The sequence below is a fragment of the Eumetopias jubatus genome, unplaced genomic scaffold, assembly GCF_037043125.1.
Source record: "Eumetopias jubatus isolate StellerSeaLion01/CBP00866 unplaced genomic scaffold, mEumJub1_p1.0 scaffold_3, whole genome shotgun sequence".
In the NCBI taxonomy this organism is placed as follows: domain Eukaryota; kingdom Metazoa; phylum Chordata; class Mammalia; order Carnivora; family Otariidae; genus Eumetopias; species Eumetopias jubatus.
Genome location: NW_028274809.1, coordinates 73,503,978 through 73,575,269, shown reverse-complemented (window position 1 = coordinate 73,575,269; position 71,292 = coordinate 73,503,978). Strand labels below are relative to the sequence as shown.

The 71,292-nt window shown below is 38.2% G+C and overlaps 1 protein-coding gene across 3 annotated transcripts; it reads right to left on the bottom strand.

Moving 5' to 3' along the window:
• Positions 1 to 11,142: 11,142 nt before the first annotated feature.
• Positions 11,143 to 47,463, bottom strand: CYTIP (cytohesin 1 interacting protein). Of its 3 annotated transcripts, XR_003610784.2 has the most exons (10): positions 47,209 to 47,463; positions 39,301 to 39,350; positions 39,031 to 39,085; positions 34,758 to 34,860; positions 34,443 to 34,536; positions 31,511 to 31,580; positions 20,998 to 21,064; positions 15,303 to 18,449; positions 14,369 to 14,501; positions 11,143 to 11,576 (listed from the first exon to the last, which is right to left on the bottom strand). XR_003610784.2 is itself a non-coding variant. In XM_028113028.2 (8 exons), the coding sequence occupies exons 1-8, from the start codon at positions 47,380 to 47,382 to the stop codon at positions 17,941 to 17,943; spliced, it is 1,071 nt and encodes a 356-aa protein (XP_027968829.1). In that variant the 5' UTR covers positions 47,383 to 47,463; the 3' UTR covers positions 16,661 to 17,940. The 3 variants fall into 3 exon arrangements, 1 of the variants encoding a protein (XP_027968829.1); XR_003610783.2 differs by lacking the exon at positions 14,369 to 14,501; XM_028113028.2 differs by lacking the exons at positions 11,143 to 11,576; positions 14,369 to 14,501 and having other exon boundaries at positions 16,661 to 18,398.
• Between the last annotated feature and the right edge of the window lie 23,829 nt (positions 47,464 to 71,292).

Sequence of the window (71,292 nt, the reverse complement as noted above, 5' to 3'; positions counted from 1 at the left end):
AATAGCCAAGCATAAAAAATTGAATTATATCTAACTCTGCATCCAGAAATTAGAGATTACACATCTGCTCAAATGCACATGGAGCAACAACAGAAAAGGCAACAAGAAAATGTAACAAGCTAAAAACAAATCCCAGCTATTCGTAAACAGTAAGTATCATGCAGACTGTATTATCTGAATTGCAATTAATTAAAGGATTAAATAACACAAAAGTTAAATGAAGTATCCCATGCATTTGGAAATATAAAACACAATTCTGTATAGCTCATTTGCAAAATAACTAATCATAATGCAAATTTAAGATATTTAGAACTAAACAATAATAAAAATAATACATATCCAATATTTGTCAAAACCCATGGGATGCATCCAAACTAAGAATTAGAAAGACATCTGTATCCTTAATGATTTCTTTAAAAAAACATAAATCCATCCTAACAAATTAGAAATATAACAGTAGACTAGAAGAAAGTAGCAGAAAGGAGGAAATTTTTAAAAAGCAAAAATCAAGGGGTGCTTGGGTGGCTCAGTCCATTAAGAGTCTGCATTCAGCTCAGGTCATGATCCCGGGGTCCTGGGATCGAGTCCCACATTGGCCTCCTTGCTCAGCGGGGAGCCTGCTTCTCTCTCTCCCTCTGCCCCTCCCCCTACCTGTGCTTGTGCTCTCTCTCTCTCTGTCAAATAAATAAAAATAAAACCTTTTTATGAAGGCAAAAATAAATCAAATAAAAGACAAAATACAATAAGTAAAACAAAGATAAAATGTATACTTTAAATACTACTGAAGTAGTAAGTCTTATCCAAGATTGAAAGGGGAAAATGCGAAGAGACAAACAAATATTAGGATTTTTAAAGATAACATAACTAAATATTTAACAGAGATTAAAAAGAAAATAAAGTGATACTATGAAAACTATTATACTAAAAGATTTGGAAACTTACATGACATGAGCAGAGTCCCAGAAGTATGTAAATTATTAAAAATCTCTCAAGATGAGACAGAATTCTTTTTTTTAAGATTTTATTTTTTCAAGTAATCTCCCCCCAATTCGGGGTTTGAACCCACAACCCTCAGATCAAGGGTCACATGCTCTACCAACTGAGCCAGGCAGGTGGCCCAAGAAGAAACAGAATTCTTGAATAATCCTATAATTAGTGAAGAAAGTCAAATAAAAATTTAAAGGTCTTTCAGAGAAGTAAATAGCAGACCCAGATGACTTTATAGTTGAGTACTACCAAGCTTTCAAGGAACAGATCATTCCAATCTTTCAGAAACTCTCCAGGAGAAGAGAAAAAGAGGGAACACCCCTTGATTCAATCCTTACACCAGCATTATTTTGATAGTCCCCAGGGCTACAATAAGGAAAATGAAGACGATTCAGAGAAGAGTTCATGGCAGATGCCAAGAAATTTGGGATAATCTTAAACCTAGAATGGGATGAGGGGATGGAGGGTTGATTGAATATCTGCAACATAGACAAGGAACAAGAAAATCAGGAATCATTAGCATGTGCAGGGATGATCACAGGGAACAAAGGACTCTTATTAAGGTCGAGTTAATATACTCATTAGAAGAGAATTTTTAGAAAGGTGATGTAATTCAATTTTAAAGGGTTCTAGATATTAAGAACTTGATTCTGAGTTTTTCAAAAATAAGTCGATGTACCAAAAGGGAAAGTAGACCTTGATTTTGAAGGAACACCATCACAAATAAAGAAAAAAGAAGAAAAACAATGGCAATACAGAGGAAAAAAAGAGAAAAGACTTGGAGAACAGAATATTTGGATTTTTAAACTATAAAAAGTGGGAATTCGAGAAAATAAAGATAGTCTAAAGCCAATAGTCAAAGAACAAAAATAGGAGTAAACTATCAGTGAGATGGAAAAAAAGATAATTTTTCAAGTCAAAAGATCAATCTAAACAAGTTTAATACACACACACACACACACACACACACACACACACACACCACTCAGACTCCTTAGTCTGATTTATAGGTAAAATATTTCCCAGAATGTTTTCCAAGAATCCAAGAATAAGTATTGCAGAATATACTTTGTAAAAGAAAAAAAACCTGGCTTTGGATTGGTTACATGCAAAATGAGAAGACAAAAGATCAACAATATTACCATCCTGAGAAAGGGCTGCCATCCTAAAGCACTATCCCACTAGTAGAGCATTCATCTGAGAAGGCAAAGCAGAAATGTTTTGATATATCAAAGGTTAAAAAAATATGCATCTGATGAAGTTTAAAGATAAGGTTGTGGAACATTATAGATAGTAAAATTCAGTTCGTGTAGATACATTTAAATGTTTTATGGTTTTTAGATATTAAAAACTACAATTTCATATATAAATTATAAATATTTTTAAGTACAATTTAACTTATAAATGCCCAAAGGCCTGTAGGAAAACTCGTGAGTTGGAGCTAACTGGAAACATTTTTAATTTGATTTAATAAAAGCATAAAAATTATTTTGTCACTACTAAGCAACTATGCTCGTGGACATTCTCATTTGAGAATAGTCTGGTAATCCATGCTTGACTCCCGGTAAGTAATCCATGCTTGTTCCTTTTTCTGGCACCCCAAAGGGGATTTTGCTCTTATAAATCTGACATTTCTTTTAAATGTTTTATTTATATATTCATGAGAGTCAGAGAGAGAGAGAGAGAGGCAGAGGGAGAAGCAGGCTCCACACTGAGCAGGGAGCCCGATGCGGGGCTCGATCCCAGGACCCTGGGATCATGACCCGAGCCAAAGGCAGACGCTTAACCATCTGAGCCACCCAGGCACCCCATAAATCTGACATTTTTTAATTCTTTTTTGTTTCCAAAATAAGCCCAAAGGGCACACGTTTATATTGTTTTCCAAAATGACTGCCAAATTTTCGTGTGTCCCATACTTAGTGATGCATACACAACATTACAAAATTTTTTTGCTTATAAGGTGAAAAATGTCAATAAATATCTTTTGGATATTTGGATATTATATTAAAATTTCCCTTTAACATAGTAACAATCAAAACCCTCCAATTACACAAAGGTAAAGCACATGGAATTTTTTAAAATCCCTCAAAGTGTAAAATCAACATATATACTGCAAACATGATCGACCACACACTAAAATCCAAAGATTTTGCTAAAAGCAATGAACTCAGCATTGGTCTGGCAACATACCATTTCTAATTTCAGTGTATCTTTTTACCAGGGGCTGGTTCATCTGTCAATGACAGAGAAAGGGGAGACACTCATTTGTTATAACTGGCCTGCAAATCCTGAGACAGATTCTAAGTTTCTTGAGTATTCAAATACACTCATTCAAAACCCTCTGATTAACAGTAGGTTTGAGCACCCATCTGAGACCCAGAGGAGGCTGCCAGTCAACATTCTATGATCCCAAGTAAGAAAGAGTTTTGAGGCACAAGAAACCAAGCCAGTCTCAATACTTCCCATTTGCATAGACAATGCGAGGTACTATGAGAAACATGAAAATGAATAAGTAAACAAATTTACCTTTAAAGAAGGTGGCATTCTTAGGAGCATAAGAACATGAATGACTATATATTGTACACTGTTATATACAGTATAACAAAGAACATAATTAGTGTTATTAGGAAAAGGAAGCATAAAGACCAAAGAAGGCTAAAGGATGGAGAGCTCACATCAAGGAGGACAAATCAAGGGGAAAATTGTTGGTGTATGTATGGGTGTGTGTGCATGTGTGTATTTGCACATCTGTGGGGTGATGGGAAGGGTGGCATTTGAATCGATTTGTAAACAATTCACTGAATTTGAGAAAATTAGAAATGAAGAGAGGAGGACCTATAGACTACGGGAACAGCATCAACAAGACACCAGTGTCAAGAAAGCTTGGGATGAAAGAAGGGTGCAAAATACCAGATTTAACCTAAGATAATTTGACATCCATTTGATAAATCTACAAAGTTTGTTAAAGCAGGTAATCATAAAAACCTGAAGATTTCACCTAAAATATACAGGTGTAGATTCATTCACCAACATTGTGACCTAAAACCAAGTCCTCTCCTTTGAGTATTGAGTTGCTAATTGGAATGCCAACAGTATCATTTCGTATAAAGCATTATAAAGAATATCCAGCCCTAATTTCTTTAAAGTGAGAGGAGAATTAAAAGACCCTCATGAAGCAATCTAAGTGCAGAATTTTGGATTTTTACTGTTTTCTTCTTATGTTTTATATTGTCCTACCCAATTTCATCAACAATTTTTGGGAACAAAATGAAACCTTGGACAGTGTACACCACCTTAACAAGAGAATGCAGAAGTCGCATGAACACACCAAGTGTGAATTAACAGAGGCATGGAGAGCCTGTGTTGGTCTGATGAGGTAATTATGCAGAGGTCTGTTTAAAAAGCCTCTACTTCACTCTAGAGGCATGAGATATATGTAGGGGAGCAGGGGGAAATAAAATCGTGACTGTGTTGAAGGGGTATTTAGAGCTCTGCTAAGGTTTTGTGGTTAATCTGATGGACAGTGGAATATTTTACTTGGGAAATGACATGCTCTGCAGTTCACTTTAGCCTTGGAAAGATTAATTAGCAATTGAGTAGGGCGAGCAGGAGTAGGCAGAGAGTGGAGGAGGAGTGTGGATTGTGTAAGGAGTTTCTTCAACAATCTAGATTTAGGTCAGAAATTGCAAACTGGTTTCCGGGAGGCTGAATATGGCTGACAAATGTATTTTCTTTGGCTTGCACTTGTTTTCTAAAATTCAAAATTTAGCGGTCAGTGTTTAGAAACCAGGAGACCATGTATGGCTCGATTAAATACAGAAAACCTGGAAAACAGTTCACTGGAGCTGAGTACCAGCTGGCCTTCTAGCCAGAAGCACTGCGGTCCCCATCTCTTTCTGTTGTCCTGACACTGAGGCTGATTTGCCTTTTTCTTGCTTACACCACTCACTCATGTATTGTATTCTCCCTAATCTTTGTAGTTACAGAAAAGTTTGCCCATTTGATACAATTGAAAAGATCTCTATGGGAGACAAGGAGTGATGGGATCAGATGGTTAGATTAGAAGCAAGGAATTTGGGGCGCCTGGGTGGCTCAGTCGGTTAAGCGTCTGCCTTTGGCTCAGGTCATGATCCCAGGCTCCTGGGATCGAGCCCCACATCGGGCTCCCTGATTCGCGGGAAGCCTGCTTCTCCCTCTCCCACTCCCCCTGCTTGTGTTCCCTCTCTCGCTGTGTCTCTCTCTGTCCAATGAATAAATAAAATCTTTAAAAAAAAAAAAATAGAAGCGAGGAGTTCTGGCCTGGGAAAATGGCTGAGGAACCCAAGTGATATTTCACAGGGAACCCCAGGAAAAAGAGCCGAGAGCGGGAAAAGGAGAGGATACAATTCACGGAATGACTCTATTTAGGTCTCTGAAAGAAGAATTAGAAAAGGAATAATCAAGAAGGTGGGAGTAGAGTATTTCATAATGGAGAGAGCCTGATCGCAGACAGCAAATGTTACAAAGAGTTTGAGAAAGACCCAGATTAATAAAAAGCCTTAACATTGTTCTTTAGGTGACCAAGGACAAGAATGAATGATGACATTAAGCTACACAGAAACTAGATCACAGAGGATGAACCTCTGTAGTTGCGTTGGAAGGCTGTGAAGACAGCGAATGGGGGCTACACTTTTCCGAGAAGATGGGTTATGTTAAGAGGAGGAAGATACAGTAACAGATTCAAGGGGAAATCAGCCAAGAGGAGATTCAAAAATACAGATATATACATACACATGCATTTATGTTTATTTGTATATACATACAGCTCTAGATATACACACGTATTTAAAACATATAAAATTATGACAGAATTCCCTAAATCTAGGAGTGGAGACAAGTTATCTTGGAGTATGGTTTTGTTATTAAGGGAAGCCACTGTAGTGGCTCTTTAGTTACTAAATGTAACCTACTGTCTAGATGTAAAGAAATAATAGAAACTTTTATCAGCTAACAGCAGCTGTCCCTGGTATGCAAAGTAGGATGCTGTTGCAGGTGAGTCAAGAAACCAGGAAAGAAATGCTGATCCCTCTCTTTAGACTCTAAAATTAGCGATTTAAGACCTCTGATGCATTGAGATTGTCCTTAATGAGATCCACTCACAGGAAAAGTATGCAAAGGAGATTTCACACAAGGTAAGGAGTAGTCTCAACAGATGGTCTTTGCTCAATACCAGAACCCAGCTAGACATGCAAAGAGGGTTGCTCCAGTATGAAAATTAGACCATAACTCCTTCCAATTTCACCAACCCACTATGAAAGGGGTCTTGAAGAGAAAAGACTAAGCATGCAAATTAAAGCTTAAAAGAACGGTCATCTTGGGAGCTCACATTCTCCTGGCTGAATTAAACACCAGATGACCTAGACTGGCCTCTTTCCAAAAAATCCCAAGATATTAAAGCCTTGGGACCAGGAACAATATCAGTGCCTTGAGCTCTGGAAGGCAGGATGTCAGTAATGACATTTTGTGACACCAACAGAAGCAACAGTAACGGAACCTGGGCTGCCTACTAACTTTTCACATTCTCCATTTCTCTTTTCAGGAAGTTTGGAAGCACAACCAACTAAGGGTCCAACATTCTCATGGAATTTCGTAAGGAAGATGGAATAGGATCCATGAATGATAGTTTCCTCATGCTAAGTTAAGCAAATCAGAGGCTCACAAAATTAATTTCAATGTTGAAGATATACGACCTTCTTTTTACTCTATGCTGATAAAGCAGGCCCAACTGGTTAAATTCAAACAAAGAAAAATGGCAAACATTTATAGGCCTGATGGAAGGAATCTGTGGATAAGTAAAAAAGATGTGAGATGTGGGGAAAACATGGATTCACATCAGTCGGTATCTTTTTTCAGAAACATGGGCAGAGGGAAAAGGAGACAGAAATCATTAGGGGTAAAAGAATTGAGGGCATTCCTTTCAGATGCCTTCCATTTCAGTGAAGTAGGAGTCAGAATCACCCCTTGTTGAAAACTGAGGGAGAAATTGAGGTTGGAAAGAGTAAAGATTTCACACAACCACGATGGGAAATCTAATAGGAAATTACTAGGGGGTAGCTTTCTTCTAAAGACACTTAATTTTTGACATTTTTCATAATTTTTCCTATACTTTTTTCTTCCTTTTTCACTCAATTCCAACCCTTTACCAATAACAGAGCTGGCAGAGAATAATGAGTTTCTAGAGCAGTGTTTCTCATAGCATGGTTCCTTGGCCACCTGTGTATGATTCTGTTGGGGAGCTTGTTTAAAAAGATTCCCGGATGCCACCCAGGCCTATTTGGTGGAATTTCTGGGATCGGATGCCTGGGAATGTGCATTTTACAAGTTTCCCAGGTGGTTCTTTTGCAATAAGCCAGCACTTGTCTGAAGACTGTTCTTTTAGAACCACTGTCTTAGCTCATGTCTAGTCCAACAAGTCTTATGCATGACTACTCACCCACATCCTGTTTTTAATCAGTGGCTCTGTCTATAGTTTTAAAACTAAAATAAAAGAGTCACACACTGTGGTGAGGAAATGACAACTGTGTCTTCAAGCTAGTTAGGAGCAGACTCCTACCCATTATCCTTTTCTGTGTTTTACCTATTTATTTAATAAAAACACTAAAAATTTGCCTAGACATCATTTATTGATGGTCAAGAATGATAGTTATGATAATTAAGCATAATTATGTAATTTTATAGTATTAAACTGCATTGTCTAGTCAATTAGTTTATCATTCTCCACTCTTTAGTTGAGGTAGTGATGAGGTTGAAAGATACTCTTACTCAATTCTGGACATTTGAGGAAAAGGCAATTAGAAAATTTCTACTCTCCAAACAGTGTAAATATTGTTCTTCTCATTTCCTTGCTGGCACTATGGGTTCATTCGCATTTGGAGATTCGAGTTATAAACAGTTGTGGCAAGAATGGAAAATATTGTCTTCAAACATCAATGGAGAAGGGAAGTGGGTACCAGGCGGTATCTTGTACGTTCCATCATTTTGAGCGTGGACATCAGTAATGAATTTGTAATGAATTTGTAATCTGCCCAGAATGCTCTCAGGTTATAATCACTAAATTGACACTATTGTAAAGTAAAGGTAAAGCTTACTTCAAATCCAGATTATTTGCTTGGATGAACAAATTTGTAATTTCCCTCATACATCTGACTTGATGTTGTAGCTTAAGTGAAGTTCTTTGCACTCCTTCCCTGAAGGGTTCATGTACAAAAATGATCACATTTCTAACTTCACACTGAATTAGGTGGCCCTTGAATAGGCTCTTAAAATATATTAGGTATCTTCTTTATTTTAGAATTTATCATACTCTAATATGTGTCTCCTGACAGAACTCTAAGTATTGAAGTGAGGGACTTTTATTTGTTTTGAGTTTCTAACACAGTTCCCACTAATTAAAATTGGACAATCGTTCATTGACTTGTTGAGTGACTGAAGAAACAAATGAAAATTGAACATAAGCACTTTTGCTAATCAAAATTCTTGCCCCTTTAATAAATAGCTTCTTCAGCTAGTGGCTATAGAATTGTAAGAAGGAAAATTGCACATGTCACCAAAGGTGAATTAAGTTGTGTACCTATAAAAGGCTAGCAGACAGTCTGACAAAAGATATCACAAAGTGGCATTCTTTATCATGGAGGATTCAGTTAGTGGTGGGTGTCCTCACTGGTGTGTATTTAGAAACTTGATTCTGCCAGCGTCATTATTGTTCCTTGTAATCTGTCTTTTCTCTTTAGTTGCTTTTAAGATTTTCTCATTGACTTAAGTGCTCAGTGCTTCCACCATAATGTGTGAGTGTGGGTTTATTTTATTTACCCTGTTCATCATAATATAGTCTTTCTCAACTCTCATAATTCAAAGTTTGTTTTTTTAATGGATTCTGTTAAATTCTCATTCATCAGCATTTCAAATATAGCATCTCTCTCATTTTCTGTTTCATTCGATGTTTAATGTTTTCATTATCTCCCCCCATCTGTAACCTGTTTTTAAGGTTTGCTCTTTTTTTCTTTCTCTCTCTACATCAAGGTAATGTCCTAGATCTTTTAGTTCACAGATTCCTTGTATCTAAGTTGGATGTGCTGCCCCTCCCATCTAGAGGACTTAATTTCAATGACAGTGTTTTCAGAATAAAAATGTGTTTATATTTACTTAAATCTTCCCAGTTAACCTTGATATTTTAAAAATTCCACTCTAGTTTCTATTCCTTCTTTTTATTCTCTTTAATCAATGTCCATGTACTTTTTTTAAAAGATTATTTATTTTAGAGAGAGAAAGAGCAGATGCACGCGGGTGAGCAGGGGGAGGGGCAGAGAGATCTTGAGCAGACTCCCCACTCAGCATCAAGCCTGAGGCAGGGTTCATTCCCACAGCCCTGAGATCAAAACCTGAGCTGAAACCAAGAGTCAGAAGCTCAACCACCTGAGTCACCCAGGTGCCACCGCCCCCCATGTACTTATTTTTAATAAACTTCATTTTTTGAACAACTTTTGATTTATAGAGAAATTCTGGAGATAGTTCAGAGTTCCCATATACCCTGCATCCTGTTTCCCCCATTGCTGTCATCACAGTACATTTGCTACAATTAATGAATCAATATGGATACATTATTACTAACTATTCTATTCAGAATGTCTTTTTACTTAGTGTCCTTTTCTTGTTCCAGGGTGCCATCCGAGATACCACATTACATTTAGTCATCTTGTCCACTTTGGCTTCTCTTGGCTATGACAGCTTCTCAGACTTTAGTTGTTTTTACGGACCTTGACCATGTTGAGAAGTACCAGTTGGTATTTTGTAAAATGTCTCCTAACTAGGATTTCTCTGATGTTTTTCTCATTATTAGCTATGGGTTTGAGGAGGAAGACCACAAATATGTAGCCCTTCTTGCTACATCATATAAGCATACTTAATTTCAATATGACCTGACACTATTGATATTGATCTTGATCACCTGACTGAATAGTGTTTGTCAGGTATCTCTGCTGTAGAGTTACTTTTTTTCTCCCCTTTCCATGCAGTACTCTTTGGAAGGAAGTAACTATGTTTTTTTTGTTTTTTGGTTTTTGTTTTTAATAATTTTTATTGTTATGTTAATCACCATACATTACATCATTTGTTTTTGATGTAGTGTTCCATGATTCATTGTTTGTGCATAACACCCAGTGCTCCACGCAGAATGTGCCCTCTTTAATACCCATCACCAGGCTAACCCATCCCCCCACCCCCCCTCCCCTCTAGAACCCTCAGTTTGTTTTTCAGAGTCCATCGTCTCTAATGGTTCGTCTTCCCCTCCGACTTAGGTGTATGTGCTATGGTGAGCACTGTGAATTGTACAAGAATGATGAATCACGGATCTGTACTTCTGAAACAAATAATGCAATATATGGGAAGAAGGAAGTAACCATGTTTAAGGAATGAGATATTTTGCTCCACTTCCTTGAGAGTGGAATATCTTACATAAGTTACTTGGAATTCTTCTGCACAGATTTGTCTCCTCACTCCATTTAGTATTTATTTTATAATAAATATTATATAATAAATAAATATAATAAATATTCATATTTTTATATCAATATGGAACCATCCATGGATATTTATTTTATATCTTTGGCTATAGTCTAATAGTTTTTTACTTAATTTGTTGCTCAAACTTCCATATTTGGCCATTGATTGTAGTCTCATTCAATTGACTTCTGTCTCCCTTTGATATATCCCCCTTATTGTGAGGTTTTGTTTTATATTTTAAATACTTCTTTAAATTCTGGCACTGCAAAATAACCCAGGTTCTTCTACATTTCCTGCCACAGTCCTGGAATCAATCATTTACCCAAGGAATCTTGGTTTCTTTTACTGGAAATGGTATTAGAAACCAATATCTTGGTATTAAGTTTGCTCATTCTTTCTATGTCTTTTCTGCTGTCAACAAATTAATATGTGTATGTATATTAAACCTTGTATATATTTATAAATATTTTTCTATGTAACCATCTGTATCTATATTAAGCTAATATTGAGTGCATATTGATGTCTCTATCTCTAACCCATTTCCACATGGATCATCCTAGCCTGTTCCCTTAATTACCTGTAAACTACCACTCCAACAGAAAAAAACCCTGTCTCCCATCATTAGTCAGTCATTTATTAATAGTTCAGTTCCAGTATATATGTACAGCAGTATCAGAATGATTAACGGCTACCCCCGTGGGAAGCAATTTTCTCAAATGGACTACAATATTTATGTATGGTTTCTTTTGCCTTTGAGTTACAGACTCTAATCATTTCCAAAGTCCTTCTATTTTTCTTAAGTAGGCTGTTTCATATATTAATAATACATGGAGAGTGTCTTGTCCCATTCTGCATTCAATCCGGGCTTAAACAATAGTTTTCTTACAGTTCCGGATAATGATTCCAGATCCAGTCCAAGATTAAGGTTCCACAGGGTTTGGTTTCTGGAGAGAGTTCTCTTCCTGGCTTGCAGATGGCTGCTTTGTCCTCGAATGTCCATTCTGCCGCCTCCCCCACCGCCAGCTCTGCTGCTGGGCAGTTGGCCTCCAAAACTGTGAAAAAATAAATTTCTATTGTTTAAGCCACTCAGTCTGCAGTATTTTATTTCAGTAGACCAAGTAAACTTAGACAACTCTATAAAACTCACCAGGGCTCCATCTATTCAACTTTCTCCAAACATACATCATTCCATCTTACCCCCAGACCCCCAGAAACCACTGATTTATTTACTATTGCTATAGTATTGCCTCTTTCAGAATGTCATGTAAATGGAATCATATAATAATAACCCTTTCCAAATAGCTTCTTTAATTTAGCAACATGTGTTTAAGATTCATCATGTCTTTTCCTGTCTTGATAGCTCATTTTTTTAGACCTGAATCATATTCCATTGTATGGATATACCACAGTTTATCCATTAACCTATTGAAGGACATGTCAGTTGCCTCCAATTTTTGGTGATTATGAATAAAGCTGCTACAAACATCTGTGTGGGGATTTTTGTGCAGATATATGTTTTCAGTCAGTTGGGGTAATACCTAGGAGCACAATTGCTGAACCGTATGGTAAAGCTATCTTTAACTTTGTAAAAAAAAAAAAAAAAAAAGATGCCAAACTCTCTTCCAAAGTGGCTGTACTATTTTGCATTCCTACCAGCAATGCAAAAGCATTTCTGTTGCTCCACATCCTTGCTATGAATTGGCATTGTCAGTATTTGGGATTTCAGTCATCCTAACAGCCATATAGTGGTATCTCATTGTTGTTTTAATTTGCAAATCCCAAATGACAAGTGATACTGCATTCTTTCAATGTACTTATTTGCCATCTATGTATTATCTTTGGAGATGTGTCTGTTCAGATGTTTTGAACATGTTTTACTTACATTGCTTGTGTTCTTATTTTTGACCTTTAAAAGTTCTTTTTATATTTTGCACACAAGCCCTTTTTCAAATATGCTTTTTGCAAATATTTTCTCTCAATCTATGCCTTTTAATTTTCTTTACAGTATCTTTCCTAAAGCAGATTTTTTTAAATTTTAATAAAGTACAATATATCAACCTTTTCTTTCATAAATCATCCTTTTATTATACCTAAAAATTCATCACCAAACCCAATATTCAATAACCAAACTGATTTTGATTCCTCTTATGTTATCTTCCAGAAGTTTTATACTTTTATGTTTTATATGTAGGTCTATAATGTGTGAAATGTGTAAGGTCTTGCATATGGATGTCCAACTGTTCAAGAACCATTTGTTGAAAACTCTGTCCTTTCTCCACTTAACTTCCTTTACTCCTTTGTCAAAGGTCAGTGGCTATATTTGTATGGGTTGATTTCTGGACACTCTATTCTGTTCTGTTGATCTATATGCTGTATTTTGCCAATACCATGCTGTCTTAATTATGGTAGATTTATAGGAAGTCTAGAAATTGAATATTGTGATTCCTCCAACTTTCTCCTCCTCTTTTTCCTCCTCCTCCTCCTCATTCTCCTTCTTCTTCCTCACTTTAGCTATTCTAGATCTCTTGCTTTTCCATATAACCTTTAGAATCAGTTTGTTAAGGTCTATGAAATAGTTTACCGGAAACTTGGTTGGTATTCACTACATAGATTAAGTTAAGAGGGGGTCACACCTTAACACTCTTAAGTCCTCCAAACCATGAACACAGAATATCTCTTGATTTATTTAGATTTTCTTGGACAAAGTTTTGGGGTTTTTCACATATAGATACTGTACATACTTTGTCAGGTTTATATTCAAGCGTTTCATTTTGGGGGTACTATTGTAAAGTTACTGTTTGTTTAATTTCAAATCCCAGTTGTTCATTGCTTGTGTAGTAATTTATATTCTGTGACCTTGCTGTCCTCACTTATTACTTTCAGGATTTTTTTTGTTGTTGATTCTTCATGATTTTCCAGATGGACAATCGTGTCATCAGCAAACAAAAACAGTTTCATTTCTTCCTTCTCACTTTGTATAACTTTTGTTTCCTTTCCTTGTCTTAGTACACTGGCTAAAACTTTCAGCACAATGGTAAATAAAAGTAGTGAGAGGATATCCTGGGTTTGTACTTGATCTTGGGGGGAAAGGAGCCTGTTTCTCACCATTATGATATTTGCATATGTTCTTTATTGAGTTGCACATGTTCTTTGCATATGTTCTTTATTTATCCTCTATTCCTAAGAAATACATATCTATATTCTTTCAAACTGCTTTATTTTCTCTGATTCTGATAATTCTGGTATTTGTGCTACCTCCTGATTTTTCCTCATGGCTGATCATTTCCTTTTGTGCTTTGTAGTTTTGATTATGAGAATTTTATTTGTTTTTCTGTGGAATTCCTGTCCTGTGCTCATAAAGATGTACCCATATAGAAGTGATAAATTTCATCATGCCAATCACTAATTCACTTAAATACACTCAAATTCCCTGAGGAGAATTTTAAGGCAAGTAACTAGCTCACACTTTAATATTCTTTTAAAATTTCCTATCATTTCATGCACTTGAGAGACAAAGTCAGGAGACCTGGATTCAGTTTCCTACTCAGCATTTTGGCTAGTTATACAATCTTGGCCAGGTTCTTTAATTTCAGAGATCTTACTACTTCTCTATTAAAAATTATAACATCCACCATTTATATTTGTTCAAAGGAGTTTAGAAAAGACTCAATATATTATCAAGTTTGTGAATTCCTTGAATGATGTTGTGAACAGATCCTAAGGGACCTCCTTGATCCCTGCCTCCTCATGTTCATGCTTTGCATAATCCGTGCTCCTTGGGTGTGGATGGATCTTATGATTTGTGTCTAACAAACGGAACATGGCATAGTTGGTAGGCTCTTACTTGTGTCATTATGTTCCGCTATGTGGCAAAGTTGAGAAGATGTCACTCCTGTGGTTATATTGCATTAAGACTGTCTCGCGTGCAGTGTCTCTCTTTCCATTACTGGCTTTTACTAAGCAAGCTGCCACGAATCCTATGGCACACAGAAATGATTCTGATCACAACTTGAGGGAGCTTGGTAGTGTATCGTTCCCCAGGCAAGCCTCCAGGGGAGAGCTCAATGCTGGGTGACGCCTTGACTGCAGCCTCATGAGTCCCTGAGCAGACCCAGCTAAGATTTGCCCAGACACTTCACCCACAGAAACTTTGAGGAAATAAATGTGTTTTAAACCTCTAAGTATGTAGTAATTTGTTAAGCATCAGAAAGCTAATACAAGTACAAAGCCTCAATTAAGCAGGCCATGCCTTTTTGACTAACATAATAAAATTAAATTAAATTGTAAAAAATTAAAGAAAAAACCTCAGAGAGTAGGTATCAAGACATCACCCCAGATTTAAAAAAAAAAAAACTGCCTTGAAAACAATCATTTCATTTAAGGTAAGTAGGTAAAAAGATAGAGACTGAGAGACAGAGAGATGGGGCAGAGGGAGAGAAAGGGAGACAAGAGAGATCTGACACTGAAAAAGAGCATTCTTTATTTCAGAAAGGTATCAACTTTTTTATTGCCCATATTTCTGTAAAGAAATGGATATAAAGTACCAATAATCTTGTGATCTGAAGGGTTCAATATAGTTACGTATTGACTATACTTAGATTATATAAATCCATAAATACTTACACTATATGATCAGTACACACAAACTCTACCCAAGTTTGATTTCTTCAGTTCAAACTAGGATTTTTAATACTGTTTGTACATGCAACTAAGCTATAAAAGTAGTGCAAAGCAGAAAGGGACGAATAAAAGATCATTTCAAAAAGTAGAGTACCAACCTGTTGGACATGGTGGGTGGTGTTCCTTTAGCCACAGGACAGAGTAATTCTCAATATGCTTGATTCGAATTTGGTTTATCAATACCATGCTACAAAAGTGCAATTTCATAACCAATTGTCAATTAATGAAATCCACCAATATCACATATTTGACAAGTTGGGGGTAAGCAAAAAACAAAACACTTCACTTTTCAATTCATTTCCCAGTAAGTTACATCAAAGTGAGTCATTGTGCCCCAGAAGATTAGAGAAATGAAATCTTCTCAACTCCCACTGAGGTCAGATAGTCTGAAAAGCTGTGCTGTGAGAAATTTACCTACATTTCCACTAAACAGTAACTAGTTTTCTTACAACTTGTGAACACACAAAACATGACATACCCTTCCTTCCTGTACTTTGGTTAAAAACTGCTTTTCTTTTTTTCCAGAACATCTCAAACTCTTGACTCTAATGCTTCTTACCTCAGACTACAGTGGAACTTGCTCTCTCCCTTCCCTGTACCTTTTTGGGTTTGATATTTACTGTAAGGAGGAAGAATTACACTATATTTAACACTTCGAGCCATGAGAAAAGCAAATGACCTATAATCTGCTTTCCCGGACGACTTGTGGAAGTTCTCGAAACCCTGATCATGTTGTAGAAGAATTTAAAGTCATCTTTCCTCAAATAAATGTGATTATTTCTTTCCCCTGGATTTGGCAAGATGGGATTAACAAGATACGTTGCTTTCATGGAAGCAGATCTTTAACATGATAATTCTAGTCTAAGATGGGAAATAAGCAGTGTCAGTCCAATCACAATTTGGACTTGCAAGCCTTTGTTGAAAATAAATGTATTGTTAATCGTGCAGTTATTAATGTGCCTATATTTGAAAACTTGCTTGTGGGGGCCAAGAGAAAGAGTCATTCTAAATGTCCGTTTTTTCTCTTATTAACCAAAGACAATTTTTATCCATGCAGTATCCACAATTGTGTGTTTTAAGTATTCCATGAGGGGTGGGGGATGTGGGGTGGGAGGAAGTCCTGTAGGGATGACCACACAGAACCAGCAAAAGAGTAAACAATATCTAGAGAGACTGAGACTAGGCCAGAGTTAGAAAGAACTGGTTTCCAATTTCAGCCCTGCCGCTGGCCATGGGAACTTCTCCAAACTCCTGCTCCTTATGTATGGCTAACACCCATCTAACAGGGTTGTTTCAGGATCACATGGAAAGCATCTTTAACCTGCTAGGTATTCAGTAAATGGTAGACAGCATTGTTATTGTTCCTTCAAAACACCTCATCCTGCTTTTCATGTGAATGATTCCAAAGCAGAGCCCACTGGATGATTTGGAGTTGAAATAATTAATAGAAAGCAGGTTCCAATTAGCAATCTTTTATATTTTATTTTAATATTCATTTCTTACCCTACAAGCTTCCTTACTCCCCCTTTCTTTTCTCAAAATGACTCATTCTTTACTCAATTTATTTAAATGTGGTTACACTCAAAGTCACCTATCAAATGTCTTTATTTCTCCCAAACACACACACACACACACACACACACACACACACACACAGAGCTTTAAATCAATAAGGACTATTTATCACATTGTCTGCATTATCTACTCTAGAATATAGGTCATGAGCAGCTGTATCACCAGAACAGGGAAATCATGGACTTGAATGGGTACTGAATAAAAACGTGATTGAAAGGCTAGAAGTGATGTGATACCAACATAACCAACAGGCAAGAGTGCTGAGGCAATAACTGTTGGGAATGTATAACATAAAGTGAGGAGTAATGTGAAAAAATCTACAGGAGGAAAATCCTTTTCCTGGCTCTAATTTTTCAAATTCCAGACATCTGCTCCAAAAAAAATTTTACAAAGCTGTATGCAGGATCTTGAGAATTCTAGACTTGCCATCAATGTTTAGGCAGAACAAAAATTGAATTGAGTAAGAATGACATTCTCTCCCATTCTGTTTAGGCTGTCTATTAAAAAGCCCTTATAATCTTGCTCAGCACCCATCTTAGACAACACGTTCCCATGGATTCCCAAACCCTCATATTGAGTCTTATACTTCCTGCTTTATTGTATCTCATACTTCCTGCTTTATTGTTGCAGTGGATGTGAAAAATAGCTGATGATCCTCTTTGTTTATAATCCTTCACAGATGTAAACAGAAACATTCAAAATGACCTATTATGAAGCCTCCCTGGAGGCTACTGATCTTAAGCAAAGTTTTATGACCTACCAATGAACCTACGGAAGGTATCCCAAATAATTATATTCCATCACTCTTTTATTTACACTTGACTGAAAAGTTCTCAATTTTTCACACAATCTAGAAAATAAATATTACCCTTGTCTTCCCAGGCAGCATTAGGATGAGCAGGAATGTGCTTAATTTGTCATCTTATCCAACTTATTACCTAGTTCCCCTACTTTCTGTTTATCACCTGTGCTTTTCTGGTTACAAAAAATGATTTAAGAAGCAAACCTTATGATACAAAAATTTAAATAAAGGTCACTATCTATCGTCATGGTATGGAGTTTCAGTTTTGCAATCCATCTGCAATTTCCCACCAGGCTGGGTGGAGTTAGTCTAAACAAGTCCAGAGATATTTACGAAATAAGAAAGGTCAGGACAACCCATCAAAAGCGACTCTCTTCCTCTTCCACTGCACGGTGAAGGCCAGGGATGAATTTTAAGAGCTGTTTCCGGACACTGCCCCTTCTGCTTTTCCGGGGCAGGGTCCCAAACATGTTTGAGAAGTTGCCCTCCCACAAGGGGGACATGGACCCACTGCTGGCCGTGCTAACACTCCGGTTCCTCCTCGAAGAAGACCTCTTCAGGAAATCGTCCCCATCCTTGGGGACAAAGCACTCATCATCTGTGCTCGTCTGTCGACTGAAGCCTCCCCTGCTGGAGTCCTCAGACACACATGTCTGGTAGCCGTCCTCGCTGTCCATCGTCATGGAGCTCAGACAGCTGCTCTCACTGGATAGGCGATTCCGGTCCAGGAGGGCGGGCCCTGGCCCTGGCAGGGTTCCAAACAAAACCGACTCATCTATGTCCATGTTTTCCAAACTTGGGCAATTACCTGTGTCACCTGGAAGGCAGAAAACAAAGTCCACTGTGGAATGGATATGAGCATCACTCCCTACAAGCAAACACACCAAAATTTCTCTTTAAACGGTGCAGGAAAGAAAGAGTAAAGGTGAAGAATATTTTTCACTGAGCTTCACCCGTATGAATAAGTGACTCTTTATGAGGTCATTTGATAAAACCTCAGAGTGGTGTTTCCCAGACTATTGTTCATGGGCTGGCTTCCATGTAAAACTGTTCCACGGTCACAAATAGTCATGCTAAATCAAATAAATGGAAATAGATTCTTCACATAAGAACAGTCAACTCCTCTGAGAGTATGCCGGTGTGACTTGTCAATCTCCAAAGGTATCATTTCTTAAACAGAAGTGACCCTGCAACCTTTTATTAATGTGCTCACAGAAATGGCATTCTAAAGTATATACTTGGGAAAAAAAATAAAGAATATACTTGAGAAAATGCCGTCTTACTCCATTAAGTTCCTCTGATTTTCAGTTACTGTATTTTTAAATAATTATAAAATTATTAAAACATCACTCGAAGTGTATGGGAAACATAGTTATACAACTTGCACCCGTAGGCTGATTATAGAGAATTCAAAGGTGTTTAAAACAGAGAGGATATCTTCCAGCCTCAATAGTCCATGCTTCTTCCTAGAATACTTTAATACTTAAATGTTCTGGAATGGTACCATACCCAGAAAACAGCCCTGTCCTCAAATAAATAACAGTTCATTTGTGGAAGCTGAGTTTTATCTGCTTGGCTGAATTTTTTCATTAACCTTTCATAACCTATATCTGGGCTCTCCAAACTCAAATTTTAATCGCACACCAACATCCGGTCCCTACCCCACGTGCTTGTGTTCTATCTGAGCTGGCTGGAATGCTACTCGGTGCAAGAGGATTATTTGTTATACCAGGCTGAGAACGACAGTTTAGAAGGTGACTCTGCTTCAGGAAAAGTAATAGAAGATTGCACACTCAGAAACGGTTTTACTTTGTGCTGCTTATTTCTCTACTGTTGCTCTCCTTTGTCCTTGATTAGCAATACAAAAAGAGACAGATTTTCCACTTAATCTGCAAGGTTGAATTTGGCCAGCTCTGCACTGACTAGTCAGAATGCTTTCCTTTTTACTAATAAAACCTACTTATTTCATCTGGCAATGAGCTGATGAATTCTCTTGAATTGGAAAGCAATTGAGAATCTCATGCCCTGTATATTTATTCTGCGTCTAGGAAAAGTAAACTACAGAACTCCTTCAATCTCTCAAAAAAAAAAAAAAAAATGGGTACAACAATGGCTTTAATGAAGAGTCATTTCCCTTAATCTTGAACTAAAGACCTTGTCCATACAAGCTATGCCTATAGAAGCCCAGGACTGCCTATACATATTAGGCCAAACCCCATCTCCAACTCCAGAATGTTCCAGAAATGGGGGAAAAGGTTTCCCAAACACCCTCAAGTCTACAGAAATCCAGGAGTGGCTGGATTTTATACCTTTGTCCGGCTAGGAAACTTCAGAACCCCCCAAAATCTACTAAGAATTTTTGAGCATATTAATTTAAAAATACACAAAAGAGAAGTAACTTATATAGAAGTTTCATTTAAAAAAACAGAATATAAACACAAACCTCTAAGTCATACATTAGTGCTTAATTATGAATTAAATGTATCTTTTTCTCCTGTAAATAAATTATTACTTGAAACAAACATTCTAGGTTATAAATAGAGACTTTAGCTCAGTGTTAAGAAGGTATACTACATTTCACACCCACATAGCTAGTGGCTTCAGTGAATTATTTGTACAAACAAGTTCATTCCTCAGGCTACACCAGTCATGTAGCAAATGTCAGATCAACAAATTTTTATTTTATTTTTTTAAGCAGGCTCCATACCCAGCATGGAACCTGACATGGGGCTCGAACTCATGACCTGAGACCTGAGATCAAGATCTGAGCCAAGAGCAAGAGTTGGATACTCAACTGACTGATCGACCCAGGTGCCCCCAAATCAACAAATTTTAAACTTAACCATTCCCTTCAGAATTCACACAACAGCAAGAGCCATGCATTTACTGTTAGAATGATCATTGGTATTTCTGTCTTAGGTTTGCAGGCCATGAAGAGGCATTTCTCTGCATTCACGTAACTTGTATAATATGAACAAATGATAGGATCTCTACCCAAGAAGCATGCTCCCATTCCAGCCTCAATAATTTCTGAGAACTACACAACCCTTGAGCCACAAACGTTCTCAGAAATTGAATTCATCTACTGTAGTGGTAGGAAAATCAGCTATCTATCATTCCTACTGCTCTTCTAAAATCTCCAGGTGCCTCTTGTAAGTGTGTGCACACATGGGAGTGTGTGCGTGTTTTCATGTGTATATGTGTTATATACATGAAGGAGGGGATATGACTTGACCTACTCACCCTCCGAAAACATAGGTCACTCCAAAGGTCATGCCAAAAAAACACAGACTAGTATTCTTGATCCACGCTAGACAATTTTTTCTTATACTGATGATAATCTTACAACAACTTAGAGGCAGAAATACCAAAAAGATGAATGTTACTGTGGTTTCTAAACAGGAAATCACATTTACCATGAAGCAGACGCTGTTCCTGTAACTGCAGCGATCTGAACTCCACCCATTTTTTCTTCAAGGTTTGCTGATAAAAAAGAAAAAAAAAAGTGTTAATAATTGGGAATCCCCAGTGAAGATAGCAATTTACTTCTAGGTGATGAGATTTGTCATTAATTTTTTTTCCTTTCTTTCTAGCAGTAACAACCCCTCCCATTCACTGGAAAGACTATTTTCTACACAAAAGGGCGATACTGGGAATACTACTTTCTCAAGAAACAATCTAGTAGCACGAACAAGTTGAAACAATGACTTCATCTCAATAGAAACAACAGACAATGGAAACCATGACATTTATTTATTTATATACTTTTTTAAATAGTAGAGAACCCAATTGTTTGGGTTTGTGTCCATTTACTAGCTGTTGAGGGAAGGATTTACACTCCAGGCTTCTCCCCACCCCCTCCCGATGTGTAAGATGAAAGCAATAACAGAATTGAAACCCTGGGACTGTCCCGAGAATGAGGAGAGTTAGTAGATGTAAAATGTTCAGAACAGTGACTAGAGCTTAGTAAATGTTCAACAAATAGCATCATTCTGTAAGCCTGGGGCATTAAAGCTGTGTTTATTGCTGCACACCTATGTATTTTTCACAGCAAAAAGGGGAAGTCAGACTGTCTGAAAGACTTCCTTGGAGGGCTAAACTTAGAACACTGCTAAACACCCTGACTTCTTAACTGCTTCCTTCCTCTGCTGCCCAGCACATGCAAGCGCAGTGGCCCCGGGTGGCAATGAAGTGGTTGCTGTCACGGTCAAGACTGCTCATGAGGCATAACCCAACCCATCAAAGGGGCTGAGGTGGTGAGAAACAAAGCAACCAGGCAGAGGCCATCTGTCAAGGACAGGTAGAAGCTCACTCTCCCTCCCGCCCTCTGGCTTTTGCCCTGCCTCTTTCCCTGCCCACTCAGATCCCCATGGCGGCCCAGCAGGCAGGCACGGCTCAGCTTTGCCTATGGACACTTAATCCCAAGGAAAGGGAGCCTAGTTGGAAACAAGCACTTCTTTGTAAGAAGCAGTCTGGGAAAGGTAGATGCAGGCTACAAAGGAAAAGGGGGGAAAAATACATTTGGAAGAAGAAGGCTTAAGGAAAAGAAAATCATAAAATTACAAGAAGGTCCTCAACTGCTTAAGGGAAGAATGGCTGGTTCCTCAGTTCGGGGACTGAACAATCACTGGGCAGGATTTTCCAAGCCTTGATAACAGTAACATTTAGCATCAGTCCTTACAGTTACCTATATAATATGCAAGCACTAAATCAAAGCCATAAAATGCCTGGCTCAGTTAATTTCTTGTTCTTTCTGCACTATAGGAGAGTCGGTATGGCTGCGAGATTGCTGGGCTATCTGAGTCCCAGCTCCTTTTATCTGTGTCAACTGTGGTCCTATGAAGGTCAAGGTTAAGGACCCACAGTGAACAGAACTAGCAAGGATCTAACCCCTTCCTTCTCTCTGAAAGGGGTCTATCTCCTGCAAGAGAATAGAATCCAGGAGAGGAGCATAAGCATAGATTGACAGTCAAAACTAAATACAGAGAGAAGCGGAGATTGTATTTTTGCACTCGCTATTCAGAAATACAAAGTCATGCTGTGCCGGATAGCTAATTTTTGTGAAAATAAAGGTTTTAAAATATCTCATCTGTTGACTTGGCCCAGTCATTTAAGTACGTCATCACTTGAACCAAGAAAACACCAGTGTAAAGAGCAGATGTGCCAAAGCGACTAAGAGTTTTTAGTCTCTGTCTCAGCTTCCCCATTTTCCTCATAATCTGTTTCTGCCTGTTATTAACAATACAGTTGTATATTTAGACAAATGAGACCTCTCCCCATTAGAAAAAAATTAAAACACGTGGGAGATCTAACCATACCGGGCCCTATCACCGAATTGTACCTAGCTCAGAGCCTGGTACATAGCAGCTGCTCAGTAAATATTGAATTGAAAGAATATATCAAAAAATGGCTTCCTGAAATAAAACTCAACTACACAGATGGATATTTTGAGTTGGATATATTTCTAATGTTTTCAATATACATGAGACATATAGCTACACATTTCCATCTTTACTACTTTTACAGTGCTTTCATGGATAACATGCTGTTTAATTTTCCTAACATTCCTACAAAGTTCCAGATTAGAAAATAAAGGTGCAATGTAGCAAAATACTTCCCAAGGACTGCCAACCCAGGAAAAAGCAGAGCTAGATTGAAAAGTAGCTCCTCCAGCTAGCACAGTGGATGTGCTGTTTTCATGTTAAACATCTGAATCATAGGTTATGAGAAATGATTATAAATTATGACCAGGTTGGATTATTCTAGAAATGCAAGGGTGGTTTTACATTAGAAAATATTTAAATGTCGGGGGCGCCTGGGTGGCTCAGTCATTAAGCTTGAAAACATGGCTCAGAAGGGACCACCATTTCTAAAGAAGAGCTGTGGCTTCATGGCTATAACCTCATTTGCAATATGAATGCATAATTATACAGGACACACAAACTAAATGTCATGGTGTGAAGGGGGAGCCAACTTGACCCTGGTTATAGGTCAGATCCAGACATTTCTGGTTCAAGCGGTGAACTGGAAATCACATAGTTTCAAGATTAGAAAAGGAAAAGGAATGCAAGAAGATAAGCAAGAATGAACCCAAAGATCTGCCAGACCTGGAGAAGCAGAAACAGGTAGCTAGGGATTTGGATCCTGTGGCAATATATAATTTAAATGCACTTATTCATCTGAGACAGAGGACAGAGACAAGTTTCTTGCTTGAACCTTGGCTAAGCTCTACTACCATGAAAAGCAGGGTGAGAAAATCTGCTGATGGTGACTATGGCCCATGTAGAGCTCATGCCTGGAGAGGCAGGAGTAGATAAATGCAGCATAAAGGTGCAATGTAGCAAAATACTTCCCAAGGACTACCAACCCAGTAAAAAGCAGAGCTGCATTGAAAAGTAGCTCCTCCTGCTAGCACAGTGGATGTGCTGTTTGGCTCAGCACACGAATCCTAGAGGAAAGACCTGGCTCTGGATTGGGAGCCTTGAAAATGCAGGGTGGAGGCAACCCAAGTACAATACTGAGTGGAAGGGAAAGACCACCATGCATGGGAAGTGAGCAGTATAAACTCCAAAAGGTATGAAAGACAACAAAATTGATAGTCAGTACATGGATTCTCTCCAAAAAAAAAAAAAAAGAAAGAAAGAAAAGAAAATAGAACAGTGTCCAAAGAAGACTTTAAAACAAAAATATTTATAATCTTCAGAGGAAGAAATGAGATCAATGTTGATCAAAACAAGAAATCTGAAACAAAGAAATAAAACAAGAACAGATAGACATGAAAAAGAATGATCTGAAAAAAAATTATTTAACTCTTAAAACTCAATGGAAACAACTCATTCTCTACAGAATAAAGACTTTACTGAAGAATTCAACAGGAACATAAGAAAAAAGATAAAGTGATACAAAATATGAAAGAGTGGTTAGGAAGCAAGGAAAATAAATCAAAAGACTCTAAAAATATGTCTAACAGGAATTCCAGAAGATAATTCAAGGAATGGTGAAGAAGGTATATTCAAAGAGTTCAAGCTGTTAGTTTTCCAAAACTGAAGAAATTCACAAGTCCTTGGATTGAAAAGGTACTGCAATTTCTAAGCAGTATAAATTTAGAAGTGAATCTAGACCTAATCACATTTCAGTGTAAGTTTAGATCAGTAAGACAAAAGAACATCTTAAAAGTAACCAGAAACAGACAAAAGATTGCCACAAACTGAAATACTGGTTTTTGAAAAGACTCAAAAATAGAAAATCCTCTAGATAGAATTACCAAGAAAAAAAGAGAGAGAGAGAGAAGGCATAAAAAGTAATGCAAATAAAAATGGGGACATAATCTTTCTTGTGAAGAAAAGAAAAATACGAGAACAGAATTTTCATTATCAACACATACAATAAATTTGAAAATTTTAAAAATTCATTAACAAAAACATTAATTAAATAAAACTGGCTCAAACAAAACAAACAAAACAGAAAGCCTGAGATATCTTATAATTAATAAAGAAACTGAAACAGAGTTTAGAAGTATTCCCACCAAAAAAGAACCCTAAACCCAGATGATTCAGATAGCTACAAGAATTCTACCAGAGAAGAAAAAGGGGAAGATTCTCCCCAGCTCATGCTAAGAGTCCAGTAAACATGATACCAAAACTAAAGAAAGATAGTTTGAGAAAAGAAAATTGCAGGCCATTCTACCTATAAAATGAAGTTACCTTCAAATATCCTAAAGAAAATATTAGCAAATCAAATCTATATTTATATAAAAATGATTATAAATTATGACCAGGTTGGATTATTCTAGAAATGCAAGGGTGGTTTTACATTAGAAAATATTTAAATGTCGGGGGCGCCTGGGTGGCTCAGTCATTAAGCATCTGCCTTCAGCTCAGGTCATGATTCCAGGGTCCTGGGATTGAGCCCCACATCAGGCTCCCTGCTCGGCAGGAAGCCTGCTTCTCCCTCTCCCGCTCCCCCTGCTTGTGTTCCTGCTCTCGCTGTCTCTCTCTCTCTGTCAAATAAATAAATAAAATCTCAAAAAAAAAAAGAAAATCTTTAAATATCATTCACCATATTGACAGATATTTTTTAAAATAAACAAGCGAGAATAACGCACACAGAAAAAAGTGTTTGATAAAATGTAATACACAAGGACTATAAAAACTACTAGAAAATTTAGTATGGAAGGAAGTGTCCCAAATCTGAAAAGTATATTCATAGAGAAACCTCATTCCTGATGGGAAAAAGTGGAAATTCCCTTTAAAATCAAGAACAAAACAAGGATACTTATTATTATAGTTTCTATTCATCACTGTAGTGTAAGCCCTACCCAGTGTAGTGAAGAAAGAGAACTTTATGTCATCCTTAACAGTTATTATCTGAAAACCCAAAATAATCTACAGATAATTTGTTAGAAATTACATAGTTTAGGAATAGTTTGAATTATATAGTTTGAATGACAGCGTAAAATTTGTTTGACAAATCTATACATCGACCTCAATCAAAACACTTATTATTTTTATAAAGAAACTATGATATGAACAAAAATCATAAGTAGAAAGGAATACATCTAGTGAAAAATGTATAGGATCTATCTGCATAAAAGTATTACACTTCATTTAAAGACATAAAAAACAATTAAAAATGGTTAAGATTATGAAAACTTTTCCTCTAAGATCTGGAAGAAGACAAGGATGTCCACTTTCACGACTTTTATTCAGCATAGTGCTAGACGTCCTAGCCACAGCAATCAGCCAAGAAAAAGAAAGAAAAGGAATCCAAATTGGTTAAGGAAAAAGTAAAACTGTCAATTTTTGTAGATGATGTGATACTATACATAGAAAACCCTAAAGATTGCACCAAAAAACTATTAGAACTAATAAATAAACTTAGTAAATTTGCAGGATACAAAATTAAAATACAGAAATCTATTGCATTTCTATACACTAATAGTGAAGTAGCAGAAAGAGAAATTAAGAAGACAATCACATTTATAATTGCATCAAAAAATATAAAATATCTAGGAATAACTTTACCCAAGGAGGTGAAAGACCTATACTCTGAGAAATAGAAGACACTGATGAAAGAAACTGAAGACAACCCAAACAAATGGAAAGATATACCATGTCCATGGTTTGGAAGGATTAATATCATTAAAAAGTCCATACTACCCAAAGCTATCTACAGAGTCAATGTAATCTCTATCAAAATCCAAACAGTATTTTTTATAGAACTAGAACAAATAATCTTAAAATTTGTATAAAACCACAAAAGACCCCAATGGCCAAAACAATCTTGAGAAAGAACAAAACTGGAGGTATCACAATCTCAGATTTCAAGATATACTCAAAGCCAAAGTAATCAAAACAGTATGGTACTGTCACAAAATAGATTCATAGATCAATGAATAAGATAGAGAGCTCAGAAACAAACCCACACTTATATGGCTAATCAATCTATGACAAAGGAGTTAATAACATACAATGAGGGAGAAACAGTCTTTTCATTAACTGGGAATACTGGACAGCTACATGCAAAAGTACGAAACTGGACCACTTTCTTACACCATACACAAAAATAAATTCAAAATGGATTAAAGACCTAAATGTGAGACATGAAACCTTAAAACTCCTAAAAGAAAACATAGGCAGCAATCTCTTAGACACTGGACATATTTTTGAATACGTCTCCCCAGGCAAGGGAAACAAAAGCAAAAATAAACTATGGGACTACAACAAAATTAAAAGCTTTTGCACATCCCTGAAGCAAAAAGGAACCTATTGAATGGGAGAAGATATGTGCAAATAATATATCTAATAAAGGGTTAATAACCAAAATATATAAAGAACTTATACCACTCAACATCAAAAAAACCCCACATAATCTCATTAAAATGGGCAGAGGACCTAAATAGGCATTTTTCCAAAGAAGACATACAGATGGCTAACAGACACATGAAAAGACATTCAATATCACTAATCATCAGGGAAATGTAAATCACAACCACAATGAGATATCACCTTATACCTGTCAGAGTGGCTAGTATCAAAAACAAGAAATAACCAGTGTTGGCAAGAATGTGGAGGAAAGGAACCCTCATGCACTGTTGGTGGGAATGCAAATTGATGCAGCACTGTGGAAAACAGTATGGAGTTTCCTCAAAAATCAAAAGAGAAATACCATATGATCTAGTAATTCCACTACTGAGTATTTATCCAAAGAAAACAGAAACACTAACTTAAAAAGATATATGCGCTCCTAGTTTATTGTAGCATTTAAAAAAAAATAGCCAAGATATATAAGCAACCTAAGTGTCCATCAATAGAGGAAGGGATAAAGATGTGGTATACATACACAATGGAATATTATTCAACCATAAAAAGGAATAAAATCTTGCCATTTGTGACCACAGGAATGGGCCTAGGGGGTATTATGCTAAGTGAAATAAGTCAGAGAGAAAGACAAATACCATATGATTTCACTTATATGTGGAATACAAAAACACCCACAATCAAACAAACAAAAAAGCAGAAACAGATTCATAAATAGAAAGAACTGGTGGTTGCAGGAGGGGAAGGGAGTGGGGGAATGGGCAAAAAAATAAAAAGATGGTGAGATCGTCTATCACTAAGAAAACTCAAAACTATGGAGATGTTAAGTCTTTTCAAATTGAGCTGTCTACAGAAAATTTAATACCAATCAAAAGTCCAAAGTTTATTTAGAGAACTTGATAATCTGATTCTAAAATTTATATAGATGATCAGAAGAACCAAGAATAACCTGGAAGGTTTGTTCAACCAAATACCAATATTTATTACAAAGGTATAATAACTGAGTTTGAGAGAAACAATGGATCAGAATACGGAGCCTATAACAAAATCCATGCATATATGAAACTTGCTTAAAAATAGAGGCTTCACTGCAGGTCATTTCAAGGAAGGGGAAGAAAGACTAAAAGAAATGGTACCGGGAGAACTGGGTATTCACATGGAAATGAAAGAAAATTAGAATCCTATCTCATACCACATATACAAATTAATTCTGGGTGAATTCAGACTTCAGTGTAAAAAGGAAAAACTTTAAAACTTTTGGAAGAAAATAGAGAAAATGCAGATTACCTACAAAGGATAAACAATAAGAGCTCTTACATAAGCAAAAATATCAAAGACACAACACATTTAAAATACTAAGGAGACAAAACATCAACTGAGAATAATTGAATCACCTAATAAAACTCTCCTTCAACATTAGCAGTGAAAGATTTGTTTGGCCAAAGAAAGCCCTACTTACGCTTGCTAAAGGAAGTACTACAGCAAAAAAGAAAGTAAACCCAGAGGGAAGGAAGAGAAAACGGCAAGCACATCAATTCAACACATTAGCATATGTTACCTCAGAACGATAATTTTTATTCTAAAAATTGATAAAATTCTCCAAAGTAAAGCAATAATAAGAAAGATGGGGTCTTGAGATGAACATTTAAATATGTTAAGGTCCTCATGATGTTCTAGGAGAGGATGGGTATATTGAAAAATGTATATTTCATTTGAAAAAATCGGTAGGTGTGAATACTAAAACTTCAAGAGAAAACACTGAAGGAGCAGAAATTGCTTCTGAAACACAAAATGTGCTTTTTGCAGGAGAAGGCTTTATTCCATGAAATATAGACCTATTTGTTCAGTTATGTTTTAAACAATACCACCAGTTTATTTTGTACATTTCTTTCCTTTTTCTATGAAAAGGTAAAAAAGCCACATTTACTGGGCGCCTGGGTGGCTCAGTTGGTTAGGCGACTGCCTTCGGCTCAGGTCATGATCCTGGAGTCCCGGGATCGAGTCCCACATCGGGCTCCCTGCTCAGCAGGGAGTCTGCTTCTCCCTCTGACCCTCTTCCCTCTCATGCTCTCTATCTCTCGTTCTCTCTCTCTCAAATAAATAAAAATAAAATCTTTAAAAAAAAAAGCCACGTTTACTTTAAAAAATGATCCTCACTAATACTCTCTTTTTTATAAAAACAAATTAAGTTTTTACAGTTTTAAAACCTAACTATACTATGAATCACTGTTTATTCCATACAAAAACTTAATGATAAAATGTTAGAGGCATTCCCTTTAAAAGATTATCACTATTTACAAGAGTCCTAGCCAATGTTGTAATAGGAGAAAAATAAATTATGTAGTTGACCCTTGAATAATACAGGGGTTGGGGTGCTGACCCCTGCACGGTCAAAAATCCACATATAACTTTGCCTCCCTAAAAACTCAACTACTAATATAGCCTAGGGTTGACTGGAAGTCTTACCGATAACATAAATAGTTGACTAACACAGATTTTGTATATTATATACTGTATTCCTACAGTAAAGTAAGCTAGAGAAAAGAAAATGTTTTTAAGCTAATCACAAGGAAGAGAAAACACATTTACAATATTGTACCTTATTTATAAAAACAAAAACAAAAAACCTGCATGTAAGTGGATCCATGCAGTTCAAACTTGCATTGTTCAAGGTTATTCAACTGTAGTTGAATAACCAGGGTAAAGGGGCAAAACTTTCAGTATCTGCAGATGACATTATGCCTATATAAAAAATCTGCAAACGTTGGAATAGAGTTCAGCAAGACTATCAGAGTTGAAAATTTACACAAAAATCAATAGCAACACAATTAAAAGATCTTTTAAAATTAAAAAATCATGTTTATTATAGCAAGAAAACTTAGAAGGCACCTAAGAATAAATATAATAAAAGCTATATAAAAGTGTATAAAGAAATGATAAAATGTTTCTGAAGTATATAAAAGACCTGAATTAAAAGGTCAAGCTCCTGTGTTTGGAGTAGGAAAGGTGAAAACCGTAAAGATGTCAATTGATATTTATTCTATAAATGTCAATTCCTACCATAATTTGAACAGAGGGATTTTTTAAGGAATTTTACAAATTAATTCAAAATATCATAACGACAAGTAAAATGACAAGAGTATAAAACCAGTGTGGACACAGAAGGAAACAGGGTTCACTGATGAATTAGATATGGGGGGGGATACAAGATGAAAGATAAACAGAGCAACTCCTCTACGGTCACGGGCTCAGTAATTAAGAAGTACATACTTCGTAAAGAAAACTCATAAAAGCCAGCTATTGCTGAACACAGTCCAAGTGAGCAACCTGCCTGTAAGCCTTGTGGTCTCTGCTCAGACCGGCCACCTCACTGCCACGCAGGGGAGCTCTCTGGGAGAAAGAAGTCAGTGGGGTCCGCAGGCCCATGACTCGAATGCACACGGATGAGTGTCTGCACGTCATGGCCCGGCAGAGCCTCAGCCGTCCAGCAAACTGAGATTTTCAAGACCCTCAAAGAGCCATCCCAGGGAATTTTCTCTGAACTCTGCATTGTGTACTATCTCCTGGAAACTTTTATTTTTCTTTCCACTTAAAAGCTGATTGTGTGTTTGCCAGTGAAAGTAGATTCAAGGACGGCCACAGGAGCAGAGGGAGATGATTTTTGTAGAAAGAATGAAGCAGAACAGAAGGACACAGAAGAAGACAATGGAAAAGCAAAGCCTCCAGGCCCTCCTGCATACATGCAGCACTTGGAAAAATGAGGAAAACACCAGCAACTCCTCCTTTGTTTCCCCCACCCCCCCGGAACAAAATGTAAATCAAGAGAGATCACAGGTGCATTAGTGAAAAGTTCTTCAAGTGATATGCCTTCCTGTTGCCTTCCTGAGCCTCATAGAAACACAGAAGGAGGAAGGAAGAAAGTGATTTGCACTGGTTTGTGGAATTCAATATTCCTATAAAGGTAATTGTGTGGCTCTTGATAATTCAGCAGTTTAGACTCATCACGACATCTCATCTTCAAGGGCTATTTCAATCCCTCAAATAGATTTTTATTCTACCACTCACACATTCAAGGATGAAAAATGTGGCTCACTGTATTAAATTAAATTACCTTTAAAACTTGCAGCTTTGCTTCAAGCTCTGCTCTTTTGAGAATCATTGTTCCATTAAGAGTCTCTATCCTGTTTTAAGAAAAAAGGGGGGGGAGGGGAACAGCATGAGTGATCCTTTCAAACAAGTGCCATCCTTATGGAGTACTACACTTTCAGCACAGACTATACTTAAAAAAAGCAATATAAATGTTATGATTCTCATGGCACTTCAAGTATCTGGACCTAGGCCGAATCTTCTGACTTTCCCCCCTTCAGGGAAAGGAAGTGGAAAAAAAAACAAAAACAAAAACAAAAATCCCCTCGAGAGGGTGGTTGAAAGAAAAGATATTGGTTCACTTGCAAGCTGTAGCTCATTTTATAGACGCCACCATATGACAATGACTATCGTCCTCTGCTGGAATTTATTCTTATGGGCTCTGGCTGAATCACCTATTTTATTTGGTCAATGCTTATTGGGCATATACCACGTGCCAGACTTTAGACACCATGCTAAGCATGAGGGGTCCAGCAATAAAACATATAATAGGGATCTTCAAACAGTGGAATAGACATGCCATTTCTCGGAAAAGGGAAAAGTCCCTTCTTTCCCAGGATTCTAGGAAACTGTACCTCTATAAATTGCCTTAATTTTTCAGCTAGAAAAAAACAGAGCCAGACCACTATGAGATAATAACCTTCATATGACTCTCACATCTCAGAACCTTTTAAGTTTATAAACTTCAATCCTAGAATTATCAGTTTAATGGTGTTCCATTTCTCCCTATACCAAATGCCCTTCTAAAAATAAAAAGACTTGTTCTATCCTGACTGATTTGATTTGTTTTGTGGGCTCATGTTGACACCTGTATTTTGACTACTAAGTCAGCAATCTGAATAAGATAACAAATGTCATGTGTGAGTCACACACCTAAGCATTTAAAATATTAGTTCAAATTCCTTCTGATAAGTAAGCTGTAACTATTGTATTAAGATGCAGAAATTTTTCAAGTCACGGTAAAACAATAGCATTAAATATGAAGACCTATTTTTCTCTATTTCTAATAGCATTATTCCCAAGATAATGAGATGATAATGCAAGCCAGGATGTTGTCTACTTCCTCATTAGGGTGGTCTTGTCTCTGGGCATTAGTGAGGATCCTATGAATCTGTTTCAACAGGACTCTTAATGCCCATCTGACCTGCCCAAGCAATAGGTGTCTATGTGCAAAACCACAGGCACACGTTGGTTGTTCTCTTCAGTATTTAGACAGATGTCTCTCATTTTCCTGATTTCTGGATCTCCTTTTGTCTCCACCCATTACTTCTTAATTATATCCCTGCATTCTGCCTACTTCACCCATTTGGAAGGTAGCTTCCTGATTCTAACTGCCACCTTTCCCCCTTGGATTCTATATGGCTCCAACCTCATAGATTCAAGTTTCTCTAGAGTAAAGAGCACCCCCATCCTCTACCCTGAACTCACAAGATCCACAGAGTTGGACTAGGTCCTTTACCATCAGGAGTCATCTTTTAAAACTACTCCCGCACACACCCAGAACATCTTTGAAGTTTTAGACTAGAATCACTGAAGAGCATCCCGTGGATTTTCTATTGGCAACTTGCAATGAGCAGCTGTGGGGTAGCCGAAGAGAATGGATCCTGGCATCCAGAGCAGATGGTCAAATCCTAGCCCAGTCACTTACTAGATCATTGAGCTTTACTCCACCTAATTTAAGCTTCAGTCACTTTATCTATAAATAGAAATAAAACTAACCTCACAAGGTAGCTGTCAAGATTGAAGGAGGTAATGTAAGACCCACCTTCGTCAGAATAAATCCTAAACTACTTAGCCTGATAAGACCCATGCTCTGTCCCTTGGCAAACTCCCTGCCTTTACTTCTTATACTCTCCCTAATCTACCGACCACCCATCACACTGGTTGTCTCTCTATCTGCTGGACATGCCGAGCCCATTTTGAGAAGGCAACACCTCTCTCTTTGCATGAAATGCTTTCACCAGGAGTTCATATGACCATCCCCTCTCTTTCTTTAAGTCTCAGCTCAGATTTCCCCTCCTCAGAGAAGATCCCTTTCAACACCTAAGCTACAGAGCAGTCCTCTTACTCAGTATTCTATCCCATTCCTTGTTTTATTTTCTTAACAGCAGTTATCAATAATTGAAATATCAAAATTACTTCTTTTGGAGGCTCTCCTTGTCCATCTCCTCCCACAATCAATAAAGCACTATAAGAGTCTTTGTCTATGTCTCTCCTAAGCCTATTGTAAAGCTGGAAACGTACTTGCTCAATAAATACCATTTCAATGACTGAGGAAATTCCATCTTTCAACTAATTGCTGAAGTCTTACTAGGTTCTAAGGATGGTATGGTGGAAAGGTCAGTCAAATCTCTGGTTGAGGAGGCCACTGGCCCATTAGTAAGTCTGGAATATTAGTAAGTGTGAGTGTGTGTGTGTTGCAGGGCAGAGAGGATTGAGCAGACTTTTTTCTTCCTTCCAAATAGGACACTAGAAAAGAAAAACAATTGGCTTGTGGTATAAGAGAAAAACTTCAGCCCTTCTGACCTTTCATTTGTTCTAACCACAAGATTATATCAACCATGGAAATGGGACCAGTTCTTCTCTGCCAAAGAGAATATGTGCCAGTTTCATTGAATTTGACATAAAAAAATAAATTTTCTAAATGCTATCCCTCCCACACAGACATTTGGGTTATTGATGTCCTCTGACTTCAGATGTTGACAGCATTTTCAAATTTGAGGAAACCTTGAGAAACAAAAGGAACTGATAAACAATGTCTGTACCCAATCCCAGAGCTATGGTGCACTGCCTCCCTTTTTGTGATCCTGAACAAAAAGCTTATTCATTCACTCAACAGGCATTATGAAAGACCGTAACATTTTTGAAGGCCCTACGGGAAGCAGATGGATAGTTACGTTAACAGGTTTCCTGAAGATCTGATCAGGTCAACAACTTGTTTGTGGGTAAAGCCTTCTGTGTTCACGCCATTGATATTTGCAAGGACATCACCTGGGAGATGCCAAGAAAAGTGAGTTGTTAAAATAGTTGCTTAAATAATCCCTCCTGACATGCAAAAAAAAACAAAAAAAAAACAAGCAAGCCCCAAACCTTAGCAACATAAAGGAACTAAGAAAATTCACAGCAGCAATCATATCCCAACCTTTGACATCATAAAGTTTTCTTTTCTTGCTATTTAAATAATTCCTAACACAAGCAAAGTTACAAATTACCAGTTTGCAGGCCAGCATAGTGTGCTGGGCTGTCCTCCTGGATTTTGCAAATCAGAGTGCACATCTCTGAGGAGCCCAGGTTCTGGTTCTGCAGCCTGTAAGTCTGTAAAAATTAAAGTGATACATAATTACTATTCAAAAACCTCAAAATCCATGTGTCAAAGAATAAAATGGTGTTGATTACCTTAAGCAGTATAGTAGGTAAGTACAAAGAACAATTTGGAAGGCTTTCTTGAATATGAACTGAATCAAAGATACCAATCGGGAAATTCTATGATGTAATCTGTAGCCAACCCCATCCATTAAAAAAAGGGGGGGGGGGCGGGAGGGTGCACCTGGGTGGTTCAGTCGGTTAAGCATCTGCCTTCGGCTTTGGTCCTGATCCCAGGGTCCTGGTATCCAACCTGGTGGGTCCCTCTCCCTCTGCCTGCAGCTCCCCCCGCCCCCGTTCTTGCTCTCTCCCTCTCTCTCTCTCTCTCTCTCAAATAAGTAAGTAAAATCTTTAAAAAAGAAATCCCAGCTTGAGGGAGAAAGTAGGAATAAGATTGGTTTAAGATTTTGTACGTTCAAGCCTAAGAGACCACCTGATGCTCTCATTATTACATATCTATTAAGCAAAAGCAGGTCTCTTATTTCCCAATGGGATAAAACAATAGTAGCCAAAGCAAAGAGAAAAATCTCTGTGTAGTTCTCCCAGGCCAAAGTACTCATTAGAGCAGCATATGGGACGGTACACATCCAGGAAGGGACGTATGCCAACAATAATTATTTTAAATCAGAGCTCTGCAAATAATGACAATCTGCCCTGTATTTTTTCAAAAGTACTATAATCGACACGATCACCTTCTTGTCTAAGTGCTCCCTGCTATGCCTGCCCTGAATACTCATCAGTTCATTAGTCACCCAACCAAATTAGAAAAACTTATGCTTCATCTCTTGCCTCAGTTTGGCAAAAGCAGTGTGGTTTTGTTTTTGTTTTTATTTTTGTGTCAACTTGTACCAAGAATACTGCTTAAATATTGCTACAGGGAGTGGCCCAATGACCTATAACAAACAGATTTGTATTTTTCACACATTTAAGTTATGAAGCCTCGTTCCATTTAGAATCAAAATCAGCACCTGAGTTAAGTAATCTGATTCCTAAAATTAAACCACATTACAGCGCCGCTTCCTTGTGGAGAAGTTAATGTCTGATGTTCATTCTTTCTTACTTTACAGACACACAGGCTACAGAACCCAGAAATCAGTCACATGCAAGCAACGCCTAGAAACTTGACTTGGTTAACATCTAAGGAATTTCTGTTCTCTCTGCAAGGCATTTGGAATTCCCATATGGTAAATGTAGAAGGGACCTTTTAAAGATCATTTAACATCCTTCCCATCTATGGCAGAGACCTCTTTAACAGTTTTTCTGCCAGGAAGTCTTCTTGCTACAGCCTGGACCCTTCCAGGAATGGAAAGATGATCTGGTTTATGTGGTACATGGGTCAAAGCTCTAACAGTCATTCCTCTGGGAAACCACTGTTAGAACAATTTTTATTATCAGTGAGCATCTACCCTCCAGGTAGAGTGACCAAAGTGAGTACGGTGAGGGGGAACTGTGTTGATTTACGCAACCGGGATATATGTTTGCAACCAGTGTGAAACGTGTGGGTTGGGGACAGAGAAGAAAAGGCAGAGGCCCCAACGTTATGGATGGAAATAGTCAAATACTTCTCTCTCTCACCTGGTCTTCCAGGTCCCATTTTTAGAAGCCAATGACAAAATAATCCCCTGCATTTCTTAGAGATACAGAAGTCACACTGTGCTTGCTCTCTCAGGCCCAGTGACTTTAATGCTAACATCTTCCATTGGCTGATCTACTGGTACCGGGCACGTTACTAAGTACTTTATAAGATGTGTTATTTCATTTGAAACTCCTAAGAACCCCACAAGGCAGCACTGAGAGAGCATGACCTTAGTATGTATGAATCTAACGTTTGTCTTGCTCCCATACAGCGTGATTCTCACTAGCAGTATAAAATTAGCACCCATGGAAATCCAAAAAGGAGGCGGACTTGTTTCTTTTCCAACATGCCTTTCACTCGGGAGACCAGGCCCCAAATACATGTTAACAATGGGCACACAATAGGGGGACCTGAGGCTCTATCTGGTCTTCAAAAAGTTCCCAGGGCATTTCCCCTATTTGGTGACTACTGCTAAAGAATAGATTATGGGGTGGAGGTGGCAATGGAAAGCATACACTAAATGGGAATTGGCAGAAGAGTGGGTTCCTACTTCCCTGGAACAGGCTGCAGTTCAGAAGGGAAATCCTTGGCTCATGTTGCTCTACAAAGGTTCAAGGCGCTGTAGCCTGCGGTCCACTACTGATAGTTTTGACCCTTGCTTCACGAAGTCGGCATTTACGGTATGGGGGAGAAACACGGGGGAAACAGTGACCTATATCATAGAAGAGCGAGAAAAAAGATCCCCATTTGTTGCACTAAATAGGGTCAGTGAGTAGTCATTGATCCTGTTTCCAGTAGCAACGGCTACACATCCTGTGGGTAATTCTCATTTAAAAAGAAGCAGTCACAAAAAGCACCATGTCTCCACAACAGAAAGGGAGTGTTTCGTGTGAATGGGGAAGAAGTGAGTACTATGCTTCTAAAGCCTGATAGAAAAATTATAGATTTCACCAAATTTAAAAGTAGAATAGTTCAGAAAGTAGAAAGTATCTTTCTTCCTCCTATAGCCTTCCCCCTAGTCATTATAGCTAGAGTTCCATTTTGTTTTGTTTCTTTATTCAGAAAGCATGTTTTACTTGGCAGTTTCCTGTTCCTAATCTTCAAATACACCCTGACTTTCCAATTTGGGGGTTGATATTTGGTCACCAAAGTTTTCTAAAAGCAGCACCAAAGCTAAGACCTAAAAGTTGATGTGCAGTGTAAAAGTATGATTATGCAAAAGACATAAAAAAGAAATGCAAAAGTGTGATGGAAGGAAAAAAATCTATAATACTTAAGCTATTACTGTTGGACTTAATTGGATTAGACTTCATTTGACCTCACTCACCATCTTTACAAATATGGCCACGAAAGAGCAGACACCAAATGAGAAATGAAATTCTTAGGCTATTAGAAATAGAAACCTATGGGGGGGAGTAAGTCAGAGGGGGAGACGAACCATGAAAGACGATGGACTCTGAAAAACAAACTGAGGGTTCTAGAGGGGAGGGGGGTGGGAAGATGGGTTATCCTGGTGAGGGGTATTAAAGAGGGCACGTTCTGCGTGGAGCACTGGGTGTTATATACAAACAATGAATCATGGAACACTACATCAAAAACTAATGATGTAATGTATGGTGATTAACATAACAATAAAAAATTAAAAAGAAGAAATAAAAAAAAGAAATAGAAACCTATAAAGACTCTGAGAAATTTCCTAGAGCATGAGACAATATGCAAGTAGACCCAACTTTTCTAAAATGTTTCAAATAATAATTATAAGATGTTGTCATTAAGAAAAAAGTCCAGGGGCGCCTGGGGTGCTCAGTCCATTAAGCCTCTGACTCTTGGTTTCAACTCAGGTCATGATCTTAGGGTTGTGAGATCGAGTTCCACGTGGGGCTCCATGCTCAGCATGGTCTGCTTGGGATTCTCTCTCCCTCTCCCTCTGCCTTTCCCCCTGCTCATACACACACAAACACGCTCTCTGTCTGTCTCTATCTCAAAATAAATAAATCTTAAAAAAAAAGATAAAAGTTCTAATTTCTTCTTTATATCTGAGATGAAATCTTTAGTATTTCAAAATGTAACAGGAGTTAGATATGAATACATGCAGTCAGATACACACAAATCTACATGTTTTAAGTATTTCTTGAATACCAAAGTATAGATTTAAAATCTGATATACAGTATAAAAATGATTATGCAAAACACATCTGAAATGCAAATATAGAAAAATGCACATCTGTAAAGAGTATTTCACTTTCTTATTTGAGACCTGGCTGATACCAAGTATTCCTGGTTAGTCTCAGACTTACAGGAAAACTAAAGCAACTAAGAGCAAGGAACTGAGCATGTCTCAGGGGTTTTATTTTAACTGCTTCAATGTTTTCTTTCCTTGATGGTACCTAGCCTACTGAAACACTACCTCAAACAAACCACAGCACATTGAGTAAAAGTCACAGTGTTCATCACTCTCTAATCCTGACTTCACTCTTGCCTTGCAAATATCACACTACCAGCACCACTTTCTTCCTTAAAAGTCTGGAAAATTGAAAACTGCCCACCTGAATTTCAAATCCAAACGTTCCATTATCTTGCTTTTCCACGGTAATGAGCTTTCTGTAATAAAACATTAAAAATATGCATGAAGATCAAAGCATCACATTTGGCACATTCTTATCATGAAATAACTGTCACAATTACAGATGACTGACATTCAGGTAAACTGTAGTATGTAAGACTGTGTGTTTGTGTGTGCGTGCGTGCATGCGTGTGTGTGTGTGTGTGTTAGTGCACGCTGCTAGGAGACCAAAAAAATTCATGAATCTCTTTACCTTTGAGACCAGGAAAAGTCACCTAAAGAACTTGATCTCGTCAAAGCAAGCTGAAAAATATAACAAGCACACAGTTATCAAAAGGTCCTAAGACACAGCTATAAAATGTTCTAAATCACAAAGGACTTTGTTCTTTATCACCTTCTTTGGCCCAGCTCTGGGAAATTGTTACGTAAAGGTGGTAATTTCCATTCTCTATTGGTAGCAAAGGAGAGCCCGGAAAGGGAACATTGGAGCATTAAAAGGCTAAAAAGAGGCTCAGATAATAATACACCGTGGCAAAAGAGTTCCTGTAATGTGGCAAAACTCCAACGCTTCCAAAAAGAATGTCATATCTAATCTGTATTGAAAAGAGTCCCTGAAAGATTAACCAGAGCAATTTATAATCACACGGAAATCCAAAGAAAACAACACCCATAGAATGGCATATAAAATACTTGATAGTTTTTTGAGATACTGATGAAAGGACTGTATTTACTGTAATAGTTCAATGTGTTACTGTTTTTAGGAGGATATAATAATCTGTAAAGAACCAACACATACACAGAAATACAACTGAGGTGAAACCAGGGACTCAAAACCTCAATTCTGTTTTATGATTTATCTTTGCAATAGTTTTAGAAAAGTGCAATGAGATTTCCAGCCAAGAAAAGAAAGGAACCTCAAAATGGTATAAACTGTATGAATACTATCACCTTCACTCTCCATTCGATCCAGCAATTGCACTACTGGGTATTTACCCCAAAGATACAAATGTAGGGACCCGAAGGGGTACGTGCACCCCAATGTTTATAGCAGCAATGTCCACAATAGCCAAACTGTGGAAAGAGCCAAGATGTCCATCAACAGATGAATGGATAAAGAAGATGTGGTATATATACACAATGGAATATTATGCAACCATCAAAAGGAATGAGATCTTGCCATTTGCAACGGCGTGGATGGAACTGGAGGGTGTTATGCTGAGTGAAATAAGTCAATCAGAGAAAGACATGTATCATATGACCTCACTGATATGAGGAATTCTTAATCTCAGGAACAAACTGAGGGTTGCTGGAGTGGTGGGGGGGGTGGGAGGGATGGGGTGGCTGGGTGATAGACATTGGGGAGGGTATGTGCTACGGTGAGCGCTGTGAATTGTGCAAGACTGTTGAATCACAGATCTGTACTTCTGAAACAAATAACGCAACATATTTTAAGAAAAAAAAAAAAGAAGAAGATAGCAGGAGAGGAAGAATGAAGGGGAGTAAGTCAGAGGGGGAGACGAACCAGGAGAGATGATGGACTCTGAAAAACAAACTGAGGTTTCTAGAGGGGAGGAGGGTAGGGGGATGGGTTAGCCTGGTGATGGGTATTAAAGAGGGCACGTTCTGCGTGGAGCACTGGGTGTTATGAACAAACAATGAATCATGGAACACTACACCAAAACAAATTATGTAATATATGGTGATTAACATAACAATAAAAAATTTTAAAAAAAGATCATATAGACATAAACTCCCAGGATATATTCTACCCCTGTAAGTAGGAAAAATAAGCAAAAGGAAGCATCTTGTTTTTCAGGTGATTGCTGTGAGTTTGTGTGTGTTTTTATTTTATTCCTTTAGGAATTAACACAAGTTAATTAACCCTTTCTCAAGTCTTGGTCCAGGGGCCCAAAATGTCAGCTTACAGTACTAGCTAAACCATGGTGTTTCACTGTCACTGTGATATGCTTGTCATTGATCAATACATAGTCCAAACAAATACAAATAAGACAAATAGAGGATGAAAAACAGGATAAAAACACATAAAAGAAATTAATGCACACACAAAAAAATCCTTATTAAGGCATTTATTTGGAGAGAAGCTTATATCACTGTTAATGAATTTGAGTTACCAAGTAGCAAATGCCAGCATTCTCACAAACTTTCTGGAATGGCTCGGTGTTCAGAATTCGCCTATTGATCAATAAAGCTACTGTAAAGAGGAGCTGATCTTCTCTAACTGATTTGATATAAATTAATTACATTTTGTAATTCCTTGTCTTTTCAGTTCTGGACCTCAGACCATTTGTATCATCCTGAAGACTGCACTAGGAAGGCTCAGACCCAAAAAGAGTCTCTAGATTTGCTAAAAAGTATTATTTATTTTCAATTTGTAAGGACTAACTGTAGAAGGTCTCCAACAATTTGTATGGTTTGTTTCAGCCTGATTTGTCTTACCTACCACAGACATGGGCAGAGACCACTCAGCTATGCAATGGGGCCACCTTCATATGGAGGAGAGTGATAAACTTGACATTCCCAAGCATTCTCATCTTTCTGGTATACTGTACTCACATTGTCTTAATCTGTTTTCATTATTTGTATCTGCCTGGCTTTTACTCTTATTTCCAATTTTAAGCTACTTAGGTAGGTCATATCAACTTATGTTATCTGTTATCATAACTAGGGTTTCTATTTATTTATTTTTTTAAAGATTTTATTTATTTAATTGACAGAGAGAGACACACACACAGTGAGAGCAGGAACACAAGCAGTGGGAGCAGGAGAGGGGGAAGCAGGCCTCCCGCCGAGCAGGGAGCCGGATGTGGGGCTTGATCCCAGGACCCTGGAATCATGACCTAAGCCGAAGGCAGTCGTTTAACGGACTGAGCCACGCAGGGTTTCTATTTAAAAGATACTACTCTTACTATCAATATTCATCATATCATTCAGATATTCATATATGAGGAGACATGTATGTGTGTTTATATACAGGGTATGCTGGATCAAATACCTCCGTTCTGAACATAACTATCTGTAGCCTTTGGGCCTCTTGGGGAATGTACTTGTTATTCCCCTGTGCCTAGTGCAGGGCCTGGAATAGAGTGGAAACTTAAAAATAGCTAAATAGACAAACAGAAGTAAACTACTAGACACCAATATAAGTAACTAAATAGTGGTGAAAGATCAAATGCAGGAGGAATGTGTTAAAATACTTTTCAACTTTGTCCTTCAGCAAATTTTAAATATTCACAGGAAAATCTCAAGGGTAATCATTAAAAATATAGATTTAAATTTAAAAAATCTAAAACATGTGGCAACATTAAAAATGAAAATCAAGTCAAAAAATAAGATCAAAAAAAAAAAAAATCTCAACCCAAAAACAAGAACCATAGAGAAAGGACTAATAGAAAGCAAAGGAAGTTAGTAATGCTTTAATACAGAACTACCAAATGAATAAATGGTAGCAAGGATTAATGAGTTATTAAAATTTCCAACCTTTCCTCAGCAATTTTAAATGCCCTTTTGCCAGGCAAATAATCATAATATTGATGGGAACCTCAAGATTCCATCTGGTCCACCTGCAATCTGCCTTCTAAATAATAATAATAAAAAAAAATTCTATTTAAATTCAAATCTAAAATCTTTTAAGTCCACAAGACAAATCCAAGACCTCCACACAGAAGGAAACTGCCCCACCTTTCTCCTGCTAACCTTTCTACCTAGCTAATTGACTAGTTGAAAATATTTGCCTAGCACAACGTGAGACGCATGGCAGAGACTCAATTCCTGTGGACTGACTGATTTGGGTTATCAGTGACACACAAAAAAATCAGACTAAGTCAAAGTATAAATTAGTTTCTACTCCGGATGAGCGATGAACCTCTCTTCGGCACCTAATATTTAAATAAAAGAATTTAAATAAATTAGGTACCATCAAATTCTCTGACACGTGCCACATCTTGACACAAAGCCTACTCGTCTTTGATCTGGGCTGTCAGACTCAGGTGAAGTGGAAAGGAAGGTTCTCAGGGTTCCACCTTGCTCACACACCAAACTATCTGCCGAAGTGGGAGGAAGTATGCCTAAGGCCTTATGGAAGGTCTCACGCTTTGGAAAATGTATTGCCCACAGCCCTTCTCCTAGAGTGAGCTGTCCTGTTCTCAGATCCAACCAGTGGAGGCTGCACTCCCGAATGCCCTCCCAGCCAGAGTGTCTTCTCAGGGTTGCAGCGCGAGACGCCCGAATAAGGAGCTGGTGTGTGTCGAACGGTATATGCTGGCAACAGCTGTCTTTTATTACACATTATCTAATATGAGCAATCTAGGTTTGGCGATTTGGCAGGCCTGCAAACTACACATTTAATTACCACTGCTGATAAGACCAAGCTCCTTAACCCTTTGCTGCCACTGACAGAAAGATGCCTGGGGGTGAGCTTATGATTCCTCTTCTTTTTTTTCTAGTCAGATGACTTAAAAGATCAGGCATTAATATTCAAAATGTAATTTTTGCTGCTATGCAGTGATTCACAGTGCCCCTCTTTAGCAAGACACGAAGACCAAACATTTCACCTGTCAGTCTGCAAAAGATAGGGGTCATCTGTAGCTCAGAGAGCTAGCATGGGGCCAGGAGAAGCTCCAAGTTCAGTATTGTAACCACTTAACTGCTAAGTAACAGATTGTTACTTCCTGGTCCCCACTCAGTGTACTTATTTCCTGAAAGTATGGGGGGTGGGGAGGGGATACTTACTAGCAGGGAGGTTGTTTCTTTTGTTTTTATTGTGTCAAACGTCCACAAATTATGTGGACTGCTCACTTTTGAGTCCCTGCCTCCCTCTCCCTGATTCTTCCATGAATATAGCTTTTTTTCCCCTGTTTCCCTTTTAAGCCAGGAGCCTTGGGATAGCAGGGCTCTGCAGACTATTCTAAGATACTTGCTTAATGGAGCTGACTTCAGTTTCCTAACTTGTCTAAGTGCCCTTAAGGAACCCAAATAAATGTCCCAGCTTCCCAAGAAAGTCTCATTGTGGACTCATGAGCTCCTTTTCCAAGAAAAACTGTGGGCTATTGATTCTAAGCGTGTCACAATATGGATTAGAGGACACTTTTCCAATTCTTTAGTAGTGAAATTAATACAGTTTTCTACCTGAAGTATTCATTAGATGATCCAAATACCTTGTTGCAGTTAGGAACACTTGGGAGCTTTGGTAACAGGTGGGTCTGTGGCCAGAAATCAGGTGAAAGCTCCCGAAGGGCAGAATCCACCCCAGAAACACACGCTTTGCAAAATTCTGTATCTGAGCTTTTAAGTGAAAGCACCCTTTCAGAAGCTGCCTATTGAGCAACAATTCGATAACCCGAAGACTGTCAGGCAAAGGCAGCCTGTGGTACCACTGAGGCACATTCCAGCTTCTTGCCTGGTCCGCAGGTCCCTGGCTCTCGTTACAGCTTTTGGTGAACTCTGCCTTCCAAATGCAACCCACTACCCTCGGGCGAGGGGCCCATCAGGCACAAGCACTACTCCTTTGGTATCACCACATTTATAAAGCCTCTCCTTATTTCCCCTGTTCTCCTTTCCACCGTGTTTTCCATTGCAGGGACTTTTTTTCCCCCCAAAGTTATGTTCAGAGGTAGAAGCTGTACTGAGGTGTCTGTCACCTCCTGCAAATACAGGTATGGAGATATTATGCACACACAGAAGTCTATTTTTAAGCAATTCCGAGTGTAAACACCCAAATGCTTCTGAAGATTAATCTGAAACTACAGGCTCACCAGATACAGCTTTGCAGAAACCAAAGCCAGCAATAACGAGAAGTATGAATTGTTGACGTCAGCCCTGAAAGTGTTGAAAATAACAGTGGGCAGAGAGACACCTGCTCATGGGATTGCCTCACAGGGATCTTGTTGCCTGCAATGCGGTCGGTGCAAAATGGGTGATTATTCTCTAAAAACCACTTAAAAGAAATGAACATCCATTTGGAAAATTCTGAAATGTTGGGATAAACTTGCATCAAGCCTCATTGATGAGAATTGTACAGAATCCTAAGTATCGTGTAGAAGAGGTTTTGTTTTTGTTTTTGTTTTTTCCTTACAGTAATTCTCACAACAGGAAGAAAAAGCTCTTTGAACAGCAGTTTACTATGGGAAAGAACATGAGAAAAGGGAGAAGAGAGGACCTAAAAAGAGGAGAACATCAGATAAATTCATTGGTGTGGGAATGTGTGCATGTGTATGTTCACGAGTATATGTTATCTACATACGCCCGATGAGTGGGTTTCTTCTCCCTCGATCCCTCTCACCGTCTCCTTCCAATAACCTCCTACCGACTGCCTTCTCTTAGTCTATTCTGTCCTAACCCACACTTAAAACCAGATGTGACTCCTCCATCTTCACTGCCTTTCACAGCTAAGTCTCTGGGTCTCCTCTCCATTCCATCCATTTCCTCTTTCTCCAAATACTGCAAAAGTTGCTCCCTCGCCACTCATCCCTACCCACTTACCAACACACCATGTTTCTAGAGTGAGGTTCCTAAAACCCTCTCCTGCTCAAAACACCCTGTGGCTCCCTGTGCTGGTCAAATGACTGCATCCTCGGGGGAAGTGCTCAAGTGTTTCGTAAAGCAGCCCAGCTCCAAGGTCTCCCCTCCTCTCCCCTCCCACAGACACTTACTGGGTCCTCCGGACACAATAATGTGCTGTTACCTCAACGTGCCCCAAAGGCCCCCAAATCTGTGCCTCGGCATTAATTATTGCCTTGCTCTGGAATACCCCTCAATCACCGGAATATCTGTCCTTCAAGTTTAGATTAAAAGGCGTGTCCTTGGATTAGAGCATTTATGTTGTATAATGCCTATTCATTTGTTCTGCCTACTGAATTGTTAACCCTACAAGGCCAGGAAACGTGTTCTTCTCATCTCTGTACCTCCTACACTGCTCTATATCTGAAACCTGAATAAAGATCTTGGTGCTTCCCACAGCTGCTTTATTTTCAGGCAAGTAGTAAATTGATAGAAATGTTCATCATTTGATTAAGCTTAATGTCATAAAAGCATTTGGGATTAAAAAGATCAAAAATCCGAACCATGGCAAATCACGCCCTTATCTTCATTGTGAAAAATAATGAGGAATCAGCTGTATACATCACTGAGAAAAGATCACGACTCTCCCTCTATGCTTTAACTCTCTAATCCTAAAATTAGAAGGTTTAAGAGGAGCCCGTGATGTGCAGTAGGATTTAAGGGCAAAACTTCATGCTTTAAAGCAATTCTAATTCTAAATTCAGATATGTACTTGGAGCGTGATAGCAAGTTATATAACCAAAACCTGAAGAGGTTAAAAAATTGTTTTAAACATTGGAAATCATAGAATGAAAGAAACTAACTCAACTGGACATGGATTTTTCTAAATAAGTTTTCATCTCTAGGGAAATACCTTGCAGTACAAATAAAAACGATAACATAATTTTTGAGCACATACTACATGTCAGTCCCTGTGTTAAGCACTGCCTACTTCCTCACTTAAGCCACAGAAGAGCTCCTTAGGGTGGGTCCGTTGTTGTCTCCATTATAGAAAAAAGAAAACTAAATCTTAGAGGGGCAAATGAATTGTCCAAGGTCCCACAGCTAGGAAGTGACTGCGCTGGTATTCCATCAGCCATTCACTTATCTAATAAAAGCCTTAATTCCCAATAGCATTAGGAATGTGCCTGTACCCCAGCACTGAAAATAATTTAGTCAACAAAATTTGTCCTGAAGAAAAAGTGCTCTCCTTGGATTGGAAATGACTATCAACGAGTGAAGCCGGGAGGAAGGAATCAGTGAGACACGTGGGGGTGGGGGTGAATCAATAATTCTCAAACTGGCCATGTCTATATGCACTAAGTTCGATGCGCTTAATGATTTTCATTTTACTTCAACACCTCTTCAAATGAGAAAAACAATCTTCTTTTAAGTTTTGCCTTGAAAAAATTTTTTTTATTATGGTCTTAAATCTTTTGGACTAGTCCACAAGCTCTCTGGGCTTCCTGTCTCCTTCCTCGCCCATACTCTTAGTGACTAATTCCAAAGCCTGTAAAATACAATTTCGGTGTGAAGTCAGATAAACAGATCAACTCTGCTCTCAAGAGAACATGAACACTCTGAAAGTACAAAACAGTAATCATACCTGCTTTCTTCCCCGAGGCAAAGTAGCCACAGTGTCTGCCAGCATTTGAATCCTTCTATTATCATCCATTCGGAAGCTGCCCGTGAGCGGGGAGTAAGAGTTATATGCTGGACCAGCACTGTAGTCCACCAAATTGCCATTGCAGCTCTGTTGCATGAGCCTTTGTAGAGACATTGTGAATAAAGATTACTCCAGCTCGCACATGGTTGAGTGGCCTTGCAGGATGGGGGAAGCTAAAAACCCTCTGACAAGTAATCAAAAGTAGCAAAGCAGAAAAAGCCCATGTGACTTCTGTGGTTTTAGGTACTTGTTACACAAACCCTATCTTGCAGTTCACTCCCATAACTCAGTGCTTTTTTCTTAAAGCCCCTGGTAAAAACTAGTTTTACCATTAAAAAAATCAACTTATTTTTTTTCTCTTTCAAACAGCCAGAACTCTCATGCTTTTATGTTCCACAGCAAGTTGTGTTCAAAACACCATCTGCCTTTTTTTTTTTTTAAAGGAAGAAAGAAAAATTTCCCCAAGTTCTGCCATGTGTTACCCACCCATTCTCCTACTCACTATGGGCAGTGCAATGTCAAAGTCAGGATACGCAGACTATTGAGTTCTTGTGGATATAAGCAAGAATTACAGGGTCCAGTCATAAAGGCTCTCACAAAGTCCTTTTAATGTACTTTCCCTGAAGTATACCCTAGCTCATTAATGTTCATCAAAAAGACATTGTATCTGCCACTTGGTCTGTAACCATTCAGCATTCTTCTGGTTGCCCTTCTACTACTCTGTCCTGACTAAAATGATCCATCATCTTTACAAGGAACAACGGGAAGAGAAGACCAGCACACTCAGAGCTCAAAGTTGGCCCTATCTTAGACTGCACTTTGTTGCAGCATCAGCGTGTGGTCCTGGGGGAGGAATGGAAAGGACAGGAAGGTATCAGGCAAACCAAGGTGGCATAAGAATGTTACCTGTTGGTCCCTGCATGCTCAGATGGGCCAAGGGAACCATCATGAAGTACACAAGATCACATATACTTTTTTTAGTGGGGGATTGGGACATGTAGTTTCGAGAGAACTAGTTTCAGAGGAGGAGCCGGGGATGTAAGTAGAGGAAAGAATCAAAACAAAAATCAAAAAGAGAAGTTTTACATACTGTGACTTTCAAAATAATTTTGAAGGTCAAGAGTAGAATATAAAGGAGTAAAAAGTTGTGAACTAAAATGGAAGTCAGGGTGAATTCAGCTCAAGCAGAACCGGACAAATATAAATGGCAAAACCTTCTGAGTTAACAGTACTTCAAGAGATAGAACTACTTCAGAAATTTTTAAAACCTGATCACAGCATAATTCACTACAACTGGAATTGGATTATGACATGAACAAAATGATGTCTCTAAAAACATAAAAATAGGGGTGTCTGCCTTCAGCTCAGGTCATGATCCCGGGGTCCTGGGATCGAGCCCCGCATCGGGCTCCCTGCTCCTCGGGAAGCCTGCTTCTCCCTCCCCCACTCCCCCTGCTTGTATTCCCTCTCTCGCTGTGTCTCTCTCTGTCAAATAAATAAATAAAATCTTTAAAAAAAATAAAAATAAAAATAAAAACATAAAAATATCTAAATCAGGGATTATAAATGCATTTGCCTTCAGGGGCCGGGTGGGTAAAATAATATAACATATATGTGTAAAACAGTGGTAGAGACTTTGGCAACTAAATAATATGTCAATTATGAAAATATTTACATAGTGTGTGTATGTGTGTGTGTGTGTGTGTGTGTGTGTGTGTGAGAGAGAGAGAGAGAGACATTTTAAAACACCTCTAGGTTGTGAGGTACATGATTTAAATCAACACTATTAATTGAGGACAGCAGTCCACCTGTCCCCTAGGAATTTTATGAGTTAGGTAATTATTTTAATTTTTCAAAATGCCAAGTGGAAATTACACATTTGCCTGCTATAAGGCCACATAAGCCAACCGACAACCAGGTGTTACAGACAAATGCTAAAGTTGTATCAGTTTTGTCTGTTATACTGATATTAAACTAATATAAATTGCAGAAGTCTGTTATTAAATTAAGAAACTGGAAAGTAAATTTTTTTACTTAATTTATGAAATCTGTTTAAGGAGTAGAATCTTTCAAATCATGAGATCTCTGGCTGTACCACCAAGAGACAAAGGCAGATCTGACATTCAGCCAGGTCGTAACAGTATGGTCACATCTGTTAATTATATATTTAGGACCTGGTCTATTTTGATTGGCCAGTTCCCTGTTCTGATTGTTAAAGTCTCATGTCATACTGGTCATTAAATATTTTGAATAACATCCCCGATCACACGTATCCTTTGTGATAAAATGTGGGGAAACACTAATCTTTTCATACACATATGACTTCAAGCCTCAAACCCTTGATTCACAAAGGTTTTCTACTATTTACAACTTCTTTTTTCTATAGAATTTACCTCAGGACAATTACACTATTCTGAACTCTCTTCCTCTTCATCCTCCCCTTTATTTTATTAAGGAGATTCTAAAAGTGAATCAGATCAAGCTATCTACCTACTCAAAAGATTTCAGAAATGCCTCATTGTTCATAAAATAAAATAAAATAAAACTTCTAAAAATTGCAGTTCTTAGCTAACTTTATTCTCTGAAATGTCATATCATCTTTTTTTCTCAGATATTTCTTTTGACATTTAACATATTATACTTAAATTATACCTTGAAAGCAAGGGCCATTTTGTATCTTTAAATTTACATTCATGTTCTATGCGTAGAAAGTGTTTGAGAAATGTTTGGGTTTTTGTTTTGTTGTTGTTGTTGTTTTTAAAGATTTTATTTATTTATCTGAGAGAGAAAGTGAGAGAGAGAAAGAGAGCGAGCAGGGGCAGAGGAAGAGGGAAAAGCAGACTCCCCTGCTGAGCAGGGAGCCCGATGCAGGGCTAGAAATATTTGTTAATAAAAAGAAAAGGGCAGGGAAGTAGATATTTAACAAAATGAATTAAACAATATTCTTCCAAAGCATCAAAGCATATTTCTAAACTAGTAGAAAATGTTTGTATTACGCACCCATATGCCAAAGTGCAACAATATTCTGTAAGGAGTAATCTGAGAGATGAGGAAAGAATCTCTTTTAAAATATGTCTGTTATGTATTCAGAAAGCTAACATCCCATTATTGGGGGGGGGTATTCTTATATGAGGCATTTTGTTCATAAATATGCAAATACTCTTGGAATGAATCAACCTTTAGTACAAATTAGATGAATCCTGAGGAGCTGGAACGTGGGGATGATGTGCTGGAGCAAGTGAGAAGGGTATGCCAAAAGTACAGAACACAGAAAGGCAGAAGGGTCTAGAAGACAAGATTGGCCAACTCTGGGACCCCCATGAGACTCATAGACAGCTATAGGAAGCTACAGGGGTTTCAGTGCCTAACTCCTCAAATCCTGGCTCTACTGTTCAACAGTACTGTGACCTTGTAAAAGTCACTTAATCTTTCTGCTTTGGCCTGAATTGTGTCCCTCTACACTCGTATGTTGAAGCTCCAAACCCCAAGGTGACTGTATTTGGACACAGGACCTGTAATTAAGGAAGTAATTAAAATTAAATAAAGTCATAGGGTAGAGTCATGATCCCATAAGATTAATGTCTTTCTAGAAGAGACATCAGAGAGCTAGTGCTTGCTAGCTTGCTCTCTCTTTCTCTGCCATGTGAGGACATAGAGAGGGGGTAGCTGCAAGCCAGAAAGAGAGCTCTCACAAGGAACCCAATTACTGGCACCTTGATCTTTGACTTCCCAGGTGTAATAAACTATAGTAACTATAATAAATTTCTGTTGTTTAAGCCACCCAGTCTGTGGTATCGGTCTAAGCTGACTAATATGCTCTCTAAACCTCAGTTTTACATATCTAAAATAAAAATTTGTAGGGAGAAACAGATCAAATAGTCCAAGCATAGCACTTGGTACAAAGTAAAGTATTACTATTGAGTTTTAAGTAATAAGAATTCAAAGGAAAAACTTCAAAGGAAATTACTTGAATTCTCTACAAACTTCCTTATTTACTACCAAACGCTCATATATGTAGCCAGAATGGCCTCATCCATCCAAGAGCAGTCTAGAGGCTAGAATACATGTGAAAAGCCTTACTGTCGTATACCAGGCAGGTTATGCCTCTGAAGCATTGGCAGAGCCAATGTCTGAAATTTCTGGATTACCGTTAGCCCAAGTACTCTATTCATCAGTGTGGATATGGGAGAGGAGTAAGTGGTTGTTCAAAAAAAATAAGAATTCCTCTGTGTCCTTCAGATTTTAAGATAGCTGTTGAGTTTTTTGCTTTATTTTGCCCCTTTGCCTTTATTTGCACAGGAAGCCTTTATTTGCTTCCTGGAACCATAGGGTTTTGTTTTGTTTGGGTTTTTCATTTTGCTTATTTGTTTTATTTCAGCATTTTGTCTTTATTTGTACAGGGAGCCCATATTTGGCTACATGGACTGACATAAGAGACAGGATAATGTCATCCAGACAATATTTGATTTTTTTATGTTTGATTTATATAAAGTAGATTCAGTTTGGTAAGGTTACTCTCATATCTGAGAGCCAACCAACTGTGACAACTGTTTTGTCCTATTTCTCACCTTATTTGAGTGACTGAACTGGGTGGATGGGTGTCTCTATCTTCCCCAAACACTCAGTGTGGGTCACTGGGACTCGGAGAGCATTCCCAAAAGAGGAGAGGCCTTTTTCAGAAAAGGGTAAATTACAATCAGGCCTGGTTCTGAAAAATAGCAAGCTCAGGAAAGGGAAATAACGGAAAAAGAAGTCATGAAGTCCCCATGTTGGAAATCTTAATGTGCGTACAAACCAAATACTAGCTTAGAGTTGTGACGTATGTATTTAAAACCACACATACACATGCACACAACATTAAATCTAATATAAATAATAGCTAACAATAGAGCGTATCCATTATGTCTTACTAGAAGTGCAAGGAAACAATTTTCTGACCTATCAAAGCTTAATCCAATCCAATCAAATCATGAAGCGATGGGTAGATTTAGAGTATCAGCCAAGAGATTTAGCCACTGAATCCCTCTGGGGCCTTAACCGGGTTATCTAGATCAGTGTTTCATGAATCCACTCAGCAAGATAATTTCCAGCCTTCTTTTAAATGTGAAAGTACACGATCTTGATACGTTCATTTTGTGTATTTATCACAGAAAAACCATTAACTGCATTTTTTTTCCTTTTTCTTTTTTTTTTTTTTAACCCTCTTCAGGTTTAGGGAGAGTCCTCTGAACATGGTAAAACATGCCAAAGATGGATCCCTGGGAGGGTCCATGTTAAAGATATAAAGTTATATGTGGGCCACTTAGAGATGATAGGTATGTGTGTAGGGTTTTTCGGGAATCTTTGTGGACATGTCAATGTTATCTACACAAAGTGCTCTGTAGGTACAGAGGAGTTGAGTCTTTAGGAGACAATCTCTATCATAATTTTAAGGCTGTACTCCTCCCAATGTAAGTGGATCCTTTGCGTTAACTGGAGAAGAAAGTAAAGGTGACAGCTTCTGAGATTTCCAGCCCTGACTTTAACCACAGTAGTTCTACTTTTATTTGCTTTAGACCGTGTTCCTCCTTATACCACATGGTTTCCTTGGGTTAAAAGATAAAAATTGAGTGAAAACAACCGGCTTATAGAAGAGAGAAAAGGATCAACACATACTGTGCAAAGAACAGTAGCCTTTGAAGTACACTCTATAAGAAAGTGTCAGTCCACAAAAGAGTTTCCCAAAATCCAAGACATGGCTCCCTTTTGGAGGGAAAAGCCCTAATTGTGACACAGGGTCCAGGGGAACAAGCTCCAAATGAAAAACACTGGGCACCTAGGCACTTTCTGTTGTCTGCTGTTGTTAAACTGCTTCTGTTACAGAACAGAACCGGGACGTGGCAGGGAGGCAGCCTCACATGCAAGCCAGACTTAAAAACAGAGGACCCTGGCTCCAAAAAGCACCAATGAGCTTCCTGAGTCTCCTGCCAGTGTTGATCAATCGGGACAAGGCTCTTCCAACCAATCAGAACTAGGCCCTCTCAACTAATCAGGACGAGGCTCTTCCAGCTGGTTAGGAAGAAGGCACTTTGTCCACCTAAGCGGGGCCTGCCTTGGGTTTGGGAATCCTTGCCTAGCTACTGCAGGTGCTGTTGCTGCTGTAACAGTAGTAAAAACTCTCTTTAAGCATAAACACAATGAAGGGGGGGGAAAGAACCATGAGAGACTATGGACCCAGAAACAAACTGAGGGTTCTAGAGGGGAAGGGGATGGGGGGATGGGTTGGCCCCCTGATGGGTATTAAAGAGGGCACGTACTGCATGGAGCACTGGGTGTTATAGCAAACAATGAATCGTGGAACACTACATCAAAAACTAATGATGTAATATATGGTGATTAACATAACATATTAAAATAAAATTTTAAAAAAATGCATAAACACAAAGTAACCAGCATAATCAGTAGTCAAAAGATTCCTACCTTTTTTGGTTGAAAACAGTTTTTAAACAATTTTTCTTCGTGAATTCAGACAAAGGTGGAGAAGGTTTAACCAAACTGAGGTACATTTGCAGCCCCCAAAAAATCATTCTACGAAATGAAGATGCCTTTCTGAGAAATATTAAGTCTCTAAGAGAAATAGAGTGGCTCCCTCTTATAAGAGTGTTTTCTTTGCTTGAAGGCTATTATCTTACCCAAAACAAAAACAAGCAAAAACAGGTTGCTATTTTTCTTTTAAAGTTACTTGGTAGCTCGTAAAGTAGGCATACATCCAACCAAGTTTAAAGATCAAGATACAGATACCTTCATACATACATATGTATGTATATATCATGAAATATATATAATTGCTCTAATAACCATGAAATAAGTGAATAGTATCAGCTGCACCGAGCAAAAAATTACATCAATAAAGTGGGTGGTTTCCATTTGAATATAGGAGTGATTCACTGAAATGAGTTTATTCAAATCCATTTCAGTCAAAGAACAGGACCTTAAGCATTTGGGCAAGAAGATAAAATATTTATAAATAGGTAATATATACATATGTGTGTATACATATACATATATATATGTATGTGTGTGTGTGTGAGGGAGAGGAAGAGAGAAAGATGAAGTAGAAATCATAAATAGACCAAAAATCACAGAAGAAATTGGGAAAGTAGTTAGAGGTCTATCCTTTAAAAAATATTGAGATCCGGGTGATTGTCAGTGCGATACCAAATTTTCAAGATAGGGATAATTTTTTTTTCATTTTATTTTATTATGTTAGTCACCATACATTACATCATTAGTTTTTGATGTAGTGTTCCATGATTCATTGTTTGTGCATAACACCCAGTGCTCCATGCAATACATGCCCTCCTTAACAACCATCACTGTGCTAATCCATCCCCCCACACCCCTCCCCTCTAAAGCCCTCAGTTTGTTTCTCAGAGTCCATAGTCTCTCATGGTTCGTCTCCCCCTCCGATTTCCCCCCCTTCATTTTTCCCTTCCTACTATCTTGTTTCAGAGGTACAGGTCTGTGATTCAACAGTCTTACACAATTCACAGCACTCACCATAGCATATACCTCCCCAATGTCCATCACCCAGCCACCCCATCCCTCCCACCCCCCACCACTCCAGCAATCCTCAGTTTGTTTCCTGAGATTAAGAATTTCTCATATCAGTGAGATCATATGATACTTGTCCCTCCCTGATTGACTTATTTCACTTAGCACAATACCCTCTAGTTCCATCCATGTCATTACAAATGGCAAGATTTCGGTTTTTTATGGCTGCATAATATTCCATTGTATATATGTACCACATCTTCTTTATCCATTCATCTGTTGATGGACATCTTGGCTCATTCCATAGTTTGGCTATTGTGGACATTGCTGCTATAAACATTGGGGTGCACATACCCCTTTGGATCACTACATTTGTATCTTTGGGGTAAACACCCAGTAGCGCAATTGCTAGCTCGTAAGGTAGCTCTAATTTCAACTTTTTGAGGAACCTCCATACTGTTTTCCAAAGTGGCTGCACCAGCTTGCATTCCCACCAACGGTGTAGGAGGGTTCCCCTTTCTCTGCATCCTCGCCAATACCTGTCATTTCCTGACTTGTTAATTTCACCCTTTCTGACTCGTGTGAGGTGGTATCTCATTGAGGTTTTGATTTGGATTTTCCTGATGCCGAGTGATGTTGAGCACTCTTTCATGTGTCTGTGGCAATTTGGATGTCTTCTTTGCAAAAATGTCTGTTCATGTCTTCTGCCCATTTCTTGACTCAATTAGTTGTTCTTTGGGTGTTGAGTTTGATAAGTTCTTTATAGATTTTGGATACTAGCCCTTTATCTGATATGTCATTTGCAAATATCTTCTCCCATTCTGTCGGTTGTCTTTTGGTTTTGTTGACTGTTTCTTTTGTTATGCAAAAGCTTTTTATGTTGATGAAGTCCCAATAGTTCATTTTTGCCCTTGCTTCCCTTGCCTTTGGCTGTGTTTCTAGGAAGAAGTTGCTGCGACTGAGGTCGAAGAGGTTGCTGCCTGTGTTCTTCTCTAGAATTTTGATGGATTCCTGTCTCACATTTAGGTCTTTCATCCATTTTGAGTCTATTTTGGTGTGTGGTATAAGGAAATAGTCCAGTTTCATTCTTCCGCATGTAGCTTTCCAATTTTCCCAACGCCATTTGTTGAAGAGACTGTCTTTTTTCCATTGGACATTCTTTCCTGCTTTGTTGAAGATTAGTTGACCATAGAGTTGAGGGTCCATTTCTGGGCTCTCTATTCTGTTCCATTGATCTATGTGTCTGTTTTTGTGCCAGTACCATATTGTCTTGATGATTACAGCTTTGTAATAGAGCTTGAAATCTGAAATTGTGATGCCACCAGCTTTGCTTTTCTTTTTCAACGTTCCTCTGGCTATTCAAGGTCTTTTCTGGTTCCATACAAATTTTAGGATTATTTGTTCCATTTCTTTGAAAAAAGTGGATGGTATTTTGATAGAGATTGTATTAAATGTGTCGATTGCTCTAGGTAGCATTGACATCTTCACAATATTTGTCCTTCCAATCCATGAGCATGGAATGTTTTCCCACTTCTTTGTGTCTTCCTCAATTTCTTTCATGAGTATTCTATAGTTTTCTGAGTACAGATTCTTTGCCTCTTTGGTTAGATTTATTCCTATGTATCTTATGGTTTTGGGTGCAATTGTAAATGGGATTGACACCTTAATTTCTCTTTCTTCTGTCTTGTTGTTGGTGTATAAAAATGCAACTGATTTCTGTGCATTGATTTTATATCCTGCCACTTTACTGAATTCCTGTATGAGTTCTAGCAGTTTTGGGGTGGAGTCTTTTGGGTTTTCCACAGAAAGTGTCATTTCATCTGCAAAGAGTGAGAGTTTGACTTCTTCTTTGACGATGTGGATGCCTTTTATTTCTTTTGGTTGTCTGATTGCTGTGACTAGGATTCCTAGTATATGTTGAATAGCAGTGGTGATAGTGGACATCCCTGCTATGTTCCTGACCTTAGGGAAGAAGCTCTCAGTTTTTGCCCATTGAGAATGATATTCGCTGTGGGTTTTTCATAGATGGCTTTTATGATATTGAGATATATACCCTCTATCTCTACACTGTAAAGAGTTTTAATCAAGAAAGGATGCTGTACTTTGTCATATGCTTTTTCTGCATCTATTGAGAGAATCATATGGTTCTTGTCCTTTCTTTTGTTAATGTATTGTATCACATTGATTGATTTGTGGATGTTGAACCAACTTTGCCACCCAGTGATAAATCCCACTCAGTCGTGGTGAATAACCCTTTTAATGTACTGTTGGGTCCTATTGGCTAGTACTTTGGTGAGAATTTTTGCATCCATGTTCAGCAGGGATACTGGTCTGTAAGTCTCGTTTTTGATGGGGTCTTTGTCTGGTTTTGGGATGAAGGTAATGGTGGCCTCATAAAATGAGTTTGGAAGTTTTCCTTCCATTTCTATTTCTTGGAACAGTTTCAGAAGAAGAGGTATTAATTCTTCTTTATACGTTTGGTAGAATTCCCCTGGGAAGCCATCTGGCCCTGGGCTCTTGTTTGTTGGGAGAGTTTTGATTACTGCTTCAATTTCCTTACTGGTTATGAGTCTGTTCAGGATTTTTATTTCTTCCTGGCTCAGTTTTGCTTGTTTATACATCTCTAGGAATGCATCCATTTCTTCCAGGTTATCTAATTTGCTGGCATAGAGTTGCTCATAATATGTTGGTTGTGATCCCTCCTCTTTCATTCATGATTTTATCTATTTGGGTTCTTTCTCTTTTCTTTTGGTTAAGTCTGGCCAGGGGTTTGTCAATCTTACTAATTCTTTCAAAGAACCAGCTCCTAGTTTTGTTAATCTGTTCTACTGTTCTTCTGGTTTCTATTTTATTGATTTCTGCTCTGAACTTTATCATTTCTCTTCTCCTGCTGGGTTTAGGCTTTATTTGCTGTTCCTTCTCCAGCTCCTTTAGGTGTAGGGTTAGGTTGTGTATTTGAGACCTTTCTTGTTTCTTGAGAAAGGCTTGTATTGCTATATACTTTCCTCTCAGGACTTACTTTGCTGCATCCCAAAGATTTTGAACAGTTGTGTTTTCATTTTCATTGGTTTCCATGAATTTTTTTTAATTCTTCTTTAATTTCCTGGTTGACCCATTCATTCTTCAGTAGGATGCTCTTTAGCCTCCAGGTATTTGAGTTCTTTCCGACTTTCTTCTTGTGACTGAGTTCTAGTTTCAAAGCATTGTGGTCTGAAAAGATGCAGGGAATGATCCCAGTCTTTTGGTACCAGTTGAGACCTGATTTGTGACCCAGGATGTGATCTATTCTGGAGAATGTTTCATGGGCACTAGAGAAGAATGTGTATTCTGTTGCTTTGGGATGGAATGTTCTGAATATAACTATGAAGTCCATATGGTCCAGTGTGTCATTTAAAGTCTTTATTTCCGGGCGCCTGGGTGGCTCAGATGGTTAAGCGTCTGCCTTCGGCTCAGGTCATGATCCCAGGGTCCTGGGATCGAGTCCCGCATCGGGCTCCCTGCTCCTTGGGAGCCTGCTTCTCCCTCTGCTTCTCTATCTCTCTCTCTCTCCCTCTCTCTCTCCCTCTGTCTCTCATGAATAAATAAATAAAATCTTTTAAAAAAAATAAAGTCTTTATTTCCTTGTTGATCTTTTGCTTAGATGATCTGTCCATATCAGTGAGGGGGGTGTTAAAGTCCCCTAATATTATAGTATTGTTGTCGATGTGTTTCTTTGATTTTGTTATTAACTGGCTTATATAATTGGCTGCTCCCATGTTAGGGGCATAGATATTTACAATTGTTAGATCTTCTTGTTGGATAGACTCTTTAAGTAGGATATAGTGTCCTTCCTCAACTCTTATTACAGTCTTTGGTTTAAAATCTAATTTGTCTGATGTAAGGATTGCCACCCCAGCTTTCTTTTGATGTCTGTTAGCATGGTAAATTCTTTTCTACCCTCTCACTTTAAATCTGGAGGTGTCTTTGGGTCTAAATTGAGTCTCTTGCAGGCAGGATATCGATGGATCTTGTTTTTTTTAATCCAGTCTAATGCTCTGTGTCATTTGATTGGAGCATTTAGCCCATCTACATTCAGGGTAACTATTGAAGGATACGAATTTAGTGCCACTGTATTGCCTGTAAGGTGACTGTTACTGTATATTGTCTCTATTCCTTTCTGGTCTGTTACTTTTAGGCTCTCTCTTTGCTTAGAGGACCCCTTTCAATATTTCTTGTAGGGCTGGTTTGGTGTTTGCAAATTCCTTTAGTTTTTGTTTGTCCTGGAAGATTTTTATCTCTCCTTCTATTTTCAATGACAGCCTAGCTGGATATAGTATTCTTAGCTGTGTATTTTTCTTGTTTAGTGCTCTGAAGATATCAGGCCAGTCCTTTCTGGCCTGTCAGGTCTCTATGAATGGGTCTGCTGCCAATTTAATGTTTCTACCGTTGTAGGTTACCGACCTCTTATCAAGATAGGGATAAGCTTTATATTAATTGTCACAGAGCATAAAAGAAGATGCTATAGAATGCATCTAAACTAGATAGAGTTTAAACTAGATATAGAGAGTGAAAAGTAAAGAAGAATGGAAGGAGGAAAGGACAGACAGGAGGGAGAGAAGGGGAAAAAACAGAAGGAATGAAGGGGAGGGAGGAAATTAAGTCAATCTCACCTATTAATTCTGACACAAACATCCTAATTAAAATATCAAATTGAGTCCACTAGTGAATGCAAAATAATGCCCCTCCACCAAGTAGGCTGTACCCCAGGAAAACGAGGATTGTTCAACCTCAGGACATAAAATTTTAACAGAAATCACTAAGTTTCTGGATGAAAGAAGACTTCAGTGTAATAGATGCCAAAGCTATCAAGACTAATCTTTGCTTTGAAAAATCCCAAGTAGGGATTTGAAAAATCCAAGTAGGAATAGGAGGAAAACTTTTTTTTTTAACATAATGAAGAGTATCTGCCAAAAACAGCCACCAAATATCATCCTCAATGTTGACCTGCATTTCCACTGGAGTGAGAAAGAAGACAGTGATGACGATGGCCTTCATGCCTGCCACTGTTGTACCTTGCTTCACAGATAAGAGGTAGAAAATGTGTAAAAAGACAAAACTGTAAGCTTTATTGATGATATGGTTGCATAACTAGAATATCCAACACAATCCACAGTCCACTGAAGAACAAACTTAGGAAGTGATTTTCTTAAGTGTAGGTTTCAAAGGACAACATATAAAGAGAAATGAATTTATCATACTGCAGCAACGGATGAAAAGAACTGTATTAATGGGGGAAAGAAACATAATCAAAATAGCCAAAAGCCACAAAATAGGAATGACCCTAACATGTTTAAGATTGATGAAGAACATTACAAACTCCAAACTCCAAACTAAGGAAAAGGAATACCCTATTCCTATATGAGAAGCGTCCTTCTTGTAAAGCTATTATCCCCAAATTTTCTAAGGTATCCAAGGTACTGCAAGTCAAAATCCCCACAGGTTTGGTTAGCTTCTTTATCACATTTGACATACGTTCTTACACTCATCTGAACAAGAAAGTGCACAAGACTAGCCAAGAAGAATTTGAAAATAATAGTGGTGGGTGAGTATGGGCATTGAGAAAACCGCCCCACTTGGGTATCAAAAGATATTATAAGAGTTAAAACTGTCAAATAGAAAAGGTCAATAAAAAGAATATTAACAAATAGAATATTGTCAAATGAATAGAGATTCTCAAAACATATCCATGTATATTCAGAAATGTATCATATCATACAGGTAATTTATTTCATTAGGGAAAAATAGACCTTTCAATAAATGGGGGTGGTACCCACCTGGAAAAAATTAAGTCATAGTCTCTTATTACAATACAATAATAAATTCCAGATGGCTTAAACAGTTAAGTGTAAAAGTAATTTTATATAGACGAAATAATAGAAAATATAGAATATTTTAGTAAGATTAGGTTGGGAATGGTTTTTCTAACAATACAAAAGTCCAGACAGCATTAGCAACATAAAGATTAAAAATTTGTGTTCAGTGAAAGCTATAATGTACATAAGTTAAAGCTAAATGGCAGATAACAAGAAATTTCTTGTGATGTACAATTGATTAAGGCCATAATATATAAAGAGTGCTTAAAGTTCCACTTTACAAAAAAGTACTTTTAAATGAGCAAAGGCTGTGAACAGATAATTTGTTAAAGAAATACAAAGCATCGACACATTTATTAAAGGATATTCAAACATATTAGCAAGCAGGAAAGTAAAACTTGAAATAAGAGATACAAATTTTTGCCCACCAGATGAACAAAAAATAAAAATGGGTCACAGGTAAAGTTACAATTAAGTGGGCTTTTCACACTTTGTAGGAATATAAATCAATAAAGCTCCATTAGTAATTTGAAAGTTTTGAAATTAAAATATACATACTAGGAATTCTACTTCTAAGAATTTACCCTACACAAGTACTCTAACACATGCAGAAAACAGTGCAAGAATGGTTCTTGTGGCATTGTTTGTAATTGTGAAAAACTGGAGTTTTAAATGGACTATCAATTGAGAAGTGTCTAAGTAGCTGATGGTAATTCGATGGAATATTCTGCACCCGTTAGAAAATATGAAAGAGACATCCATATGCATAAAGATCTTTAAGGCAAATAAAGCAAGAGAAAGAACAATGTGCATAACAGAATCCAGTGCTTTTTCCTTAAAGAAAGATCACGTATGTATATGTACTCTAACATGTATAAACCTAAAAAACTCTGCCCAGATCTATACCAACCTGTGAGTAATAGTTTCCTCTGGAGAAGGAGTAGTGGGTAGTGGGGACGGGGGGAGGGGTGTGAAGCAGGACTGACAAAACTTAGTCTACGTACGGTATGAACCTTTTATAGTAAGTATGCATTCAAATATTAGTCAGTCAGCTTTAAGAATACCAATAATTCACAGAGAATTTTAAAAAGCCAATCACATTTTGTTGATAATAATATCTTTGCATTTTCTAGGTCCTCGTATTTGTTTATGCTTATCAATGAGAATTATTGGATGTTTGCTGTTTGTACATAGGCTAAGATTTGAAAGAGGCTAACATTTTGCCTAATGGGAGTTTTTTCACCCAGTTAGGAAATTCTTTCATATTTCTTGAACATTTTGTTTCAACCAAGTAGACTTCCCCCTCAGAAAGGACTGCCGAAGTCCCCACAACAGTGTAGCAAGGGAGAGGAGCACAATCACAGGCCACTGTTATGCAGGTAAAGGGCATTGGTTTGTCCTATGGAAACCCACACTGAAGAGTCAGTTCTCAGCTACCTAGCTCAGTTCTCATTAGTCATTTTTTACCCCTTCCCTCCCCCACCACACACACAGAGTTCCATTTCAAAATCCAAATCTTTCATCAAAATTCAAGGTAAACAAGTGACAGTGTTCCTTCCTCTTTCCTTAGCTAACACCCTGCGTCACCCTCAGTGCTCAGCTTCTTCTTCACTTGCCCAGGGCCTGTGGGCAGTGCCACCCCCACAGAGTTGGGAAGGGTTGGGGGGTTTGAGAAAGGAGCTTCTTAGAAAACCAGAAACCTGTTTGGGACTGGAATTTTGTGTACTACTTGGAACAATAAAATACCTACCTGACAGGTAGGTAATTTCCTCCCGGCCTTTGAATAAAATCCAAACTCTTTATCTTGTCCTTTGAGGTCGTGTACGTTCTAGTAGGTCCTATGACCTCATATCATACCACATCCTGGTTACAGGGGCCTTTCCTCTGACTCTCCAACAGAAAGCAGTTTCTCCTCAGGGCTTTTTGCACTCACTCTTCCCTCTGCCTGAAACAGTGCTCTCCCCACCAAACTTCAAGTGTCTTGTCCTTCTCTCTCTCTCTCTTTCTCTCTCCAAATGTCAGCTCAAATATCACCTACTAGAGAGGCCCCAACTATTCCCAACTGAGTGGATAAAGGAGTTAAATAAGTCACATCCAAATGGAATAACTCTGGGGAGAGTGTTCACCTTGGAGTTCCCTAAGTAGACACCCCTCCAATCTACTGAACCCCCAGAGCCACCTGGATTCACCCTGCCACCTGTAAGGGACTTGCCTTTGACAATAGGAAGAGAGTCAGCAGAGAGAGCTAGAAGGAAGCAACTTAATGGAATGTTCCTCACCTTCTCCATTTTTGTCTCTAGAGTCTTGAGAGGTGGGGTGTATGTGTGTGTATGTGAGCAGAAGAAGGAACCACACAAGAGAGATAAGGTAGCCTCTTCGAATATCAGAACCCTCTATCTTACTTCTATCCCTGTCTACTTACAATGAGAGGAAAAGACATGAAATCTTAATTTCTCTGAGATTCAAATGTAATACAGGGAAGAATAGTATATTAGTCACTTCTTTCTATGTGCCCACAACCTAGCACAGAGCCTAACAATGGGCATTGATACATTTTTCCTAGTTTTATTTAATTCAAATTCAAATAGATACTACAAGGTAGTGAGCATAGGAGACAAACCAATAACGATGCCTCCCTCTTTGGTAAATCCATAGTGTTTGTTAGAATCTTCAATATAGAATCAACTAAATACAGAACTGAAAAAAACATATCCTTGAAGTCATAGGAAGAACCTCAGAACCACCTCATTTAACTCCCTCAGTTTTCCGTTAAAAAACAACAACAACAACAAAATACAATCTACCAACAAAACAAACAAAAACCCACTAAGGCCTAGGACATATGTGTAAGCCTCACTGAAGAGACACAGTAATTTCATAGAAGAACTATGACTAGACTACTTGCTCTCCCTCAATTCTTCAAGCATTTACTGAGTATATAATCATAGTAACAGCTAAGTGTTGTCCTAAAGTAGTCACGCTCATAAAACCATAAGAACAGTATTATATTTGTCATCCTCTTTCAGATGAAGATACTGAAGCTAACATACTTGTGTAACGTTACACAGCTAATACCTAGGACAGCCAGGATTAAAATCCACATCATACATTTCCAATGACAACAGTGTTAACCACTGTGCAGTATTGCTTCTGCAAAATTGCTCTAACACTGTGAGGACATAAAGAGGAGCTAGATATGACCTCTGCCCTCGTGGAGCTCAGAATCCAGGTAGCTAAGAGAAAAAAGTCTCAGTATGATAGCAATTAAGACAATAATTCTAAAAAATACTATGTATTTACCAAAGAGGGGCCAAGTATTTCCTCTACTATAGCTCAGCTCATTCCCCCAAGAAATTTACAATCAGATACAGGTGATATGACTTGTATATATTAACCATAATAAAAGGTTGAGCGCCGATTGTTGCTTATGGGTTGAATTGTGTCTCCCAAAAAGATATGTTGAAGTCCTAACCATTGGTACCTGTGACCTTATTTAAAAATAGGGTCTTTGCAGATATAATCAAGATAAGATAAGGATTTAGGGTGGTCCCTAATCCCGTGTTATGACTGGTGTCCTTATAGGAAGAAAACATCATGTTGAAGGGAGACACACAGGAATTAAACAATGTGACAGAGGCAGATTTGGGACAGTAAGCTTTGAGGTTGCAAATCAATGAATACAGGGATGAATGGCCACCAGCAGAAACTGGGAAGAGGCAAGGAAGGATTCTACCCAGAGTCTCAGAGGGTGCATGGCCCTGATGACACCTTGACTTCAGACTTCTAGTTTCTAGAAATACGAAAGAAAAAAATTCTGAGCTAAGCCACTAAGTTTGTGGTAATTTGTCATGGCAGCCTAGGAAATTCCTACACATCCATTCTTCCTTATATGTAGAGATTGTATAACAATATCAAAGGTGAAATTGCTGTCAATCTCAAGAAAAGGTGATCATTCAGCACCTCCTTGGTCTGGATATTGACTCAGAACACAGTGAAAGGTTTTTAAAGTCACAAGTATTGAAATTTTATACACAAATTCATGACAAAGAATTATGCAGAACTTGGAAACAATGATACTTTCTCTTTAGCCAAGCACTAAACATTCTTTTTTTACTAATGACCTGGGTGGGGCCAACAGGAAGGTTGTGGAAATGAACGATTTAACCTAAGATAGGTGGACAGCTGGCCTCATTCCCAAAACAAAAGCCTTGGGAAATTGCCATGAAGTCTGGACACTAAGTGTCCTGAGGCATCCAGCTAGGGCTTTTCCCTCCTCACCCGTGGAAAAATACAGAAGCTACTGCTTCTCTGGACAAGCACCTGATCATGTGGTCATGCTAGTGGCAGCAGAAAGGGACCCACTTCTCTTGTTGGGCAAGGATACAGTCTACTTAAAAGAGTACTGATTTCCAGTGTTGAGCAAGTCCATCAATTACTACATGTATGCCCATTTGCATCTCTGATTGTAAAGAGGAATTGTTAAGAGAAAAGTAAGCAAGGACTGAGCAAGGACAATAGCAATGATCTAGGCTCCAGAATATCTTGTTTCCTTCCCCAGCTCTACCACTTACCAGCTTTAGGGCTTTGGCAAAGCCAGTGCCAATTTGGGGTATGTTTCTCCATGGACCCAACACAGGGAGAAAAGCCACATCATTATGAGGATTGAAATAAATGACATAGGAAATGGAAAAGATCTATGAGATTATAGTCTTGTAAAAATTTAAGTGTCTTAAAGTTCCCTGGAGGGTGCTGGCTTTTGACACACAACCTACACTCTTCTGGTACCATATTTCTAAAAACCATTTTGGTCCAGTTCCATTACACACACCATAGCAGTGGAGACATTCTATGAATGCCATCACATCAGCCACAGAGTAAACTTCAGAGTCCTTCACGTAGTTTGTAGCACCTTTCTTGGCCTGTGTCCAGCACCCTTTCCCAGCTGTGTATCTCTGTGTATGACCCTACAGGAATACTGCTATGAAAAGAGTAAGGCCAGCCTGTTCAGCTTGAGCTCTTGGCCCGTAGGCAAGTTACTGAACTGATCTGTGCTTTATTGTCCTCACCCATAAAATAGGAACAAGTATACCACATATCACCAAGTAAAACATAAGAGTACCCAGCACATAGTATTGCCCAATAAATGTTTTTTGCAATCGTTATTATTGTTACTAATATTTGCCCTCCAGCTATCCTGTGCTGCTGCGTTCCTTTTATACAAATGGTTTTTTTCCACCTTCTTAACTTTGTTCGCAACACATTGTTCACCTGAATTTACCTACTCTAGCTCTATCTGGAGGCTAGAATCCTACCCATTTTCCGAGGTCTCACTTAAATGCCATATCCTTCGTGAAGCCTTGCCTGATAGCCCCAAGCATATATGAGCATCACCTCCCTAGGGCATCCAAAACACAACTTGAGGATCTCTCTTACGATGAATCACATTTTCTCTTCTTCCTTAATAAGTTGTGAGCTCACCTCCCCACCCGCAACCCCATGACAGAGTTCTTTCCTCATTCATCTTTGTAACCTCCTAGTACTTGGAAGAGTGACTTCCTCATAAGAGCTGCTCAGTAAGCATTTGATGAATACACTCATAACCTGCCCACAGCTCTGGCAGTTGATTTATTCTCCCGGTGATTCTTTACTTTGGGCAGTGTAGGTATTTGATGAATAATATTTACTGTGTTTTTATTATTCAAATGTAATTTAGGTTTTCTAAATTGTTTGGCTTAAGTGTAATGAGTATGAAATAATTTGGTAGTTTGAAGGGGAAACTTAATACCGCAATAATATACACATTATACCTTATTTCGTGATGATAAGGTGCCATCAACCGCAATATGTACCGTTGATTTACTATACTTTTCAAGGAAAACTTCCAACCTAAATGTATCCATAGATGGTAAGGAGCATCCTAATATCAGAATTGTAAACTGTGAAAAAGATATGCATTAGAACTGAGGAAGTGCAGCTAGGGCTCTTTTTTCCCAACATAGCCCCTCAGTGCTCCATGCTGGACACATGTTAAACTAGACTCACCTAGCCTAGAGGCTGCAGAACACAGCCTCTCATTTCATTTGGCTCAGACTTCTCTTTTTCTACTTGCTTGAACCTTATGTTTTGTCACTTCTGCCTCTAGAATGTCTAACATCTGACTCCCTATCTGCCTCTTCCAAGCTCAGGCCCTGGGTTCAGCCCTCAACACAACAAAAGGCATGCAACTGGTGTCCCTATATACAGTCTTCCCAACCTAACTATTCCTCTCCAACTGTGTCATAGCACAGGCCTACTGAATTTGAGTTTAGACTTCTTAGTCTTGCATTAAAAATCACTCACAATCTAATTCTTACCTAATTTTCCAGTCTTAACTTTTAATCTAAATAAATTGAGGCCCCAAGACATAAAAAGCCTTCCTCCTGAGAATACACCTAGCACTGTCATACCTCTGCATCTTTGTTTAAACTGTTCTCTCTTTCTAAAACCCCATCCTCATTTCTATTCATTGAAATTTCCCCCACTGCCACCTCCTCTGTGATGTATTCCCTGATAAGGGCAGCCAGCATTCCTCACTGCTACTACTGAACTCCTATAAAATTTAGTGTCTGCCCCACTCGCACAGCCCTTGACACATCACCATATATTCTAGATATTTATTTGAGTAGTCATCCTCCTATTAGGATGAGAACCCCGTTTTATATATGTCACCTTCATAGGCTTAAACAACATGCTAGTTTAGCAAAAATTGAACGAATACATGTCAAATGAGATAATAAGATTTTTAGAACAGGTAATTCAGTTGATTGGATGTCACATGGAGGTTTCTGAGGTGACATGGAGGGAGTCAGAGCAGATAAAAGTGACTCAAAATAAGAATTTTATTTCAAGCTAGCTCATAAGTTCATTCGGTGGGGCGCTCAGAAGTGTGGTAGAAGAACAGTTGGCATGCTTAAGGATGCACTGCATGGTAAAATAGCCATAGTTCTTGACCAATTTCTTTTGTTCAGACCAAGTAGAAGAAATGTAAAGTAGAAGTGATAAAATATTAAAAATTCTTGGATCATGGAGGGGGAACACTAAAGTGTATGTAATCACCAAAATACCTGCTTTAGTTTAGTTTAGTGTCAGAAAAAAAAAGATGTCACCATTTTACAGAAAAGAGAAAAGGAAGGAAAAATATGCCATTTAATGGGAAAAGCAAAGGAAGCATTTTCATGTCTTCCCTGCTAGTGGTTCAACTTCAACCGACAAGCTCTATAACACGGAGAATTTCAGCACCACCCTCCTCTGTAACACTGGAGAAGAATAAAAATGAAGTCTGTATTCGAGATGCATCTGGAGAGAGACAGTAATTACTGGCCAGGACTGATTAAAATTCTCACTAGGACCTCAGAGAAGCACTGATCATGGCTCAGCAAAGAAAGGAAAGAAAGCATCGCTACTGCTTCCCAGAGCACGTGTGGAGTGAGGAACAAAGACAGCAAAATATATCACTGGCTTCTAGCCACACGCTAAGAAAGTGAATGAAGGAAAAGCCAGATTGTATCGATCTGTCGCTCCTGTCTCTGATACGATATTCAACGCCATAATCAGTGTGTAGGACAGCACTTTCCCTGCCTGTAAGTAGATTGTTAATATTCCCTAGGTCTTTCTCATGCTGCTGCATTTCATCTTCCTAAATAATAGCAATCACGGGGCAAACTTGGTTTGTGTTACATATTTGTCTCACTCATACACCTGGCAAAAAGATTCTGTACATATTCCACAGTGATATGTAGCCAAAAATGGAATGTTTCCTTCCCTCATCACTCTAGAAAACAGACTCAAGGTTTTACTCCCAGAACCAGGGATTACAAGGTGGGTTTTTTGGCCAGGCTATTCACTCCCACCTTCCCCTGGCCTAGAGAATTGGTATACTAGTTGACTTCTCTAGTAGATATTTTAGAAAAAATGCTTTTGAAATATTCTTTCCAAAATGAAGGGATCACATGAGCAATGATATTCACTCCAATTAACTTTGATTTGTTTTCCAGTAATTGCTAACTGATGACTTTATTAAACATACGTCTCTGAATTTTTCTAAGGGTAAAAATTCTCTTCAAGAATAAATGGTTCACTTGGGGCACCTGGGTGGCTCAGTCGTTAAACGTCTGCCTTCAGCTCAGGTCATGATCCCAGGGTCCTGGAATTGAGCCCCGCATCGGGCTCCCTGCTCTGCGGGAAGCCTGCTTCTCCCTCTCCCACTCCCCCTGCTTGTGTTCCTGCTCTCGCTGTCCCTCTCTGTCAAATAAATCAATAAAATCTTTAAAAAAAAAAAAAGAGTAAATGGTTCACAAGTGCACACCATTATAGATTTGTCACTCTCCACTGTATCCCTTGCTTGCTGTTTGCTCTCCCTTGCTTAATGGTTTAGCTTTTGGAACATGGTTCACTCTCCCAAGGAACAAATGGAAAATCAAACCGCCTAAATCAGTGAACTCCCCAGGAAAAACAATGTACTTGAAAATTCTGGGAGTGTTTGGGGACATACTGGGAGGTAATATGGCTTTAGTCCTTTTCAAGTGAACCACCTGGCTTAGTGTAAATTTCCCTTTTCCACCACTTTTGAAATGTGATTTCCCTGTGGGAAGAATCATGTCGTGGAAACTATGGACTAAGTGGGATTTTGAAGATCATCTAGTCCTTGCTTACCAAACTCTGAGGTCCTCTTTGTCAGTCCCCAAATAAGCAGAACTTAATTATTTACTTCATTCCACGGGCGCCTGACAGATTTAGGTACAGAGAGGAATGTAATTCTGTGTTATTTTGCTTTTAAGTGTTGTAGTCTGCTAGTTTTATTTAATTTTGTAATTGTCTGTCTTTTCCTTTTGCCTCCACTTTTTTGCAAAAACTCTAACAAGGTTTTTGCAAAGAAACACAAAATTGGCATGCAAACAAGTTTTGAGAAAAAAGTAGGGCAGGCTGAGAGGAAACCAGTGGACTCCCCAGAAGAAATTGTACTTGGCATTAATTTTTCTATTTACGTTCTTTTTTTATCTTTTTTTTTTTTTACGGCTGGTATTTGAAAACTGCTAAGAATAAACAAGACACAATGGGCTTTGCAAAGGGAAGGAAAAGAAGATAAGCATTGCACCCAAATGCTGACATCATAGATTGAATAAAATTTTCCCAAACTTTATGACTATTTCATCCCTAGCTTTAAAAATGTTGTACATTTTTTGTTACCAAGGCTAACCTCATACACTCTGCGCATTTCTTCTATATTCCTGGTAGATGAAAAGCCATTAGAAAATTTGAGCTGGGGGTACCTTAAAAGTAACTCGATGAAATGCCCTCGTTTTACTGCTATGGACAATTTGACCAAAGAGGTGAAGCCACTTGCCTAGAGACACGTGGAGCCCTGGGAGTAGCTACAGAGTAAGGCACAGGCCTTCCACTTCTCAGACCAGTGTTCTTTCTGCCAAACTGCACCACCTTTTACTGGAAGATCATCATCAGAACCTCCTTTACTTCTTCTCTTCTTTCCCCATAAGTCTAGCCTTCTAAACCTTCCACCATTTTTATGGTTCTTCAGCTAATCTCTAAGACTCTGACATGGCATAAGATAGCAGGTAACTTTTCAATAAACTGTAAAACAATCAGTTCATTTGCTCATAATGGTATCTGATGTTCCAGCTCTCTAACCTTACTATTTTTCTGTTCCTCTTAATAAAAATAGTTCTTCACTGCTATTTTCTGACTTTAAACTCTCATACGTATTTCTGTTTTTGCTCTTTTCCTACTCCCTCTCATGTGCTACCGATCAGACTGCTACGATTTCTGAAGCCTGACACAAGAGTCGTTCAGTACTCAATCCTGCTGCCTACTGCCTGTCAGCCGTCCATCAATTCAAAAATGAATATGTAGAAATGTATTTCACAGTCTTGGCAGGACAAATTTTTTAAAGACTCTGACTGATTTACAACATTTAACCAAATTGCTAGAAATATACTCTGACAAAAAATAACCCTCAATACTAGAACATAATTATAGGAAAGCAAAAAAAAAAAAAAAAATTTCACTCCTCTGGTACCTGTAAAAAGTCTGAGATAAAACAACACTAAATAAAATGCTGATTTTCCTTTTGCCTGTTCTTTTAAGTTAAATAAACTAAAATAGTTTTTGTACTTGATTATTTGACATGGGGTAGGAAAAGAAATAGAATATAGATTCAGCCACGGTAACTGGATTTTCATTAGAAAATAAGATGAACATATTAAAGCAATAAAAATCCATTGAACTAAACGTGCACACTGAATTAGCATGCCGTTTCTTCATGAGAAGGAAAAAGGCTATGCCTACGCAAGGGGTCTCGCGCTCTAATAAATATTGTCTCTCCAAAGCCTTTGTTGTCTCAGGTGGAAAACTAGGGAAAGGCAAACTCAATTTAATATACTAGTAGTGAAGTGTAAAAAATACACACGGACAATGCCACAGTCTTTTTGTTCCATATGAGCCTACACAAGAATAAGAACTTGGGGTGGAAATTCCCAAAACGTTCCAAGTGTGCTGCTTAGAAAATTATGCCTTTTTACCTCTGGAAGAATAAATGAAAAGAAAGAAAGAAAGAAAAAGAAAACAGAACATAATGGGAAAGAGA

What these genes read in the sequence shown, in the direction of transcription:
- CYTIP (XM_028113028.2), bottom strand. Translation starts at nt 47,382, where the DNA reads ATGTCTCTACAAAGGCTCATGCAACAGAGCTGCAATGGCAATTTGGTG. An exon ending in TGCCTCGGGGAAGAAAGCAG is followed by an intron (nt 39,351 to 47,208) that starts GTATGATTACTG and finishes TATATTTTTCAG; the next exon opens with CTTGCTTTGACGAGATCAAG. An exon ending in CTATGCTGGCCTGCAAACTG is followed by an intron (nt 34,537 to 34,757) that starts GTAATTTGTAAC and finishes GGCATCTCCCAG; the next exon opens with GTGATGTCCTTGCAAATATC.